Consider the following 72,089-nt stretch of genomic DNA (forward strand, 5'->3'; position numbering starts at 1 on the left):
ATGCCTCGTAAAGGCGTACCGGTCCAAATGGGTGTTTTAAAAAATTTATGAGGTACAATGGCAACACTGTTGATGTTTGAAGGCAACAAAAGGTGTGTTTAGTGATGGTCTATGACATGGAAATACTGGAAATAGGAAAAAAAGAAAATGAAAATTATGGTGACAAAAGTGTTAGAGTAGGTAAGTAACACTTTTGTCACCATAATTTTCATTTTCTTTTTTCCTGTTTCCAGTATTTCCATGTCATAGACCATCACTAAACACACCTTTTGTTGCCTTCAAACATCAACAGTGTTGCCATTGTACCTCATAAATTTTTTAAAACACCCATTTGGACCGGTACGCCTTTACGAGGCATTTCAGGATTGGCTATACGCGAAAACGATCGGTTTTCTTCTCTGAACTATAGATGGCAAAATAGTCCACCTGCCCAAGGTGGAAATTGACGTCCAAATTTCCGTACGAATGTTTGACATGCAATTTTCCATGCTTTGTGGAAAAATAAATTTACACTTTCACTTACATTTGGCAACACTGCATGAACAACACTGCACCCCGTTTGTTGTTTCTATGTTTAAAAATATCTACTTGGACAGGGCTAATATTTGGTGTATGACTTATGTATGTACAGGTTTCGGTTACAAAGTAACGCCACTCTTAATTCCCAGTTGCGCCGTTCGTGGGACACCCTGTATAAGAGGAAATAAATTGTACTGGTGCCTTTTTACTCGACTGCTTGATATCGTTTTAGTCAATGACTGGAATTTATATAACACAGTTCAGACGATCTGTAACGGTACCTTACCTAAAGTTAGGATATTTCTCAAGGACCTGGACATCCTTCAACTTCATCCACCGTACGTGCTGTGATTCCAGGCATAAGGCTAGACGGAATACAACATTTAATCGCTCGTCGCAGCAAGCAAAGAAGATGTGCGAAGCAGGGTTGTAATGTCAAATCACGTATATATTGTAAGAAGTGCATTAAGTGTTTCGTACCGTACCATTAAAAAAAAACTAAAAGTCTGAGAAAAATGGAAGATAATACCTTAAAGGTGAAACAAAATTTATGTAAACACTGCAATGTTTTGCAAAGTTAGATTAAAAAAAATATTTACTTATAAATCATATTTTTAGAAAAATCTGCTCAATGACAATTTCATCTCATATCAGCCCAGCGTCCTCATTTGAGGACGGCACATTATGAGAAAACTGTGAATGCAAATAAATATTGAAATTGAACCATAGTCTCCCGTTTATGTGTCAGACTCTTTACCGATATTCTTACTTTCCACCTTGAGTAAGGTGACACTCTCACTCAGGAGGTTAAGGATTCAAACACTTGGCCGGCCATATTGGCTTAAATTTACCCGTGATGCACGGCACTCATTCCAGACGAATGCTGTGATTGTTCACTTTAACATAGGCCAAGAATGTTTCATCCCACTTCATTTCCCTTTCCTTCTTTCCCTGCCCTGCTTGTAGAGCAGTTTGAGAATTCCCTAATAAGTCACAATTCGTCGTGAGTTTGATCCCTACAATCCGGAAACAAAATTATTCACGATAAATAGGCTAGGTAGTCTTTCGAAACTTAGAGCCAGAATAGGAAAATATAAATAACGAATAGCGAATAGTTTCATAATAACGTCCTCGGCACCTTGCAACAAGCGCATAAATAGTTTTAAGTACCGACAGTTCCAAACTCAACTTAAAACAATAACAACAAAGGACAATTTCAAAATAAATGCCAATTATTGAGAGTACGTTTGCTTTATTGTAGACGTTTTAGAATTTAGATTACAGTTACATTACAATACTCAACATTTTCATTTATATATCAAAATTTTAAATATATTCAAATAAGGCTATACGACAAACAAATAGAAATTTCATGCCAAAATTGCTTCTACAGTTTCAGTTGACCATGTGATGGTGGTCACATTTTCATCATGTGAATACAGCTTGAAATGTACATAAAAATACAGCAATTCCTATAACATAGTTATATTTTGCATTTTGGGTCTATATACGTAGTCCGAACGACAAATGTGATTGAAGAAAATGCATACAGTACTCAAAATATATCAGACATAACATACACTGCCGTGGTAAAAAAAAAATATATCTTCCGTAGTTTCTCCCACATCGCTACATTCCGGTACAAGAAATTTATCACATCATGGTAGAAATATAGAAAATTCCCTGCTGAAGATATCATCAAGACAATATAACTAATCCATCCAAACTTTCAGACTATTGAATTGAGATCAAAACAACACAAATTGTTATACTCAAACCAAAGAATATCACAGTATTTTTCTAGTTTGTCTAGCATTTAAATCTCAAAGACAGATTTAACGTAATTGTAAATTTAATTTATCTATTTGCACACTAGTGAAATTATAATTTAACAAATTATAAAAGCGTTAAAAATCACATATTTCTTTTCCATAAGTAAAATACTAGCATGTGAGTGATAATCTGAAAAATATTAAAATATTGCAAACTAGGTGGACCATTAAAAACACTCATTAAAAAAACTAACTCTATAGATACGTTATAAAATACTAGATAAACTTGTGAGATACACAACTCATTTTTGGGCAAGCTTGCAAGGTTAAATGCCAGCTAATCTAATTTGATGGCTTGTTTCATCATATGAATACAGCTTGCAATACATACATATAAAAATACATCAGAATCCATAATATAGTTATTTGTTGTGAATTGGGTCCACATATGCAGTCTGAATAACAGATATGATTGAAGTAAATGCATGCAGTACACAGTATATATCACATAAACGTACATACACTTCTGTGGTGAAAAGTTGTTTTCCATAATTTCTCCCACATCGCTACATTCAGGTACAAGAATTTATCAAATCGTGTTAGAAATATCGAAAATTCCCTGCTGAAGATATCATCAGGACAATACAACTAATAAATCCAAAATTTCTGACTTTTGAATTGACATCAATACAACACTTAGGGAAGAGAGTATAAAGTAATAGTACTGATTCCATTCCAAAAATCAATTTTTTATGCTGAAACAAAAAATAAATCACAGTATTTTTCTATATGTTTCTAGTTTGAAGAACTAGAAGAACTTCTAAAAGAAGAACAAGAGAGCAAGCCGGACAGATCACGATGACAATGAATTGGCGAGGATATGGCTCAGTGAATGTTGGAACATGGAATGTAAGGGGTCTAAATGGGAACGAATGTGAATTAGTAAGACAGATAAAGGAAACAAAAGTGAAATTCCTTGCAGTTACAGAAACTAAGAAGAAAGGTAATGGAATTGAAGAATTTGATGAAAACTTTCTGCTATTCTACAGTGGAGTACCAAAACAAGAATGAGCAGTAGCAGGAGTGGCATGTATGATATATAAAGATAGAAAGGAAAATATCAAGGGATGGAAATTTATAAATGAGAGAATAATGACAGCAGACATTTTAGAACAGAAGGAATTAACTTTAGTGATAGTGTATGCACCTAACGAGAATGAAACTTCAAACTACAAAGATCAGTTTTATGAAATACTAAGATAACTATTTAAGACATCCATAAGGAAGTTATTTTCCTAGGAGATATGAATGCCAGAGTGGGAAACAAAACCGATCGCTGGGGAAAAGTATTAGGAAAGCATGGAGAAGTGGTAAATAACAATTGAGAAGAGACTATTGGAACTCTACATAATAAATGATCTGATTATCACCAACACTATGTACATACATAAAGACATACACAAATATACTAGAGAAGAACAAAGTAGAAATGAAAAATCTATAATAGATTACATCATTGTGTGGAGAGAAATGAAAAAGTTCATAAGAGATGCAAGAGTTAAAAGAGGGTCAGAAATAAACACTGATCATAAACTTCTCATATTAGATATGACTATAGGGGTTAAAAGTAAGACATCAAGGAAGAATAAAAGGAAGAAAAGGATAAATGGCAACATAAGATAGAAGATAAAGGTACACAAGTTGAAAGAGAAAAATGTTCAAGAAGAATTTAGAATGAAAGTGAGAGAAGAACTAGCGAATGAGCAAGTAGAAGAAAGAGAAAAGGACTTAGAAAAACTCTGGAGTAAATGGAAAGGGGCAATAATATCTGCAGCTGAACAAGTTTGTGAAACATCTAGAGTAGGAAGCAAGTAGAAGATAACAAGAAGAGAAAGAAAGAGAAATGGAAATAAATAACTGTCAGTGGGTACTCTGGAGGCATTTGAAGAATATAGAAAGCAGAGAGATAAAGTGAAGGAAGTGGTTCAAGAGGCAAAGAAAGAAATGTGGGAGCAATTTGGAAGAAATATGGAGCAAAATCGTAAAGAAAATCAAAAACTTTTCTACAAAGTTTTGAAGAACATGAGAGAACAAACAGATTGCCCTTTAAAATTTATATATGATAAAAATAAGTAAATATTAACAAATTCTGAAGAAATAATGAAAATTAATTCCAAAAATTATTAAGTGAAAACGAAAGAAGAAACATGCCAAATGAAGAGGAGAAGAAGGAGGAGAGAAGGCCTGAAGAACCAGATATCCTAGATGTAGAATAAGAAGTAAATACACGGGAAGAGTTAAAGAAAGCTATTGGGAGAATGAAACTAGGAAAGACAGCTGGTCATGATGGCAGTCCACCAGAAATGATCAAGTACGTGGGAAAGGAAGGAGAAGATCTGTTGCTCAGAATAGTAAATGTGGCATGGAAGGAAAATAAGATAGTGAAGGATTGTTAAATATCAATACTAATACCCATATACGTATAAGAAAGGAGATAACAGGGAATGCGAAAATCGCAGAGGTATGTCACTACTCAGTGTGCCTGGCAAAGTATATTCAAGAATTTTGGAAAATAGACTAAGACAAGAAATAGAGGATAAATTAGAGGAGACACAGAGTGGATTCAGACCAGGTAGAGGTGCCCAAGATCACATATTTATAATAGAGGAAGTTATAGAATACAATAGAGAATTATACCTATGCTTTATAGACTTGGAAAAGGCTTTCGTTATGGTGCCATGGCAAGAGCTATAGAAAACATTAAAGAAAAACAATGTAAACAAAGAATTAATAGAAGCAATACAAAGTTTCTAAAAAACAAACAGATGCTATATCAGAACTGGCAGACAGAACAGAACAGATCAGAAGAATTCATAACAACAACAGGAGTAAGACAACGTGATATTTTATCTCCATACTTGTTTATCATTCTGATGGATGATGTTCTGAAAGAAATAAAACCAAAGATGAGAAAATTCAAGGTAGGAAATTGGAAACTGAAAACTGTAACTGTGTCTTTACTTTTATATGCAGATGATATTGTACTGTTTGTAAATAAACTAGCAAACCTACAAAGAAATTTAGAAATAATAAATGGTAATGTGTCAAAGAAATATATGACAATAAACAAAGATAAAACAACTGTGCTACGGATAGGTAGAATAGAGAAACCCTGGATAAAAAGCCTTGAAGGTTTATAGGTAAAACAAGTACAAAGTTTCAAGTATTTAGGTGTTACAATCAATAGTAATGGAAAAATAGATGAAGAATTAAACCCTCGAATTAAGAATACAAACATGTTATATTATGCCATAAACAAAGGATTTTTAGGGGAAAAGGAAATAAGCCAAACAACAAAAATGATTGTGTACAAATCAACTTATGTATGTACCAACATTGATATATGAAAGTGAATCCTGGATAATTAATGAAAAACAAAAACAAAACTTACAAACAGTAGAAATGAAATATTTGAGGAGAACAGTGGGAAAGACCAGAAGGGACAAAATCAGAAATCAAACAATCAGAATAACATTAAACACAAAACCATTATATCAGGATGTTGAGCAAGCACAACTCAGATGGTTTGGACACCTCAGCAGAATACCTGAACATCGAATACCTAAACAGGTATGGGAGGCAAGAATGGGAGGATTGGATGCAAAGAGAGCGAAAGGAAGACCACGTAGGACATGAAATGAGGGAATGAAGGATATCCTGAGCAGGAGGAACATCTCATGGAGTGAAGAAAGGAAGTTGACACAAGATCGTGACAGATGGCAAGCTCTCTGTAAAACCTCGACACCAATCGCTAGAAGAAGATCGGAATAAGTAACGTAAAAAGTTTCTAGTTTGTCTAGTATGTAAAGCTCAAAAATAGATTTTATGTAATTGTAAATTTGATGTATTTATTTCCACACTAGTGAAATTATCATTTAACAAATTATAGAAACGTGAAAAATTGTATAATTTTTTTGGCGTTAGAAAAATACTAGCGTGTGAGTGAAAATTTTAAAGCTAATAATACATTGCAAACTATATAGACTATAAAAATGTCTTTAAAACATTGTAGATACCTTAGTTAATAGATAAACCAGTGAGATACAGAACTCATCTTTCAGGCAAGCTTGTAAAATTCAATGTTATACTGCTTGTAATGTAGGGTTTACATAAAATTACATCAGAAACCATCACATTTTTTGTGTACGTTGGGTCCAGTCAGAATGACAGATATGATTGAAGTAAACACATACACTATTCAGAATATATCACACAATATATACGTGTGTATATATATATACACTGCTGTGATGAAAAAGCTCTCATCTATAGTTTCTCCCACAACGCTAGATTCAGGTACAAGAGATTTGTCACATACTGGAAGAAGTATTGAATGCTTCCTGTTGAAGATATATTCAAGGCAACAACATAACTATTCATACATCCAAACTTTCAGACTTTTGAAATGAGATCAATACAATACTTTGGAAAAGAGCATCAATTATTAGTAATGGTTCCATTCTACATGAAACAAAAAACATAGCAATACTTACATTCTCTAATTTGTCTAGCATTTAGAGCTCAAGAAATATGTAATTGTAAATTTGATTTATCAATTTCCACGCTAGTGAAATTATCATTTAACAAATTATAAAAATGTGAAAATTTGTGCAATTTTTTGACATAAGTAAAATACTACAATTTCAGTGATAATCTGAAAAATATTCAAACATTACAAACTACGTAGACTATAAAAAATACTTACTTTCAAAAATATATTTAAGTAACTCTGTAGATACGTCCTTATTTCTTAGTTAAACTTGTGAGTTACAGAACTCATCTTTGCACAAGCTTGAAAGGTTCATTGCCATCTGATCTCATTTGTCGGTTTTTTTTCATCATGTGAATATTGTTTGCAATACATACATATAAAAATACAGCATAACTCATAATATAGTTATTTTTGTGCGTTGGGTGAACATATGCAGTCTGAATAGCAGATATGATTGAAGTAAATGCATGCAGTCCACAGAATACATCACAAAAACATACATACACCTGTGGTGAAAAAGTTATCTTCCGTAGTTTCTCCCACATCGCAAGATTCAGGTACAAGTGATATGTATTACATCATGTTAGAAATATCGAATACTCCATGCTGAAGATATCATCAGGACAACACAACTAATCTATCCAAACTTTCAGACTATTGAATTGAGATCAATACAACACTTAGAGAAGAAGCCTAAAATACTTGTACTGATTCCATTCAAAAACAAATTTGTATACTCAAACCACAGAAAGCCACAGTTTTTCTCTTATTTTTTTAATTTGTCTAGCATTTAAAACTCAAAAATAGATTTTATGTAAATGTAAATTTGATTTATCTATTTCCACATTAGGGAAATTATCATTTAACAAATACTAGCATGTCAATGATAATTTGAAAAATATAGAAGTATTACATACTACATAGACTATAAAAAATGCTCATTTTCAAAAAATAAATTTAACTAACTCTATAGATAACGTTATAAAAATCTAGATACACTTGTGAGATACACAACTCATCTTTGGGCAAGCTTGCAAAGTTCAATGCCACTTAATTTAATGTGATGGTTTTTCTCATCATGTGAATACTGCTTGCACGCACATAAAAATACAGCAGAAGCCATTACGTACTTATTTTTGTGCGTTTAGTGCATAATGCAGTCTGAATAACAGATATGATTTAAGTAAATGCATGCAGTACTCAGAATATATCACAAGAAACGTATATACACTTCTGAGTTGAAAAAGTTAAATTCTGAAGTTTCTCCCACATCGCTAGATTCAGGTACAAGAGATTTGCCACATCATGAGAGAAAAAATGAATTCTCTCTATACAACAATACAACTAATCATTTGATTCACATCATAGACTCTGCAATATCATTCAAAAAGTCAAACCTTTAGAATCTGCCCAAACTGTCCATTTTGCTGAATTCCTCTGCATAATCCCATACCGCTTCTTTGATTTCATGCTCATTGTTTTGCTGCAAGAAATTTCAAAATGTTAGAATAATGAATGGTATTGAATATTTAACTGAAAGAAAAATACTGGTAGAAATAATAGACTCCATATTAGCCAGAAGTCAATGTGCAAAGAAGAAGGGAAAGCAAAATGTTCACAGGAATTTTGATGGATTTCATTTAGAATTCAATGCTAACTCTGAGGTCATTTTCATTATAGATGTTAAAAATTGATGATAGACATACGTAGTATGAAGCTTCACTAACTGATTATATTTACATAAACGTCTTGTGTAACTTTTGAACTTTTGTTAACTCAATGCCTCTAGTGAGTATTAAATTTCTTGTCAAATAGGCAACAGAAGTAGTAGGTAAAATGATGCCATACAAAATGGCCGATAATCAAAGATACAAGTCACGGTTGTTTCGTGTTTAATTAACTTGTCTATTTTAAAAGTGATTTATAAAGCGGGATTATCGTTAATAGACAAAGAAACAAACTATAATAATGTGTAACAAATAAAGCAAACAATCGAATGAAGTCATGTAGCGACTTTTATCATTTGTATCCTAAACAAACGGCTTTGTTGCCATGTATGCTATGTTGAAATTGTATAGTACTGTGAATTTATTCTGTACCATACAGTAAAAATTAAACGTAACAGTGTCTACTGAAATTGCTTGAAGTTGGGACTTGGCATAGGCAATAACATATGGAGAAGAGCTGCATGCTACTTATAAAAATATTTTCCAAAGGCATCTCAATATAGGAATAGCCACTGCTAGAACATATTAAGACAAAGTTACACTTATCACAGAGAAGTATTGTCCTCACTATGAAGAAGTAAATATGACGTCTCTTTCTCAACATATATTTTGTAGGGCTGAGCCAATACCACCATTTGCCGATACCGAGGACGATACCGATACTTGTATAATTCCAGTTTAAAATAACGAAGGCTAGTTACTAAGTCACATAATTCATCACATCACATTCTATTAATGATATCAAATACTACCAAATTTTTTCTCATATTGCATTATATCACTTAAAATTTCCTGTGACATTTTATGTGAACTTCTTTCTACCCCCAGAGGATGCAAAAGAAGAAGAAGTTTTTGAAATGTTGCAAGCATTGTTAAAGTGTTTCAGATATACCGAAAAAGTCGGTGTCCCTGCTTTTTTTATGATCCCCAATTTCATTATACATGTCTTTAAGGGGAGAGAAAGTTATAGTGTGTAAAATAAAAGTCATGTAGTACTCATAGCGTACAGCTTGCACAAGGTATGCAAAATAAATACAAACGTAAACAACATTCTTATCGTTTGGATTAACCCGGAGAGAGAGGAAAACGACGTAAAAATATACACAAACACTGATATATATTTATTGCTAATTTGGCAACTCTGTATATGCCCTGCTGTCCATTATCCTCTGCCATTTGCATTTGCAGTGTCGTTATCGGGCAGCAGGCACACAGAAGGGTAGAGCACACGAAGAAAATCCACAACCCGCCCTCCCACAGCGACATTCATCCCTTTCCCAGGAACTCCGAAATGAGCCTAGCATTAAAATAATGCTGGTTTTGAAAGCGTCACGTTCTTAACCCGCGAGTTTGAGAGCAAGAATTGGAAAATGAATGGTTTATTTTAGGTATTTCCACATACCGTTTACCACCAGGCAGTTATATGCCTCAAATGTCACGTTTGAGCGCAGCACTTTCGCTTGAGCCCTGCGTTTCATCTTGTCATCCGCTTGCTAGGAGGGTTCATCATTTTCGGAAATGTACATGGAATTCTTGTGCGGGTCCCCAACCTTTCAAAAAGAAGGGTGAACGAACTTTTGAAAAGGACAAATCTTGACAAATGAGTTATTTCTCTTGGTCACTCCAGCCACTCAACATCTTTGGTATCGGGTGGTATCGGCGAAAAAAATCCAACCGATACCGATCGGTATCGGTATCGACTCAGCCCTAATATTTTGGTTTGAGAACTTTCTCATATTTATTTTGTTATCGCTCAAATATTTATAAAATATTAATATTTTCAGAAAATCACACATAATAATGTCCATTATAAATAAATATTATTATATAATTAACTTTTTACGTATCTAACTCACATTGGAGTAGCGGTTGTCTAGTCGGTAGGGCGTCTGGCTGATCTTAGATCACCCGAGGTGGCTGATCTAAGGCCGGAATATTTCCTGCCTTGTCCTCGCATAAAGCAGCTCCGGGGCCCAGCCTCAAATACCTGGGGGGAAACCCTAGGGGGTAAAGGTGGCCGAGATCGAAGAATGTGTAGAGCTCTATCCCCACATCCCTATATGTATGTCTTATGGCATGGTGCAAAGTGAGCTTTACCCTTTACATAAATTACATTGAAAGATAGTTAACTGAAAGGGTCAGTGGAGTGCCCAGGAAAGTTTACCAAAATTTCTTAAGAAAGACAAAATATATAAAGTGGTAAAATATACGCCGGACTACTAAAATAGATTGCAAAACCTACGTTTGCCAAATACTTAGGCAGGGCACTAAATCAGGCAGTTTGACTAATGTACTTATAATTAAGATTCGTCAAAGTTATTCTCTATTTTAAATACCTGAACACCAGGAGCCAGACGAGTCAAACCCAATGTCAAAGTTCTTGGTGTGCTTTGGACAGGTTGGTTGGTGGTGTGGACAATTGCTGCATGGTGTATGTAAATATAGTAGAGAATTGTCCCACTGCGGACCATGGAGCTGTGCCCTTTCTTCGGGTGTGGGTCCAAATATACTGGATAAATGACGCATGTATGATTGATTGTGGTGTATACAATCCAAGCATTTCGGTTGTGGTGCTGTAGTAACTTGCTCATTCTGGTCTTCCTCTTCTCGGAATTCTTCTTCAAAGTCTTCTGTATTCTGGTTTTCTCCCATCAGGTCTTCTTCTATCGGGTCTTCTTCTGTCAGGTCTTCTTCGTTCAGGTCTTCTTCTGTCAGCTCTTCTTCTGTCAGATCTTCTTCTGTCAGCTCTTCTTCTGTCAGCTCTTCTTCTGTCAGATTTTCTTCTGCCAGGTCTTCTTCTATGGGGTCTTCTTCTGTCAGGTCTTCTTCTTTCAGGTCTTCTTCTGCCAGGTCTTCTTCTGCCAGGTCTTCTTCTATCGGGTCTTCTTCTGTCAGCTCTTCTTCTGTCAGCTCTTCTTCTGTCAGCTCTTCTTCTGTCAGGTTTTCTTCTGTCAGCTCTTCTTCTGCCAGGTTTTCTTCTGTCAGATCTTCTTCTGCCAGGTTTTCTTCTGTCAGCTCTTCTTCTGTCAGGTTTTCTTCTGTCAGCTCTTCTTCTGTCAGGTTTTCTTCTGTCAGCTCTTCTTCTGCCAGGTTTTCTTCTGTCAGCTCTTTTTCTTCCAGGTCATCATCCGGTAACTGTAGATTTTCCATTTCTACCTCGAGACATAACCTTTTGACACCACCAGAATATTCTCCCACTTCTTCAACTCGACCGCGTTTTATTGGAGGATTTGGCCACCAGTATCCACCTGTAAATACATGTTACCAAAATTTTAGCACGACAAATAGCATAAGGTAAGAATCTGTCATATCACTAGCAATAGAACAAATATACATACATGGTGTGACAAAAAATGCAGCAATATTTCAGGAACAATTTTCTTATGCATAGAGAAGAAAACAAATATATCAACAGAGATCCGGAAAAAATTAATTTCTGAGTAATTAAACCTGCAAGTAGAGGTTACTTTAAAGTGTAATATCATAGGGGTCTATACTCTGTCCCGGGGATCTCTGTAGCAAGCGAACGAAAATAAGTTTCTGCGCAAGTAGTGACGCGAGACGGCTCCACCAATGAGCACGTGAGAGGAAACGAGATTGCATAGAAGGGGGAAAGTGACTGCAGTTACCAGCCTTTGCAGCACCGTGTACTGCTTCGCTCCGACCACTCGACCCCCATTTCTATGCTGCTATGCTCGGTCTTGCTCCACAGATTCGGGGATAGAGTATAGAGCACGCACGAAGCATTGCCATAGATGCTATGGGATACCATGGAAAAGAGAATGCTGACAAAGAAAAATCAAATTATCACCACCTTCCATCCTTCCGTCTTCCCGTCTATCATCAGCAAAGAGCAATTTTTCAAAATTATGACGTGTGCCCGAAGGAAGACAGGCAGTCTGTGGCTGAATTAAGCTCTTTTCTTTTGGGAGCACGCCCAATCAATGGCGTATTTGTGATTTCATTTCGGGAGGTATGAAATTTAGTATTTGATACCAGTTAGTAAACTAAATTATTGCTCTGCAGTTCTAAGTACCATAGAACAGTAGTTTCTACTTAAGACATTAAATCTTATGAAAACATTTATAATAATTTATAAACACTCGGCATATGAACATTCTAAGAAAATGCGTGCACAAAAAAGAGTTATTGAACTAGTAACACTGAGAAAAACTAATTTCTATTGCCCGTTCAACTCAATGACTGCGTGCGGCGAAAACAAATAAAGCTAAATCTATTTGCCACGGCGGTAGATTATCGTAGTTAACTTATCAACGGACAGAGTAACGGCGTTATTCTGGAAGCTCTTTGTAAATCCTATGCACCAGACAAAAATGCAAACAGTAAACAATGAACTATTTAAAAATAGAACTTCAGCTGCAAAGTAGGATGCAATTGTTCTGTATTAAACGTTAAACAACTATTTTGCCGAATGATATTTCAGTGGTTCTTGTTCCACAGTTAAGAAATATACCTTCAATTCCATTCTCTTTGGGGTGAATAAAAACGTCCCTGGCAGGGATTTTAAAAAAAATCTTCTGCCGTGGATGAAAATGTTTGTGTGGGGGGACCCCTGGTACCCCCCCGGTTCATTCGCACACTGCAGGCAGGCACCCATAAATCCCATCCATTCATCCACTCACACACCCACCCTCCGACCCACCCACCCACAATTCCATCCATCCATTCATACACTCTCCCACCCACCCATGATAACAGGACGTGGTCGGCTGTCTAAAATGTCCGTTAATATCTTCACGATCACTGTATTAAGTATCATAGCAATTATCACGTTCACAGAAATGCGCCATGTAAAAGAATCAGACGTTGCAACGGATACTCTATACAGTTCCGGCAGGCCCCCATGGAGGAGTGGTTAGCACATCGCGCTACGACCCCCGAGATCCCGGAGTTCGAATCCCGGCCTGGTTAACGAAAGTAAAGTGTTCCGTTTCGTGAAGATTTCCATTCCTAGCCCTATCTTAGGTGTGTTTTAAGTTTTGTCTTCCTCACGATAATGTACTCCAAGGCCTGTTCAGAATGCCAGGTTTTTGTTGTACCGAAAATCAAATTGCCTTCGAAATTCAGATTTTCCGGTTTCACTATCCGGATTCCGGATAGTAAAATATCCGAATTTGGTCATCCCTAATTCACATGTCTTGTACGAACGCTGTTATCATCATTGACCTGCTCATGTACAACTGGAATTATTATTATAGGATTGGCGCCTTTCTTCAGTCTCTTATTTGATGTAATTCGTAGTAATTCAGATTTTAAATCACGTTCGTAACATTCCGGTAAAAAATGTGGAATACAAATCTCGAGTTAGGAACCTGAAAGTTGTCTTTCATATGCTCTCCAATTTTTTTTGGAACTTCTCATCGGACGGAAATGTATGATAAAGCAAATCAGAATTTTTCGTTTTCTTGAGATAGTTTGGTCTTGCGCTTAGAGCACACTGATACATTATCATCACTCATACATTGAAATACAAGAGCAAGGAAAGAACACAGAAGCATGTTTCCCTTGCTAAACCAGCGATCTTTCATCCTTATGACGTCACAGTATTACAACAACCTCGGTTTACCAAAAAGGGCGTTGTGAACTGACCTTCCGAAGAAGCCGGCAAACGCAAGTCAAGGGACCTTTCATTCATCTATCCATTCATTTGTCCACCCACAAATCCACCATCTATCCATTCATATAGCCTTCCGTCCGTCCGTCCATCTATCCGTCCGTCCATCTATCCGTCCTTCCATCCACCCAGCCATCCATCCATCCTTTAGTCCACCTGTCCGTTCGTCCGTTCGACCGTCCATCCATCCATTCATCAATGCATTCATCTACCCATCTATTCTTCTTTATTCCTTTCTTCAGCAACAGTGGCGGCGTTTGGCTTCTAAAACTGGGGAGGCAAGTACAGTCTACATTCTGTTGGACCATAAGGTTTAGCATAGTGTGGTGTCAAAAGTGGCAAAAAGTAGGGGCCCCTCCCACACACACACACACACCCCTAATCACCGACACTGTTCAAATTTTCGGATGACGTGCATTGGATGGAAATCTATGTGGAATTACGTAAACCTCCTGAAAACCCAAGAAGATGAATTGTGATAACATACCTTAACTGCACGAGAGGACAGTCTGATATATCTGCACGCTACAGGGAGGTACATAATGGTTCTGTATGTCCAGTCTTGATTAGCCTATCTGTGCATAAAGTTGTCTTAAAACAATCTCAAACTATACACTACATGTAATTCTGTTCCCGTAACTTTCATTTCGTAACGTGGTAACGAAGCTATTTTTCACGGAGGTCAGGCGTCGCACCTAAGATATACCGTACTTATCTAACAAAAAAAAAAGCCCGTGAAATAACTGAATAGTAGTTCATGTAATTAAATAGTGAAAACATAATTATCAATAATTCCTACTTACCACGTTCGAACTTCTTCATGACTTCAATTGCTGTAATACACTAACAATCACAAGAAAGAAACTATGTCCTTATTAGCGCACCAGTTCAACAGCTCGCTGCCTTCTGCCGACTAACCACACTGAGACTGCACAGTACAAGAATTACGGCAAGAGTGTGTAAGTGGTCAGATATGAAACAATGCATCTAGTGCTGATTACACCTGAAAGAATGTCGATCGCATAACTGTTGGTATGTTCGTTTATGTCTCAATAATGGCGAAGGAACTCCGCGAGTCACTCAGGATGTTTTTGAAATTTGATACAACAATTGCCTATTGTCTGTATTATAACAAATGACCTCCCTTATCTATGTTTGTTACGCAGTAGTGTCTCAAGTGAGGAGGGGGAGGCCACCTCAGCCTGGTTGTTCGCTTCCAACAAACAAGGAAGTATCAAATGACCGTTTTCTCCATATGTTGATGTGTCACATGATATCGGGGAACGCAGGGGTGGCTCAAGATAAAATTTTCACCCGGGAGAGGTGCATTTTTCTTACCCACTTCTTCCCACCCTGACAACACTCAACTTTCTATCATGGTCTCTCTACCTTCCACATCCCTCCAATAATAATAATAAAAAAAACATGACCGTATTTTATAATTACGGTTTAGATTATAAAAATATTAGGGTTACATTCAAAAAGTATTGAATATTTCAAATTCTCTAAATAATCTACCAACATTTTTAATTACACAAACATAAATGGCGAAAAATATTCTTTCTAATGTTTTAAGTGTTACTGTTAAAGAACACGTTTCATTGCAGGCATGTATTTATTTACTACTTCCATAATGGCATCAAAAGAACAGTAAATTGCTACATATTTTTCTATATTCTCATTATATTATACAACAGAAACTTTCATTATTTCGTGTTGATAAAAATCCAACCATAGTGGTCTAGTCTGTCTACGTCCATGCGGGCTACAACGCCAGGAGTCCCGGGTTCGAATCCCGGTTCAGACATGGATGTTTATGTTCTTCTGCCCTGAATGAGAATTGACATCAATTGATATGCGTTTGATGTGTGGAGAATGCTGCCGCGTAGGGGACTTACTTAAAAACAAATTAAAAGTCGGTAGGACGTCTGACTATCACGCGGGAGACCAGGGTTCGATTCTCGGGGTGGGTGATCTAAAGTCGGAATTCTTCCAGCCTGTTCCCGCATAAAGTGGCTCCGGGCCTCACCCAGCCTCATATCAATGGGTACCTGGGGGTAACCTTGGGGGGTAAAGGCGGCCGGAGCGTGGTGTTGATCACATCACTTCCAAAATGGCCGAGATCGAGAATATGTGGGGCCCTACCCCCACATCCCATAAAATGTGCCTTCATGGCACAGTGTTACATGCACAGCGAACTTAACCTTTTACCATGATTATGTAATCAGAAATAAGGTTTTCGTCGCTACTCAAGGGGGAAGCCCCGTCCATAAACCGGCCCTGGGAGTACGTACTTATCTCTTCCTACAAAATATTCTTGCTCCATCGCCGCTATGTTAGTGATAGAGAGTTGCTTCTTTTTATTATTATTTTATTTTATTTTATTTTATAGGAATTTGGCATAATTCTCATAATGCTCGCCAAACAATTTCAGGCATTAGTCCAAAGCACATTTCTAGCATCTGTACTGCTGTAAATTTATTCAGGTGTACATAAGTTAGTGGTCGATCCGAGTACTCTGAACTGTGTGGCAGATGATCGTGCAACTCGTACTTAAAGATTCAAAGATGGGGTCGGGCGTTGTCATGCAGGAAAACAATTCTGTAGATCAGCAGATGGCGCCTTTTGTTCTGAATAACCCCAATTTCTTGCAGTGCTAGGAATGGTTCTAGTGCTAGAGTTCTTTGCGTTGACGTAGCGTATTACTTTACAGATTTTGCATTTGGGTACACATTCTATCGTGATCATAAAAGAATGTTCACAATCTCACCCACTATGATCTTTGTCTTCCATGGGAACCGTTCGCTGACTAAACATTGCTTGTTGTACCTACACTACGATCGAATGACTCCTACTTTCCAAATAACCCTCGAACTTTGATTGATTCAAAATAGATATCGGTTATTAAAAGGATAAGGTAATATTGCCCTGGCGCATTGTTCCTTGCCTTGACGCCCAATTATTATTGAGAGGGTTCAACAGTATACTGGATTTTGGGCATGATGGAAGTGCTGTGGTCAGCACCACAAAGGGCTTTTTGTCCTCTTCTTTCCTTCATCTCCAGAATAGCCCGCAGGTATGAACGGGTGATTGAGTCCCGCTTACGAACCCACTTGAACCGCTTATGCAAGGACCAGAACTGTAGTCGAGGGTATACGGCGCTATAGACCGTTTTTAGTTAATCGCGACAATGATGATGAGTGTTATGATGAAATTGATGAAGGGACACTCACAAACGCCGGGTTGGGATTCGAGTCCGTGTCCCTGGCGTCGTACCGTGCTCTCTTAACCACTCCGCCACGTAGGTCGAATAGAACAATTTGCAAAAATCAGTAAAATTCAAATTACAATGTTTAGTGATTTCAAACAAATATTCATGTAAGGTTTTAAGGTAGTAATCAAGAAAGGGTGGCTTCCACGATGGCGCAGGGTAACCTCGTCGCCTTGTAATCAAGGAGTTCTGGGTTTGATACCCGGTGGAGGCATAAAGTGATTCGGACTCCACTTTAAACTCTGGGTCCAGTCCCGATTAGCCTTACTGTGCATAAAGTGGACTTAAAACACTAACTCAATCAATCAACAAAGGCTGAACAAAGGTACCCTACTGCTACCGTCGTCCCGTGTTCGTCCGTCTGTCCGTCCATCCGTACCATGTACCGATATCTCAGAAACTACAAGAGTTACAAAAACAAATTTTGTTGATAATAGCACAAAGAAACAAAAATTGAGGGACGCTCTGCTAATGACATTCCACCGTCCTATTGTTATTTATTTATATTTTATTTTATTTAGTGTTGCTGTCCTGCTCCGTTTGACTAATCGAGACGATGAGGATGAATGTTGATTCGAAGAAATTGATTTTGATTTGAATTTGAATTTAAAATTTTGGGTGCGTCAACACGTAGGCTATTTTGCACCCGTAACTTTACACGGGGTCCAGCCCCTTACCAGAACTAAAATAACATAACTGTACTGTCGTGTCGTAACTAAAATTTTAAAATATTCTGACCGGTTAAAAGCTGAGGCTGTTAAGAGGCACTCAGCACACATAAGTACAAAACACAGGACAACACGCAGAATTATACTGGCCATAGGGTCAGTCGCCAGAGCCTCGTTCGTCTGCAAAATGCAGTCCAGAGTGTACTACGTGGATGTGAGGTTGACAATTGGGTGTACTAAGTGGAAGGCCCTTACAATTGATGAACGGCCTCTCGCAGAAGAGCATCCATCCATGCCTATGCCGGAGCTCGAACCTGACGCCATCGTTAGCACACATTTGTGAACACAATTTAGACCTTTCTACTCAATTAGCATCATCAGTAGCTCAAGCTTATCTTTTATTTTAATTTAAACATCTCCAGAAAGCGGAATTAGGTTCAACATAGCGTCAATCGTTTATGGATTGTTAGTACATTCTACTTAGCTCTTTTATGCCGATCAGGTTTGGCGACACAGGAGAATATGTTGTAGATGTGTTTATTTTCTCGATACATCTGTCCGTCTGTCTGTCAATTGCAGTAAAAAATATTAGAACAATCGACATGATAACGACATATAACAATAAAGATATTTTAGCTTAAAAAATCAGGGTTTCGGAGCGGAGTGCGGAGCGTACTAAAGGAGCGCTCCGGAGCGACTTCGAAGCGTCAGTTCTACTCCGCTCCTCGCTCCGGAGCGGAGCGTGGTACGACAGCACTCCGATCCGGAGCGGAGTGGTTCGACTTCTTGAGAGACACGCTCCGCTCTGGAGCGGAGTGGTTCGACTTTTTGAGTCGCACGCTCCGATCCGGAGCGGAGCGTGATATAACAGCACTCCGCTCCGGAGCGGAGTGGTTCAGCTTTTTCAGACGTACGCTCCGATCCGGAGCGGAGTGGTTCGGCTTTCTGAGACACACGCTCCGATCCGGAGCGGAGCGTGATACAGCAGTACTCCGCTCCGGAGCGGAGTGGTTCAGATTTTTTAGACGCACGCTCCGATCCGGAGCGGAGTGTGAGACAACAGCACTCCGCTCCGGAGCGTGGTGCTTTTGGCAGCACGCTCCGATCCGGTTTAAGAGTTTTTTTTACACGAATGCTGTAATGCAACTATGAATAATGGGAATGTGCACATTAAAGCCGACTTCCGTGACGGAGTGGTTATAGTAGAACCACATGGAAAAGAGCCTACAGTCCTGTTTCCACGTACTCTAGTTGTTTGTCTGTATGATCGCCCTCGCTTGGAGGGGAGGGACAGAGTGGATCATGCTTCCTTATGGCCCTAGTTGAACGGGTGAAGGGGGAGGTGCGCGGGGACTTTTGGCCGAAGCTTGTTTGTGGTCGCTCTACAGCACAGCACCCTATGACGTCAGGGATCCTTGGGGTGGTTCAAATCCCGGCATGGGCTTGTACAGGGTCAACGAAGTTAGTAATAAGTTTGTTTTATACACTTGTATGTTGAATTGTATCTTCTGCAAATATGCTGTATAAAGAAACAAACTACCGGAGTACTAAGTGAGGCGAGTGTACAATCTTTGTGTGTATCGTTCATCAATTTAATCATAACATCGATCATCCCCATCTTCGCGATTAGAAGAGAAGTAAAATGAACTAAATCAATCAATCAATCATGCACATTAAACATTGGTAAAACAATACAAGAATGTTGTTTTGGCTCAATAGAGAGAGAGAGAGAGAGAGAGAGAGAGAGAGCTATAGTACGTAAATTGTTCATTTGATGTCAGTTGAAATATGAATTACGTAAATAGTATTTCTGTATTGAGATGTTCTATTTTGTATTGTGACTCTTAGATATAAGAGTTTGAATGTTATGTGTTGAATGGGTTACGAATAATTTCAAGCAATCAGTTTTTCTGCTTTGCGGATTTGTCCGACCCACTTCCCCCATACAACAGACAGCTTCGTTTTGTGCCGTATTCCGTGTTCCTTGCAGGTGAATCAGTGCAATCGGCTAGCGCATTGGTCTTGTGCCCGTTTCAAGAGGGGAGGAGGGTGAAACTGGTACATAGCTTGTTTGTGCGTGCTTTCGGGGATGAGAACTTCGTTCGCTGCGCTGTACGTTGCGTTCGACTTATCCATACATGGTAGAGACATCGCCTTTGCCAGACAGATCCGGTGTTGCCAGTTGTATTAGAATTATGCTACACCAATTCTGGCTAGATTGTTCTCTTTTAAAAGTTACTTGCGCGTGTTGTTCTTCTCTTCACTGTCATAAAAAGAAGCCTTTAAAGGCTGTGTTCTCTTGTATCATTACATGCATATTATGTGTGCTTGTCAACGGTGATGTATTGGCATTTAATGAAATTTTTAACGCCGCTGATACGTGGACGTCTTCAGTATTTTTTCCAGGAAGGGACAAGCAAGGTATTTTTTCCAAGGAAGGGAGGCAGAATGAGGCAGAATTTCCCCAAAATAGTATTACTCCCTTTAAAAGTTATCATGTTCCTGCAACGCCCTTGCAATAATTAACATATATTACTGTGACTGAAATGAAATTATGTGCGTGAAATATGAGCTTTTTGATTGACTTTCATTTCCGGGTGGCGTGGCCCCCCCTCCCTTCCGGACGTCCATGCGTATGGATAAATCATTCCAACCAGTCTCGGTTAATGGAATTATAAGGTGACTAGATTTCTTAAATCAATATACAAGAACAACAAAGAAAAAACCGTAATTGTTAATTCTATGCATCATAAGCCACGAGAATCATAGAAGATCTATACTGTAATAATGAATTGAAGGAAATCATACCGAGTTTTTATTTATAGTCTACCTGTTCAAGTAGGAATGGAAAGGTGCACAAAAAGAATTACAAAAATGTATGTAAAAGAATACCAAGTATTTCGATCAAGCTATTTCTATAATTGTAATCAACAATGACCAATTGTCATTTCAACTAAGTATAAGTTTCAATTTGTCTTTACAGGACTATTAACTTTGCCTTGCCTTTAATCGTATATTTATCATGATCCGTAATTTTAAACAAATCCTAGATAAGTTGGCAAAAAAATAGGACACCGAAACTATGGAAAAGAAATATACTGTGATAGAGAAACAAACACAAACCAATGACATTAACGCGGGTCAAACCAACACCATTTGTCGTTGAGAGCTGAACTCACAGAAATATTCCCATGGAATTCGTTATTCCTCTGATATTGTATACCCAGTGATGCTTTCTGTTATGTAATAGACACTTATGAAGTGAATACATTATTAGGACTTTGTCAGATTTCAGAAAACACACACACATACGTAAAAGATATGAATAAGAGGTTGTTCATTTGGAAATTAATTTCCAAGTTGTATTTTTATGCTCTTGTGAATAGATGTAAAGGTAAGTGAAGTCTCTTATTGTTAAACAGAATTACAAATTTATATTTGCTTAAGGTTTAATTTATCACAATATACATTGCAATTATACATTCAACATACGTTGAAACAATGCCTTTTTTTATGGACTTCTGGTGTATTTAAGACTCAACAATACGCTATCGAGAATAGACCTACAGTTTAAATCCTACCTAAAGTGGGATTCGAGCCACTATGTCCCTCCACCGGGTATCGATCCCAGTGCCCCTTCATTACAAAGCGGCGTTGTTACCACTATTTTATCGGGGTACAGCGCGCTACCTTTTTTTTCAGTACAAATTTATCAATTCTCTCATTATCATCGTCGCGATTAGCCAAAATTCAAAGCTAAGTAATAAATATCAAATCAAATGACATCAGTGAGGAAGGCACGTATTGCTCGCAGCCCTGCTTTTCAAAATGAAACCATAAAATTCAGGACATGCCCCTATCCAAGTAGGTAATATTACATTTTGTGTTTATCACGGTTATTAAGGTTTATACATCTTGTTTCGACTTATCTGCTGACTACACATTGTTCATTACTGAAAACTTGCTTTCAGTTTGCTGTGTACAACGTACTTAATACAAAAATATATTAATTTTATACGTATACGTTTTCTGGCTTTCTAGACTCAGAAAGTTAAATATAGCAACATTCCATTCGTCGTTTTCCCAATTTTTTTGCAATTTTCTTATAACCACCATGCCTATTTCCAGGTTACTGCTTACAAACTTGAAATGTTAGATATGGCAACCAGACATTTTGTAATTTTTGCAGTAGTATACGTATGTAACCATTAAATACCTATTTCAACTTCCTGCCTTTAAAATTGGGAAAAAGAATCGATATGACAACCCTGTATTTCATACTATTTAAATTCCCCTGTTCGGCTGTATGCAAACAGCATTCCGATTATCGACTTTATACCTTCATAAAATTAAACCAAATGTGGCAACTTACATTTTTGGTTAAGCCGGTTTTCAACTTTCTAGTGTCAGGATTTTCAAAAAGTTAGATATGAAAACTCTGTATTTCAAATTAAAACGTTTCCTAATTGGCCGTGTTTACGGTAACATTAATAAGCATTATTCCGATTTTCAACTTCATACATTCAAAAATCGAAAAGTTAAAATTAGCAACCTGAATTTCCAATTACTTTAAACTTTTCCCTTTCGCTACATTCAAAGTATCATACATAACCAGCGTAAAAGAAAGTTAGATATGGCAATCATGCACCAGCGAGTGTTTTGCATGAACACCTTTCTGCCTTTTATCTTCCTCCATACAAGTTGCATCGCATTTCCTCTGCGCGCTCCTGGCCTTTAGAAGGTCGAATGGATTCTCTGCAGTAGTTCCGCCAGTGTTACTCGAACCAATATTCCGGAATAACTCACTTCTCCCGCGGCGTGGACTGTAACGTCGGCCGATATGCCGAAGTGCTTAGCCCGAACCAGAAGTTGAACCCAAATGAGTTTCAGTCGCGATCCCTGGTGGCAGGAAATGAGAGAGTGGTTCCATTCTCTCAACTTATAAAACCACACCTGCTATTGAAATATATTGTCCCCAGAAGTAGTAGTAGAGTAGTAAAAGTGATAATGAAAATGTAATAATAATAATAATAATATCGCTCTCTTCACGAAAACAGTCCAGTGAAGATCGAAGCTTCCCCTTGCCTCCTCCACACCCCTGGCCCTCCAGGTTTGCCACACTTCTACGCTTCACAGTTGACACATTTCGCGTTGTACGTATGCAGTTGATTGTGCCTTCCCTGGTGTCTTGTGTAAGGATTATTCCTTGCTTATTGGCAAACACTGTAGGTGAGTGACGTAATCTTGTATGGACTGTTTCCGTGGCGTTAGCTTTAGTAATAATCAGTTTTATAACAACAATAACGGGCGATGTTCAAATGCCGTACAAATTCCACAAACAAGATTACTAATGTACTCGGAACCTTTGATCGTTAGTTTTCTGTATACACTCGTATTATCCAACCTCGGAGCGCTCCGGAGTCGCTCCGGAGCGGAGTGGGCAAGTTCTTAGAATATCGCTCCTCGCTCCGGAGCGGAGTGGGCAAGTTCTTAGAATATCGCTCCTCGCTCCGGAGCGGAGCGTCAGAAGGTATCGCTCCGCTCCGGAGCGGAATGAACCGTTCCCTAAAATTTCGCTCCTCGCTCCGGAGCGGATCGAGAAATTTTCCAACTTCCTTTGCTCCGATCCGGAGCGGAGCGTGTCAAGGTAGCGCTCCGCTCCGGAGCGGAGTGAACCATTTTCTAAAATTTCGCTCCTCGCTCCGGAGCGGAGCGAGAAATTTTCCGATTTCCGCTGCTCCGCTCCGGAGCGGAGCGGGCTAAGACATCGCTCCGCTCCGGAGCGGAGCGAACCATTTCTTAGAATCTCGCTCCTCGCTCCGGAGCGTGGGCAACAGCCGGAGCGTTGATCCGCTCCGCTCCGAAACCCTGTAAAAAATGCGAATAAAACATTTGTTATATCGATTTGGTCATGTAGAAGACTATAAATGCTAGAAAGATTAAAGAAATTGCATAATGATTTCGGATTCAAATTATGATATAAATTAACAATTCGTTAAGATCTTGAACCTATAAACCATCGATATGCCAATGCAGCTGTGGAGTATATAATGGTTACGAAATAATTATGGCTCGTTTCTTTTGTTTTTTCTCCCGGCGGGCGCCTCCACTCATGCGCTAGCGTGTCCCGCTCTGACCACTCGTGCCATCTTGGGGCATTTTCGGAACTTACTTTCTGGATGCGCCTCGTACAATCAAGACTAATGCTAAAATATTTTTAAAAGCAGCTAAAGAGATAGGTTTGGAAGTTAGCAAAGAGAAAACTAAATATATGCTTACAGGCTGAAACCAAGTGTTAGGTAATAATCAAAATCTAATTATTGATAACAACTCATTTGAACCAGTTTCCAAATTGAAGTACTTAGGAGTAATATTAACAAATGAAAATGATATTAAAGAGGAAATAAAAGGCACACTTAATTGATGAAATGTATGTTACTTTTCTCTTCATAAACTTTTACCTTCTGATAAACATATAAGAAACTAAAAGTTAAAATATACGAAACAGTAATTTTGCCTGTAGTATTACATGGATGTGAAACTTGGTCTCTTACATTAAAAGAGGAGCATAAATTAAGAGTATTTGAAAATAAAGTCCTTAAGAAAATATTGGGACTTAAAAGGGATGAGGAGACAGGTGAGTGGAGAAGGATAAATAATTTAGAACTGCATAATTTGAATTAATGTCCAGATATAATTAGAATAATTAAATCAAGAAGACTTGGGTGTTATTAAAGTTTATAAATGTATCAGAGTGGAAACTATATTTTAATATTTCCTTGTTTTTCTGTTTATCTTAAATAGCAGTGAACCATGGCCAGAGGTATTAAAGCATTGCTAAAATACCTAGAGCATGAGGTAGGAAACAAAATGTCATAGGTGCCGGAAGTACAGGGAGGCATTTCATGAATGATTGCTCAGTACAACAGCACAAACTGGGATATAAGTTGGTAAGTATTTGTCTAATGATTTCTTTATGGATAAATAATCTGCAAAAATTGAAAATAAGGAAAAGTGCTGAATTCTTTGTACAAATGAAACATTTTTTGACAATGTAGTTTAAAAGTAGAAATTGACAGATCACCAGGTAAAATTCATCTCTGGATATAATAATAATAATAATAATAATAATAATAATAATAATAATAATAATAATAATAATAATAACAATAATAATAAATTTTCTTTATTAAGCGGGCGAGGTTCAGAGAAGGGCTACTCTGGCAGGTTATCTGTGCATGTGTGGGTGTGTTAAGATTTCTGTAACATTAAAGAGTGTATCTTCCTCTTTCAAATGTATAGTGAATAATTTCAATCATTACAAGGTACTTGATTTTCTCATAGTTGTTTATCATAGTCTCTTGAGATCCACAGACCTCGTTTTTCAGTTTTTTTAGCTCTACTTTATACACAAACAGGCTAATTGTAACTGTAGCTGCAGTTTAAAGAGGAAATCAAACTATTGTTATGTGCCCTCATGGTGAGTGGAACATGGGAGGCTCACACACTGCATGCTACACACATCTATCTTTCCCAAGTATTTCATTTGCCTATTTTCTACTGTTGTATACAGTATTTAAAATGCTATTTATATGTATTAACAATATTGGCCAAGGGACATATTGTGACCATACTTTTATGATATACAAATTTTGTAATATTATCTTATATTGACAATCATGTCTACAATATATATTTTTTCACTAATGGCATGTATGTTGTAATTTTTTAGATATACCATGAGTCTATGAAAAGACAAGGAAGTAATTGTGTAGCACAGAATAGTAGAAAGTGTCTGTTTCTATCACCTCAAAGATCCATATTGGAAACTTCACCTCATATTTTTGCTGTGGTGCAAGTTAAATAAAAATATAATAATCATATGCTGACGTTGATTGCTACAGGAGGTCAATTATTGATATATTGTTGATTTCACAATATGGAATAAAAGCACAGGATAAAGCTTATAAAAATAATGTAACTACCAAAGTAAAATGATTGTCCATTGTTTGTTACATATTTCTTGCAAACAATAACCAGCTAAGTATTCTGCATGGTGTAGCGGCGAAGAGACATATATTGGCCATTGCTTCTTTTTCTGATTTAAGTGCCGTAAAGTAACTGTAAACTTGAACGTTAACTTGAAACGTTACTCCTGCTGAAAAAGTAACTGTTATAGTTACAGCTACTTGATTTTAAGTGTTACAGTTATATTTCTTCAAAAAGTAACTGTTACTTGTAACTGAGTTACTTCCAAACACAAACCAAAATCAGGGCTGGGATAAATATGTTCTAACAAGTGGCTTCATGTGTACATACATATAGACTAAAAATTGGGAAAATATGGACAAGCACATGCGTAAAATGACACAAAACGATGCAAATAAGATTTCCTCATAGTCATAGTGATTTCCTCATTTGTGTGATTTCAAATAAAATAAACAATTTATTATATTCCATTGCATTAGTGCTTAAAAACGACAAGCAACAGAGAGCAAACTTAACCTAATCGAATATGTGGGATTGTAAAACCAGCTTGTTGCAAACTCTATTTAACAATAGAATAATATGAATAAGTAGTATTTTTACATGGTTTCATTAACCGATAGTGTTAACACATAACAAGAAAGTGTGGAGCCCTAACTCCACATCCCCTATATGCCTTCATGGCGTGGTGAAAAACACAGGGGAGCACTATAATGTTTCCTTTTTTGAATCCGTGCATCTTTTTCTTTCTCTGTGAATTTGTCACCCATCAAAGCATGGCAATTTAATATGTAAAAATATGTGTTAAAGGAAGATGGAAAAATGTTGACATGTCTTCAATCACTACAAACATCACTATTTGTAAAGATGTTACAAACTTTCAGTGCTAATTCATCAAACTCCTAAATCCTAGCTCTGGTCATAAGTGTTTTCAAGTTCAGTATCTCCCAGAATTTGCAACATTATTATATAGAATTTTGTAATTCTTATTAAACTAACCAATCAACCAGCTAACATATTGTATATGTATATTTTTTCTGTTTAAAATTCCTGGAGACATTCAAAGATTGAAGGGCAACAAAACTCTATGCCCGAGAGTACAAGATAAACTTAAATAAAGTGGTAGTCTATGTGAATTATTTTGAAATGTCTTTAACATTAATACTGTTCCCGTGCGTGCCTACAATCCCATTTTATTTGTAATCTTTTTTTTACAAAATGCTGTAAAATAAATTTTACATATTCTTTTAGTGTTAATATCATTATGTTTGGTCTTGAGACAACAAAATGTGCATAACTTTTCATTGTTCTATGTTTGGCTTCAAAATGCATGAACCAAATATTTATCACAGGTCCAATGCTATTCATTACTTGTTGATATGGGTAAGAAAATGGTGTCTTGATTTTAGGTTCACCATGAACAAATGCTCTATTAGTGCCTCCAGCAATATGCAAGTGCTACTTTCGGAAGTACGAGATGTTACTATGCCTACAATTTCTGCAAGAACAACATATAAATAGTAAATTGTAAAAACAAATTGAACACATGCAACACATATATTGCTTTTGAGTTGGTGTTTTAAGTCCACTTTATGCACAGTAAGGCTAATCGGGACTGGACCTACAGAGTTTAAAGTTGGATCCGAACCACTATGCGCATCCACCCGGTATCGAACCCGGGAGCCCTTGATTACAAGGCGACAACGCTACCACTGCGCCATCGAGGGGGCCTACATATATTGTATATCTATTGTAAAATTATTGTAAACCTCCCCGTCTTCATAATTTTGTATACTTGTGCATTAGAGAAGTATAATGTAGGGTGAAAATCCATATTGAACACTTCATACCATTATAGGAGTATTCATATTTCCCCTCCTTTAATTTTCCTTTCTCTGCATGTTAGAAATACAGTTGTGCCTCACACAATGAACATTCCACATAACAAATGTATGTACACAGGCTAGAACTATTGTACATACTGTATTTAATATAACTTAAAAATTGAAAAATTAGTAGGATTTCCAACATTGGTGGTGGTTTTTATATTCAAGGTCTTCGACTTGGCTCGGGAACAGATTAAAATTACTCCTACAGTAACCTCTGGGAAACAGTGTCCCACTAAAGCATGTTGTCCTGGAATGGATTATGTTCATTATGTTTGTATACAAGAGTGCGAAATGGGATAGGTCTCTGAGGTGAAGACACTTTGTTACATGTTTCGCAAGCATTTTGACTTTGATTTTCAATGCTGCTGCTCCGAACCCTATCCATTCTTGATTATGGTATATAAACTGAACATTACAATAATACATAAAATAAACATGCAACAAGCACAAGTAACCAAGCCAAACCATCCACCTTCCGGTCATTTAATAAATTCCGAACCTCATGATGGCTCTTACCATTGCAAACAACTGTCACCATTGTGCATGTGTGACAAAAGGGTGACCTGCATTTTATCTTTGAATAAGCGGACTGTTGTAAGTAATTACATTTATTTTCCTAATTAAGATTTAATACAATGTACTGTCGCTATCAACAATAGACCTAATTTCCTTCCTCTATTGAAGGATTTAATAATACTTTAAGGCACTGGTTTCCAAAGTGTCTGCTGCGGCAGCGTGAGGAACCATGGCTGGCTTACAGAGGCACTGTGAAATGTTCCATGAAATTGCACTTACTTCCAAATATGTGCTTATTTAGTACTTTTTACATGTAAAAAGTTTCCGAATTTGAAATATGCATTTATTATTTAACTTAATGCAAGCAACATAACCAGACTAACTGAGCATTGCAAGTATTAGATAGGCCTACATTCTGACTTTGGCACAGTGGAAAAATCTTGAAATACTAAGGGTGCAATTAAACGAAAACGTTAGGGAACCTCTGCTTTAAGGTATTATTTGTTGTTTATAATGCCAGTGTGGAGAAATGAAGTACGCCACATAAATTTGGTAGCTATGGTGAAATATGCTTTTATGAAACATAATGGGTTGCAATTGGTCTTTGCAACATGCACAAGACAGTGTCAAAATGAAGTTCCACTTTTTGAGTTAAGTGCATAGCATTAAATGTAGATGTTCTACTACATGGTAAGAGAAAAGAACCGGGGTAGTCCAGTTAGTAGGATGTCTGACTGTAGGATACCTGGCTTTGTTTATAAGAATATGTAATCTCTGGAGGGAATTTTTAATCTGTCCTAAGCCCCACGACAGGTTAAGTTTGCAGCAGGTTTTATGTATTAATCCACTCAAGAACGGCGCTCAGCATCTCCCATTTCAGTCTTGCCTCAACCGTCAGGCTGTTCATATCCCAGACTGTGAGAAAATTGGCAGTATTGCATCTCAACTACATTCTATGTGCACGTTTTGGTCTGTATATACGAAACGTTAATGCAAACTTAACCTGTTGCAGGGCTTAGTACAGTCAAGAACACTGCTGGGTTATTATGATCCCATTGGCTTTCAATGGAATCGTTACAACGCAGAAGTGTCCGTTACTGTACAAGCAGCAGTGGCACTCACCCAGCCTAAAATCAGTGGGGGGGAAGATGGCATCGCACCTGCGTATCACTGTAATTAACAGGAAATTTCTTGACTCCAGAATGTGAAATCATTGAAGGCTGTTGAGGGAGGAGGAAGAACTCAATTTATGCACACACGATATGCATACATACATACATACACATTTATGTGTGTGTGTATACATATATATTACACACATTTAATATTGTATATTTAATTATATAATATATATATATATACACATATATATATATATTTAATATACAATATTAAATATGTCCCTGTGGCCGAGTGGTTAGCACATCGCGCTGCGACGACAAGGGTCCCGGGTTCGAATCCCGGTCGGGCTTGGTTGTTTGTGAATGTCCATTCATCAATTTCATCATTTCATCACTCATCCCCATCTTCGCAAATTAGCCAAGAGGCACAAAACGCGAAGTAAAATAAACTAAATCAATCAATATTAAATATGTGTGTAATATATATATATATACATACATACACCATACACACACACACACACACACACACACACACACACACACACACACACACATATACATTCATTCTATATTTTACATATATGTCAGTTATTTATAAAGTAGCAGCTAATTCCTTTACATTTACCAACTGGATTCTTGTAGCACAAAGTTGTTGGTGGGGGGAAATTCTTCGTTGTCCCCCCGAGGTTTTCATGCTTTTAAATATTTTTAATAATAATAATTCCAACAAAAGATCCTTTACTGCCAACAAATTTGATATGTGCAGAAAAGCTACGTAATGTAAGGGAAATGCAAAACATTAATACGATTCTGTTTTATATCAAGTGAAAACGCTACACCGTGCATGTAGAGAAAAAGAAGAATATGTGAGTTGAGGAAAAAAATGAACCAATCTGGTTACTCCATCATACCGGGTTGGTTAATTGAAATACATGTGCATGAGACGAAACATAGCGCAAAAAACACTCGTCAGTTTTCACGCACACAAAACATGTTTTCACACCGGCAACTTCCCGCTGCTTGGATTTCACAAGTGAGATTCCATGTTTCAACAGCTAAATCTCGGATTGCCGATGCGGGGTGGGTTCCACCAAATCTGGACTTAACCCTCACAAAGCTTCGGCCTAAGGGGTTCGCAGAATAAGCTGCTTGCAAACCCTTTTCTCATCTTCGCTGGAAACTTTTGTGGTCTTTTATTCTTACAAAGGTTTCTATTTTTATTTTCTTATTTGTATTATCCGCTTTGTATTGCTTTCCGTTTGACACAAACCATTTTTTTTTCATCCAAGCTTGTTTCATATGCGAAAATTCCTGATGTAATATGTAGGTCGTAAACACACAAATACATGCACGCAAGGAAAGAAGATATACACTAAAGTAGAACACATAATCCGAATTAAAAACAATTTGCACTATTCTTTTGACAATAATAAGTCTTTAAAGATTAAAAGTTTTCTTTGAAAATTGTAGATATTATTGGATAGCCACTTTGATAATTGCTGATTTCAAATGTCAAACATTTCGCGAATGAAGGTCTTACAATCTGAATAATCCCTAAAGAAATAAAACATAAAAATAGAATATGCCACGATGAGCGTTTTTCATTGAGTTGCTGTTTAAAGTCCACTTTATGCACAGTAAGGCTAATCGGGACTGGACCTACAGTTTAAAGTGGGATCCGAACCACTTGTGCCTCCACCGGGTATCGAATCCGGGACCCCTTGGCAATTACAAGGCAATGACGCTACCACTGCGCCATGGGGAAGGCGTTGCGTTTTTCATTATTCATAAATCTAAAACATATTTATTTTTTGTTTCCTAGAATTGCACGTCTAAGAATTATATTCTGAAAGGTGTAATCTATGGAGGAGGTATGTTTCTGGTTCGACTCTCACCATAAGCGGATCTACATTTTCCCTTAAAGGGGCATAAAACATGTTGATAAGCATATGATAAGATATAACACTGGAAATATAATAAGCAGATTTTCATAGATATTAAAAACAGCCTCATATAATATTCACATCAAGACAATTACAATAATTCGTTTTAGTTCCAATTTGTGATCAGATAAACTAATCGAGACTCGTGCTTCAAGTGGAATCCGAACCACGGAGAACGTTACGATGTAATGCACCACTACCCCCAAGACCCTTGATTTTAAGATGATAGCATTAGTATATTTTTGGGAAATAGAATCTTTTCTACGTCTATTTGTATTGACAGTGGTTACAGAAAGAAAGAGATAAGCTTGAGAATTCATTTTCTCAGGAGAAACTGGTTACATACGGGAAATATTTGACCTAGAAGGTTCGTGCGTTGTATCCTATTAAATTTTGTGACTATGTAGTTCCAATTAATGTATTTGTGTTAAACATTGTGTTCCTTGAAAAATATTGCTCGAAGATTTGTTATAGAATTGAATTGATTGGATTATGTTGTTTTTAAAGTCCACTTTATGCACAGAAAGGCCAATCGGGACTGAACCTACAGTTTAAAGTGGGATCCGAACCACTGTACCATGTGCCTCCACCGGAAGATTTGTTATTGTTCGTTGTAACATAATGTTACCAATATTCTTTTTTATAATTCTTAGTCATCCCTTTTGGGATAGGCGCGTGCCCTCCCTTGTACGATCACTCATTCATCTTCATCGTCGTAGAAAAAGGAAATAGAAACAAATAACTATTTGGCGTGGGGATATATTTTCTCATTGCTGTGCTCAACAGTAAGGAAGAATAAGCTAAATTATTATCTCTGATAATGTAAATTTTTAAAAAAAATAGTATTTTAAATATACAATTTGTAAGACAGTGTTCGCGCACATAACTGCGATACGTTGGTGTCGGTATTTTCGTTCTTCCTACATAACGACAACAGCTGGTCTATCTTTGAACTATGCAGATTCTCTTTATTGTTAGTTACCAGGGTCGCCTTGGTGATGTATGCTTGGAACAGTGTTTGGAAGTAACTAGTTACAAGTACTTTTTTGGAGAAAATGTAACTGTAACAGAGTTACTTTTTTACGATAGAAGTAACGTTTTAACAGTTACTTTTACAGTTACTTTGCGACACTTAAATTGCTATGTAAGTGCCGTAAATTATTGGCGATTTAGCACTTAAATTGAGCCGGAATTCAGTTTCTGCTGCGATATAAAAGCCCATCCTTTGATATATTAATTCTTGCAAACAATAGAGGAAGAGGAAAAAAGATAGTTGTTCTTGTCGATGTGCAGTTGGTAGGCTCCAACCAGGTGCCAGGAATTCAAGGTTTATCGTATGTTACATCTTTCGTTTGGTAAACCTGAACTCCAAAGCGATATGCACACCAGAACAGGAAGATAAGCTTCTAGGAGGAGAATTCCTTCCTACTGCTGACAGTTTGCCATTGTCAGTTTTGTGCTATTCGTTTAAGATGTGTGAGAACTCATTTTATTGAAATGACAAATGTAACAGATCTCTCGCCATTGTTATTGATACAACAGTGAATTACAACACTCAAGTGACAAACGAACGAATCAGGAAGATCCTAGCCATTATTCTCGCTTGTTTATGTAATTGTCTCAGATAGAACTTAAGGGGTAAGTTTAAACTGCCATTCTCACCTTCATTGATAACGTAAAATTATAGGCTACTACATAATAATTTTTATCATTTTCTGGTTCATAAACACTTGAAATTGTACAACAAATTTATTTCTCTTTGACACGCTCTTTATGCGCAACAGACCTCCCTTGTTAGAAATATTCTACGTGAGTGATCTCCCTCTCTCGCTTTCTATAAAGTTATACAGTTTCTAGAACCCCTCTCCAATGGATATTTCTTAAACAACAAGGATAATAAATATAATTTAATTTAAATATAAATGTTTGAGTCGCAGTAGCTCAGTCGACCTCCGTGACAGAGTGGTTAGCACAACACAGAGGTCAGAGGTCCCGAATTCTAAGTAGTTAGGTTCGGACATGGATGTTTGTGTTTGTCCCAGTGAGAATACAGAAAACAGAGAAAATTGACATACGCGAAAATTGAGATAATGTGAATAACGGGGATACTACCGCATAGGGGTATTCCTAAAAAAATTCATTAGGGTTCCTGACTACCATGCGAGAGACCCGGGTTCGATCCTCGATAGGGGATATCTGGGATTTTGTCCACCAGTTGAAGCGGCTCCGGCGCCCACCCAGCGTCACATAAAGTACCTTGAGGAATCTCTGGGGGATAAAGGCGGGGCGTATCTTGTCGCACAATTACCATCACCCCCACCTTAGGCCATGATCAAGAAAGTGTGGGGCCCTAACTCCACACACCCATATACGCCTTCACGGCGTGGAGCAAAACACAGGAGAGCACTTTATTTTGTAATAAATACAAAAATACGAAGACTTATATTATGTACCAGTAACATAAATAAAATAAATACCTACATGTTAGTCTTCACAAAATATTTTTTTTACAATTAATGATCGACTTGTGTAATTTGGTTGCAAGAAAAGTTTCAGCAGAAAGTAACTGTAAAAGTAACTGACAGTTACTTTTGAAGGACGTGCAACTGTAACTCAGTTACTTTTTAAGGTGATTAACTGTAACTGTTACTTTTTTTAAGCAAGTAACTGTAACTGTAACTAGTTACCGTTTTAAAAGTAACTTTCTGAACACTGGCTTGGAATTTGTTTATTTGAAAGCATTGAATGTACAAATGCAAATGCTGATACTGAAGAAAATGAACAATAGCTCTTTTCACGGAATATTTTTTCTTGTGTGGTGTGTTCAGTGTTTCTCAGTACTTAGGCTTCTGAGAAAGTGATACGCAACAACCATTGTATGAAGACTTCCTGTTTAATAAAACTTCCCTATTTGGATTTATTGTCATATTGCTGGAAACACAACAATAGGAAATTTCAATATTGCATAGATTTACTTCCGTCTTAATAAAGTTTCCCAATTCAGGTTTCATTCAATTAACATTAACAGTCATTATACCAAATATCAACTTGTTCGCTTCAGAAAATAGACAGATAAAGATGATGGCCTCTATTTCATTTTGAGTAAACAATTTCTTTTTGTATATATGTGCGTTACAGTTGCAGGATTTCCATTCTTTTCACAAATAGTTAAATTGTCAACTATCACTTTTCTATCTTGTGATTGAGTATACTAATATTCAAATACAAAATTGAGTAATAACTATGTATGTCATATATTTGAAGAAAGAAGGAAATTTTCTTTCCCCGGTAGGGAACGAATTTAGGAATGTACAGTCTGCAAATGAAAATCCAGCTATGCCGACCACAGTGGCAGAGTGGTTAGCACAGCGCGCTACGACACCAAGGGTCTCGGTTCGAATTCTCGTCTGGGCATGGGCGTTCTTTGTGGTTGTCCCTTCATCAATTTCATCATATCATCACTCATCCTCATCGTCGCGATTAGCCAAACGTGTCAGACAGCGACGTTAAATAAGAAAAATCAGATGAAGAAGATCCAGAAAAAAAGAGCGGAATTTCCGGGTGCCCCCTTCAGTTCTAACACTGTACTCTATGTTTTACAAATAAATATGTTTTACAATCATGTATTTCAAATTAACATTGCAAACATTGACAAGTAAGTTTAATAATTATATATCAAAATAGTTGCCCAAATGAACAAGTTAGTTAAAACTTTTACTCGCTCTAGTTAACATGTCTTTAATAGTCACATCGTAAGACAACTGCATCCCTTGTAATCAATGCGTCCTGGGTTCGATACCCGGTCGAGGCACATAGTGATTCGGATTCTACGTTCAACTGTAGATATAGTCCTGATTGATCTATCTATGCATAAGTGGATATAAAACGAAAACTTAAGCAAACAACTGCAAACGTTCTTAATGAAAACAAATACAGGGTGCGACAATAGTCCAGCACCACTCTTTTTAATTTGAAAACGGTTTGACGGACGACGATTAAACTTCGAATATGGGGACTGGGGGCACACCAGATGAGGCTAGTATGCATGTTGAAAGCGTACATCTTGGAATTGCCTCCAGATTTTCAAATGGGAATGGGGGTCATGCGACACATCATTTAAGATGTCATCCCATCAATGAAGCCTGTTGAAATATATGAAGGAGTTGAGAGGAAAAGGAAATTATTTCACAATGATTGATTGATTGATTGATATGTTGTTTTTAAGTCCACTTTATGCACAGTAAGGCTAATCGGGACGGGACCTACAATTTAAAGTGGGATCCGAACCTCCACCGGGTATCGAACCCAGGACCCCTTGATTACAAGGCGACGATGCTACCACTGCGCCATCGGGGAGGCCCTATGAATTCACCAAAAGGAAAAGGGAGGGAAAAACTCAACCTCTGGCCTGGTCTAGCAATGATTCTTGAGAACATTGATACTGGTATGGACCGTAATCTGGTACTGGTGGACAGGAAAGAGGGTGAACCGGATGCAGTTTCTTTTCGGTCATAAAGACCAACATGACAGCTAACATAGAGGCATGGAATAGAAGATAACAAAAATTTGTGGAGGGTCTTTGGCGTTTGTTTGTTTTAAGTCTATTTTATGTACAAATAGGCTAATCGGGACTGGACTTACAGTTTTAAAGTGGTGTCCGGACCACAGTGTGGCTCCACCGGGAATCTAACCCGCAACCCTTTGATTACGAGGTGACGACGCTAACACTACGTCATCGGGGATGCCGTGCAAAATTTACAATTTCAAACATTACCGTCTACCCGACTGAATTCGCTGCGTTAGATGCGAAATATGGGTACGCAATTTGCCAAAACGATGAGTAGGATTAACTCGATCGTTCTAATGGGAATAGATTTCGAAACGAGAAAACTGATGTAAAGTTGTATTTCGTTTTGTCAATAAAAGGAGCTTTGTTCCATGTTAAAAGTGCAATCGAATTATTAAATATAGCTATTAACCCGGTGGGCATTACAAAAAAATTGTAGGTACTTTTACCTACTTCTACAGGGTGGATAGTTGATTAAAATAATTTGCAATGGCACGTGAACTTCTCTCCGCTGACAGAAGTACGATCTCGATGCGTTTCTTATGCGTTTGGGAGCATTCTGGCACTGTTTTCTCACGCCTGGAAAGTTAGACATTTGTTACAATCATATATGCATCATAACCTTTTTCTGTTTAAAGATAGGTTTAAAAAACATTCACCATTGCATTTCTCTTGAAATTCTAGTCTGATTTGATATATCACATTACCCCCTTCCCATTTAAAAAAATAGTTGAATTCAAAATGGCGGCCACCAATATGGCGCACGTCCGCTTGGAACACACAAATATGGTTCCTCCTTGGTCTAACCTGTTTCTATCATGACCAATTGTACCCAGCCTAACTCCTTTACATTTCATAGTGGGTGTTAAGAGAGTTTTGGATCACCCTGTACTTTGCTTGTTCACACTAGAGAACCACATGCCAAAGCTGAGCTATTTTGACCAGAAGAACCTTTATTTCCTTTCCTGTGTTGCAACACCCTACCATTAATGACGCTGTGCTAGCAGAGGGCCACTACATATACTGTCATAACGCAACAAAATACTTGATTTCAGCTTCATGTCCTCATAGGAAAATATATAAAAACTGCCAAAGTGCATTTCAAATGATTTTTTAGTTAAATGATCAATGCAAAATGTTATTTATCAATATTGCATTCAGTTGGTTTTAATATAGCTACTATTAGCATTACAGTGGAACTCAGAGGCTAAATTATGAAATTCTATTTAATATAAATAATATTAACAAGTCTCCATCTATTGTTCAAACATATTGGAAGGTTGATGGTTAGGGAACTTGGAATTTGTACATAAAAAAAGCGTGCATTGTTCAAGAGATTTCGTTAAAGCTTGTTTCCGTGAAACGAGCAAAAGAATTCATCTCCTAGTGTAATTAAGAGAACTCCTAATGGAAGAAATATCAAGGATCAAAGCAGAGCCTTTATGTAGGACAGCTTCGTCATGCTTCACTTAAAGATGCTGCTCAATCTAAGAATCCTTTGAATGCCAACAGCCTCCCGTTTTGTGCAGCCAAGGATTGTTCAACGCTTGACTCCACTAAGGCTGCACAGAAGCAGTGAAGTTACTTTGTCGGAGACTTGATTACAATCTACTGAAGCACAAAATTGGATTTAATTACGATCAAATTGAGTGGCTATTGTAGTAAGAAAATAGGTGTCGGCAAGAAGTAAAGTGAAAATTGTAAGCTCCTCTTTTTCTTCATCAACCAGGTGCGCTAGCTCTTTAATTATAAAACATAGGCTTCTCAAATTACAAGGAAAAATGATCGTAAACAAATGTAAGGTCTCATTTTTCCAAATTACCTTATGGGTGTGTCACAGAATGAAATTTAACGTTCATTTAAACAATATTTTTTAAAGAAAATCCTGGTATCACAAGTCAAGAAATTCTTATCCACAACTTGTATTCTTTCATTTGATGTATACATACATGAGATATGACATTTTCTTATCTTACCAAAGCAATAACATAATATATTATGCATGTAAAAATATTTTTTAAAAACATGTTTGCAGTTAGATTATTGGTCTCTAGCACACAAAAAATGTATAAAAAATACATCATCAATATTTCTTCAATGGAATATGAGGCATTTCCAATGAAATCTTTTAATTTTGCTGTTACACATTGCAGATTTCTCCAAATATTTATAATCATATGGTAACAAATTGGATAATGGGGTGCATGTGTACCCGTAAAGATGGATACTTTTAGTAATTAGTGAACCTCACTTTTTGGAGTACAAAAATTTATATTTTGTCTGATATTGTTATTCTGAGTGTATAAATTCTTTTTAAAGATTGATTTGTTTCGTGTATTATAGTATTCGCACATATAAAATTGAATCCATCAGTTTACGGATTTTTGTTAAAAAGAAGTAAACAAGTTTAAAGTGGGATTCGAACCACTATGTGCTTCCACAGGGTATCGAACCCGGAAACCCTTAATTACAAGGCGACGTTGTTACAACTGTGCCATCGGGGAGACCCCCTAAAAAAATGAATTCCGTACTTTAAAATTTCAAAGCTTACAAAATACATTTTTAGCATAGATGCACATATGAATCTGTTTCTTAAATGTCTTTACTCATAGCAGACAGAGTTTAGCATCTTGCATAAATGGTTTATATGACGTTTTGAGTCAGGACAATCATCTACAAATTTTCCTTAAAATTTTGTATTTTTATTCTGCCCTATTGTGAAATTGGTTTGCTTCATGGTTGAGGTTTTCGCTCTAGATGTACCAAATATTATTATTTTAGTTATTTATTATTTATTATTAACAGGATGTTTCTTTGCAACAATACAACAAACATGTTCTCTTGTTCTGTTGTATCATCAAAAAAATTAGTAAGCAAAAAGTTTAGCATTTTTAACGTTTAGTGTAAAGTAATTTATTAAGAATACAAACACAGGTACTGATCCCTTGGAGCTTCCCATAACTATCTCTATCAACTCTGAATATAGAAAGCCTTTTGTATCTCAGTTTCGGATAAGTTAATTATGGCTACAATCTATTTTTATTTATTACATACAATCCAATCACTTTATTTGATATTCGGAGACTTGGTAACACCATTAAGCATTGTTTCTATGACAGAAAAACCATTACATGTGCTGACCAAGGCAGTATAAAAAATCTCTTTTAGTTTGGTTTCAAGTCTGAGGAAGACCCTGATAAAGGGTTGAAACATAACATTGTGAAGGTTTTATTCATCTTATGTAATAAGTAGCCATCAAATGTAAATCAATGTGTAACGCAAAAATCCAGTACCAGTCTCTGTGAGCAAAACAACAAAAATACATATATAGCATCCTTGCCTGCAAAGCTAAGTAAATTTCTTCTACGATGAAAAGTTTGAAATAAACACCACATGCATGATATAAAATTTTAGAGCTTAATTTTATGAAACAGATCTCATCTACGTGACCTTCATACAAATATTATTTCGCAGTAATCGATATCAATTTGTTAATCTCTAAAAATCCCTGACGATTGGTGACATGCTGTTAATTTTTCATTACTTGAGAGATCGTGTGTTTCATTTCTTTTATTTTTACAAATATTTCTTCATTATACTAACAGTTCCCGGAGGAAAGACTGTTCTTTGTAATATATAATCATCTAAAAATTATTCCGTTCTTGGAAACAAGTACAAGAGGCAGATTGTGTAAGCTGTCAATCTAATTAGCGTCCTCTTTGAACTGTTAAAACCGGAAGAACTTTATTCTATTATTATAGCGAACTGAAAGAAGAATCGTTAATAGTATAAAAGAGATGTCTTAAAGCTATGGGAAGTAGATGGAACAAAAATCAAAGGAAGAAAGGGAAATAGCTGTGTGATAGAGCGTTAAAATAATAAAACATCTAAGAACTTTTACATAAATGAATTTAGATATTACTAGTTGAAAATATGAGTTTTAATAATTGTAATCTACTTCACTTGTGACGTTGGCATTTTTATTGTGATGAAATTCAAAAAGTATATAAATTACAACCATAAAATACATAGTTTGATTGAAAATGAGAATCAGAGTTCCTTGGAAAAAATCAAATAATAATAATAATAATGAATATCATTGATATAAAAAATACAACTATTCCACAGCTTTAATGTTACGTTATTGAATGATAATGATCGTCTTTCAGTTCTGAAGGCTTTAATTGGATTTATTGTCGAATAGTGTAACGATAACACTGACGCAAAGAAATATTTTAATAACACTCCCATAATAGGCGAGCTGTGAACTTTACATTATCAACTAATATTGTCAGTGCCTTGTAAATTCAAAGTAATAGAGAGTGTGTATGATATTTAATATGGACTGTGATAAATATACTATCATTAATGATAAACGGTAGTATGGTATGCTTCATAGGTGAAAATAGATGTTGTATGTTAAAGGGTACTGCGAATCTTCGGCTCAAAGTGAAAACTACAAAAAAGATATCATTTCCGGAAGGAAAACTGTGAAATGCGGTTGAAATTATGTATCCGTCGCCAACTGTGGCACTACCTCCTACAGATACGATAAACGGGTTCAGCTGATAATTGAGCCTTGTGAAATACGACCCTCGTCGAGAAACTAACCTCAATTATCGCATGTTATGAATGCATAATGGATGCGATAACATGGAGATAAAGCTTAGCCTTTGGAGCTGGATTTCGCTGGTGAATTTGCATCGCCTCCACACTCAAGAGAGAGAGCAAGAGCAGCCTTGACACGATACACGAACCCTTAATCAAGTGAGTAATTTCTCATTTCGTTACAATAATGCTAATAATTGGATTTCTTCATATTATGCCGCACTCGAATACATCCAGCTTTAAGTTTGAAAACTAGTATTGTGTTATAATAGGAATAAATTAGCTCGATAATAACTAGAATCGATCTTGCACTATTGGGCATAATTTATATCTGGTACAGTACCGTGTATTAAAGTGACAGCATTTTTTATAGCTAATCGTAATTTCGATGGTCGCTGTAATGAATTATACATTATTTTGTTCGATATTTGAGAATAACAGGTTGATACTACACCTGAAATGTCGAGATATTACTGAGCTTATATACATATGTTTCTAATTAAAATATTAATCATAGTATTAACACAAAAATGAAGAAATGGTCATGTAATGTACAGTTGTGAGCGAAGAAATTCACCTGCTCTTGAAAATTTTAAAGCACATACCAGCACAATAGGGGCGATGCAAGACGATGTAGCAAACTGCCAATCTCAAAATGTTTCAACAAGTGAAATGTAATTGGGATAGAATACATAATAAATCGCGTAGTCCTGGAAAAAATAATCTCTTACCATGGACACCCGGAAGGGGAGGGGAGCGGGGGCCGCTTCCATGTAAAATGAAAGTAAACAAAAATTACATTTTTCACACATATAATTTCATTTCAGTCACAGTTATATGTGTTAATTATTGAAGGGGAATTGCAGGAACATGATAACTTCATACTGAAGCAATAATGTTTTTAGGGTACAACACTATTACAGGGCAATATGTGTCTTGTTTGCCCCCATGAAAAAATACATTGCGCCCCTCTTTGCAGAAAATCCTGCGGATGTCCATGTTTCTTACAATACATTATAGTAAAACCAAGTCGCCTTGTTGGCCGAACGCGTTTAGTGATCGTTTCACGAACTCAATATCGAAGGTTCCGTGTTCGAGCCTTAGCTAGGGCTCGATTGTTCTTCCTTTGCTCATGTTCCCTCATTAAATCGAAGGGGTGAACACATCTAGGACCTGTCCCAATTTTCGGAGAAAAATTAGGTTCGTACTGAAGTTGATTTCATTTAGTTTATTGTGTGATCACTACAAGGTTGTCGGATATGCCCAACGACTTCTATTCTGTTATAATCTGAGTCAGATGATGGGAGAGTTCATTTCCTAGTACTACAACACGTGTGTATCCCTCTTCGTAGTGAAAAGCCTGCTAAGGGGAGCTCTGATTGTTCATGGATCTGGCCGAGAATAAATTAAGGGTTCTGTTTCTTAGTCGAGCTGTAAACAGACATCGCTGACATGTATTCTACAGTCACGGACATTTTATTCAAGGGCCCAGGGTTCGATTCCCGGTGGAGGCACATTTGCATAATTGGTCGGAACCAACTTTGAAAACTGTAGGTCCAGTCCCATTATTGTCCCCATAATGTGGACTAAAAAAAATAACTCAACTCAAAAATAGTAAGTCACCTTCCATGCAAAGACCAGCAGGGCAGGAAACGTAGGTATACTCTGTCCCGGGAATCTCTGGAGCAAGCGAACGAAACAAGACTCTTCGCAAGTAGTGACGCGAAACGGCTCCACCAATGAACACGTTAGAGGGAATGGCATTGCATGGAGGGGTAAGCGACTGTAGCTACCAGCCTTCGCAGCAGCGTGTACTGCTTCGCTCTGTCCACTCGATATCCCCCTTCTTTGCGTCTATGCGCGGCCTTGCTCCAGAGACAGCCGGGACAATGTATAGGTTATTTGACTGGTTCCCAGGGGGAGTGTTATGCTTCAGAACATCGCTTGTTCTCGGGCCAAGCCGAACAACCAGCAAGATTTGATTTGATTTCTGTTATTTAGCGTCAGTTTTCAGCCAGGTTTTGGCTAATCGCGACCATGAGGATGAGTGATAATCAGGGACGTCGTTAGAGGAGGGGCTCTGACCCCACCATTTGCAACTGTGCCCCCCCAAACAAAATTTTGATTGATTAAAAATTCATTAATACTACATAACATTTCCAGGGAAATTTGAAGCAGAACTGGAGCACTGCACGGGAAACAAATCTTCAGAAGCAAATGCAAGACACCAAAATTTCCACTCCATTGTTGATTACTGGTTTGTAACCAGTCAAGTAATCTGCCTGCCTTGAGGTTACCCTTGCCTCAAGTTCCTAGAAACCAGAGATTCGAACTTTTCGTTACAAATTACCCTTCCCTTACAGATGGAATCAAAGTCTCTGCCAGGCGGTCAATAGTAGGGGATGGAGAGATACATGGAGTTATCCAATAACTGATAATGTTCTGAGATTTAAAATTTCTCCCTGCTTCAACTTCAGAGCTTTGTGTTCTTGCAAGTATCTCGTGTCGAGTTGCCGTGGGTGTGATCAATATGTAGTTCCAAAGTGTTGTAGCACGTTTCCATTTTTAATGGACAAATTCCAATTTTTGGTGATAATCCTTACATAATAATAAATTTTCTTGGGCCTGTCTAAAATAAATCATACATGCTAGTGCCTCTAGTTTCATATGAACAAATTTCAAAACTTCAGATTTGCCCCCCCCCCCCAACTGAATAACCTAACTACGTCACTGGTTATAATACGAAATTGATGAAGGAACACTCACAAAGAACACCCATGTCCAAACAGGGATTCAAACCCGGGACCCCTGGCGTCCTAACCACTCCTCCAAAGAGAAGTACAATTTATTATATTAAATGGATTATATTAATTATATTACAATTAGAAACATCTTCACGAAAATTTTTACCTTAATAACTCTCACATTTCCTATAATTATACAACACAATTTTTTCCCCCTCAAAATTGTGTTCTATTAATATATTTACTTAGTTTTCCTCTGTAATCAATAAGCATTAAATCTGCATATTAAGGAAAGCAATTACTTTAAGTTGGAGACAAGTGCTTCCAACATTAAATAGAATTAAAACTAATGCTTTAATATTTTATATTATTTTAGAAATTGGTCCCAATTACGAAGTAACTTACAAATACACTTAAATCAAATATCAAACAACTATTATAACTTATATATAGGTTCCTCTGAAGAGAATAGAGCACCGCCAAATTCTTTGAGTTTAAAGTTCATAACTAACAGAACCCAAGCCTAATTAACAATGATAATAATAGGGTATCTAATCATAGTTTAAATTAACACCCTCATAGAATTAATAATATAATAGAACACTTATATAAATATAAAATTTCGCCTCACTAATAAAATATAAACAACTAAAACTTAATATTACTACAATTAAATCAATAACCTTTCACCTTGTCCCCTCGTCTCACCGCTGCAGCTGCCACGACTTCAGCCGGACAACATTTATTAAATATAAAAGCCCTGCAATGAGTGTTGCTGTTAAATTATTGATGATGCTAATGTTTGAATTTACAACAACCATGAAGAGCTGCACGTTGTATGTCCGAAAATAATTCGCATAAAACATGTTGAACGAAAAGCTAAAATAATTATTACCTTAATTACAAAGTCTACGTTCCGATTAATTCGGGACAATGCTTTCTATCTATTCTATACACGGACGTTTTTGTATCAACCGCCGTAGGTTTTTTTTTATCGAACCTAAAAAGGTTCAATAAAAGAAAAGATTGTAGAACATAGCATAGACTGCTAAAAATAATAATGTTCTTACCTTAGGAATTGCTTAGGCACGCTATTATTTGAAGGGCTCGGATGTAAAACATGGTAAGTGACATTTTGATCATTTCTGAGTTCATTAAGAAAATAGGTTATTAGAAGCTACATTGTAGATAAATTGGTTTCGTGTTGTTTTGATTGATTGATTGATTTAGTTTATTTTACTTCGCTTTTTGTGCCACTTTTGGCTAATTTACGAAGATGGGGATGAATGTTGATATGATTACTTTGAAGAATGAACACTCACAAACATCCATACCCAGGAAGGAATTCGAAACCCGGGACCCTTGGCGTCGTAGCACGATGTGCTAACCACTCCGCCACAGTGGACGACATTTTCGTGTTGTGTTTACCAATTGCAAATTGCATGACATGGCAATTTCACTCGAAAATTGAAGAATGGCACATTTTACTTTGTAATTCAAAAATTTCCAAAATATCACTTACCATGTTTTACACCCGAGCCCTTCATGTACAGGCAGTGACTGAAGATATATAAGAGGTAATACAATGATCTGGAACCGCAGTGATCAGTTGGTCTCTGTGGGGGAGTAATAAAACTACTGCAGAAGATGCCATCCGAATTCTATCAGTGTTTCTGGGATTTGATAGGGAACGAATTAACGCAATGGGCTAATGAAGTGCTGTCATCCATGACAATTGGGCAGTCTAGTAGCACGGTAAAAAAAAGTAAAGTGCTCCCCTGTGCTTAGCACCACGCCATGAAGGCGTATAGGGGGTGTGGGGGTGTGATCCGGTCGTGAGTGGGGGTGATGTGATAAGCATCACGCCCCTGACCTCCTTTATCCCTCAGGGTTTCCCCCAGGTACCCATGTTATTCGACGCTGGTTGGGCGCCGGGGCCGCTTCCAACGTTAGAAAAGTTCCCGGATTTGAACTGGCCGGGGATCGAAAACGGACCTTTAGCATGGTAGTCAGACGCGTTACCGACTGAGCCACCGCGGCGAATTAGCACGGGAGTCGTAGTATTAGTTAAAAAAAATCCATCGTCAATCATAGATTTTAGGCCTATCTCAATTTTGAGTAGTGATATAAAACTCATAAATCAGCGCCTAACTAAATATATGGACATCTAATTGGAAATATACACTTCGTCTGCAATACGTCTCGCAACATACATCAATTGCTGCAAATGATACGAGATATCATAATTACCAAAAAAGAACAGGCAAACAACAGAATCCCTTTTAGCCCTAGACTTTTCACAAGCATATGACAGGGTGAGTCACAAATATATGTACGCAGCTTTATAAGCTTATGGATTCGGAGACACTTTTATCACTTGGATCAGTTATACTGATCATACATAATCATACACTTCTAAAACTGGTTTTAAAATGCGCCAAAGTGTGCTGCAAGGCAGTCCCTTGCAGTCCCTTGCAAGTCCCCAAGGCAAGGCACCTTATGTCCTTACCGTTACCGGCCATACCCGGAAAACCTATCCTAAGCATTTCCCATATCCCGAGACCACCATAAATGGGGTTAACATTAACAACCTTCCTCAAGAGGAGAAGCCAACGAGCACGCCAAGGATCGAGACCGGGTCGCGAGAGCGCGACAGTGCCGGACTAGGAGAATCGTCTACAGGGCCGCCCAGAAGCCGTGAGGCCCAAGACGAGGCCTGTCCAGAGGCAAGACGCCTCAGGCCAGCCAGCGGGACCAACACCCAGCCTACCGTTCCAGCGTACAGGTAATCCGGAGATAATTATCTGCCCCTTTATGGGCAGTGTAGACTGAGTACTGTTATTTTCTTTCATACTTTATTATTCTCTTGATTTCGCGTGATTTTGTTATTTTGGTCAGTCGGTCATTAGAAATAAACAACTGCTACATAGATTACAAATGAATTTCTGCATGTTGTTTTTGGATCGGCTACAGTAGCGGTTTCAGATAAAATTTTCATCCGGGCGAGGTGTTGCCCTCTCTTTTCCACCCTGGTGCTTGTACTTTCCACCTTGCTCCAATGTAAATCATGGTCATGATATATATTCACGGTTTTGATGACGAGAAATAATAGAATTATTTTAAAAATGCTTTGAGTGTTACTGTTAAAGAACATGTTTATTGTATGTGTTATTTAATACATATATAATGACATCAAAGTAACAGTAATCACTTAGCTTAAATTCCTACATGATTTTGCAATATGCTTATTTAGTTATTCAGCAGTAACTTCAATTTATTCTTGATAACAATACATCCAACTCTTTTTTAAAACAAATAGCCACACACCCGGTGGAGGCACATAGTGGTTGGGATCACACTTTTAACTGTAGGTCGTGTCTGCTTTTCTATGCGTGGATCTAAAAAATAAACTCAAGCAAATAAATAGCCAAGGCTGAAGTGCACACCCATAGAGCCAGATCATCAGCCGCCACTGCTTCTGACTCGTCGCCCATTGGTCAACGGGTCCTACCCTCAAGAACAGAGGGTGAAATCCGGTACGACTAAGGTTTTAACGCCCCCAATTGTGTCTCCAGGGACCAGCCCTGGGACAGAACCTTGGCTCGTAACGTTACTATAGCCCCTTTCTGTTTAGTATACAGCACCATTTACAGGACATTTCGGTGGCTACAGCAACCATAAAAGTTGGAAGTTTTATGGACGATGTAACAATTTTCCTAAAGGATGAAAGCGATCTTTACAGAGTTCAGTGTCAAATAAATGAATTTGATAACTCATCAGGTGCTAAACTCAACAGCCGAAAATCATTCCTGATGCTCCTTGTTTATGAAAATACCCTTAAAAAACATAGCCACAAAACTAAAAGTTTTGGGGATTTATTTTCACACCAATATAGAAGACACGATCGACCCAAATAGTAAGCTCCCCTCAGAAAGGGCAATCCACGTCTTCAGAGCGAACAAGTTGCGCTCTTTGAGTTTAAAATCACGAGTACGGTTCATTAATGTTTTCGCCCTATCTAAACTTTGGTATGTTGCGAAAATCTTGCCATTCAAAACAAAGCATATAGCCAAGGTCATAAAAACTGTTGGCACGTTTCTGTGGCAAGATAAGATCTTCCACGTAGCAATGAGCAAGCTTTCCTTATCAGAGAAGACATATGGATTAACGCGTGACCACACAGGCAAGAGCATTGTTTCACAGAACGGCCTTCACACAACATTCTCGCCGCACGAGACGGCGACCCAAGAACTAATCCTTACATTATTACGTAACGTTCCATTAGAAGCTCCCATCAATATACAACGTATACCAAGGAGGTTTCTATTTCATAAGGATCTCGTACTACGTGTATACCACGGCCGTGAAAAAGGAAAGAGGCAATTACCTCCTCCCCCCCCCCCCCATCATGGACATCCTTAGATACTTTCCATGGAGGGGCAAGCAATATATCTTTTCGGGGGGTAAACGATACATATTACCCTGATAATAATGTTACCAACTCAAAAAACACCACTTGAATATGAATTTTATCGCATTCCTGCCTCCGCATTATAATAATTAATGTAAATTACTGTGACTGAAATCAAATTATACGTATTAAAGATAAACTATAGACAGATATAGATATAAGATATAGATAAACTATATGAATGGAGCTGCTTAAATGATCTCACATTTAATATAAATAAATGCTACTTTATGCAATTAACGAAGAATTGCAAAACAATAACATTATTGTAATTGGTGATTTTAATATGCCGAAAATTGTAGACTCCAACTATAACCTGCAGGCAGGTGGAACTTGTTACAGAAGTTTAGACAATTTCTTGAATCTATATAACTTACATTCTATTAACAATATAAAAAATTCACAACAGTCGAACACTTGATTTAATACTAACAAATATATGCATAACAATATCATTGTAAATAGGGATGAGATGCCTCTTGTCAAGGAAGATCCACAACTGTGTTGAAACCAAATCCAGTCGAAATATTAGACTTTAAGAGGGAAAACGTTTTACGATTATACGAAATGCTACGAGACATAAACTGGGCTCCCATTACTAGCATGGGTGAAGTGAAAGAGACTGTAAGCTATTTTTATGAAAATGTGAACTTTGTATTTTGTAACACTATACCCAAAGAAAAAAGTCCACAGAAAATACAAATACCCTCAATGGTTTACAGGAGAAATTATTAAAACTATAAAACTTAAGGAATATCATAGAAAACGCATGAAATACGCTGATGATAGTAAAACAAAATATAGAGAAACTCGCAAAGAGGCAAAGTCAATTATAAATAAGGCATATCGTATGTATATAAAAGAAACTGAGTAAAGCATTAACGATAATGTAAAATATTTTTGGAACTATATAGAGTGGCTCTCAAAAGTTTTAGGACAACGACATTTTAAACTAGGCAACCCAAATTACGTAAGGCTCTGGTGGGTTGCTTGTAGAGTTAGGCTCAATTTCAGGGTTGCCATATGCACAATAGATACTTATGAAATACGCGAAAGGAATAAAACCAAGTATTATTGCATAAAACTCTAAAAAAATGTAATTATTACATTTATCGCAAATAAGAAATACTTTCTGAAAGAAAGAAAATCGATTTTCTAGTATTTCATCGCTGATGAGTCTACACAAAGGAAAAGAGGCGAGAGGAAACGAAAAGGGACAACAAATGAGAGGAGAAAAGAGAGCGAAAGGGGAAGAGGATAAGTAAAGGAGGGAAGGAAATATAGGAAAGATGTGGATAGGAGAAGTAATGAGGATAAAGGAAAAGATGCGAGGAGAGATGAGGAAAATGGGGCAAAGAGGAGAAGAGAGAAGAGGAGAAGAGAAGGTTTGAGAGGAGAGGAGGAGACGAGCAGAGGGGAGTTGAGAGTAGAGTAAAAGAGAGAACTTGAGAAGAACGAGAAGAAGAGGAGAAAAGTGCAGTGGAGTCGGAAATCTAAGACATGAGAGGAGATAAGAGGAATGGAGAAGAATGGGATGGAGACAAGAAGCGAGAACAGGAGGGAAGGCGATATGACATATAATCAGAGGAGAAGAAGGGGAGAGGAGAAGGAGAAGGAGAGAAGAGAAGAGAAAGGAGACGAGAGGAGAGATGAAGTATTTGTAGAAAATATCGTCTCAACGTTCAAAATTGTTGCATTGATCAAATTATCAATATGAAACGTTCAATAATATTTTAAAATGAATTGGAGAATATATTAGATCTGTGCGAAATGCCTTTTGGCTGAGTTCAGAGCGAGATAAAATCCTCTACGTAAGATCTTTGATTTTGCCTGAGATTATAACGCTAAAAGCATGGATGTAATTTTCATATTTATAAGAATTATCCCATTTTTCTCCACTTCTCAGTTCGTTGAAATGGAGGTTTTGTTATTTAACATTTCTCCTCTCCCCATCCGCTAATTCCAAACTGAATAATTCCGTTTCACACGAGGTGGACAATGAACGCAACGGAATACTTCTAAAACTTACGAAAATTTTCTGCCTCCGGAGGCTTTTGAACCTATGACCATCAGGTTGATAATCTACAACGGTAACCACTTTTTTATATATAAAGGAAATATCCTCTACACGAAGGTATCCCCCACCATTCACACTTTCTCTCATTTTACACTTTTCAATTTTTACAGTTTCTCAGTTTTCTTATCATCTGGACAAACACAAATACCCATTTCTTACCCGGGACTCGAACTTTCGTTTTTGAGAGTAGTTAGGAGGAGCTGACGAGTGTGAAATGTAGATGCAACTCTCCTCCTACATGTAATGTGCAAAGAATATTTGTTTGTAACAAAGAAAAAGAAGGTAGTACGTGTCGGCTTAAACATTATTAATGGAGAATTGCACATGATGAAAACTTTGCAATCGATATTTGCGGAGGTATCCTTGCATTCAACTGGAGTGGGTTAAGGGGAAAAATTAGTATGTCCTGAATTACCACAAATATAAGTAGTTATTTCATTAATATTTGTCAATGTCTTTGAAGCAGTACTCAATTATCGTTAGAGTATCATAATTCACGATCTTATACGTAAAAATATCCCTTTGAACATGTGTCAATTAATTTATTTGTTTAATTTTTGTTAGTAAATTCCTGATGCAGAACAATGTAACCACTGTGCACTGCTATTACAAATAATGTTACAATGCTCTTGTTTAATAAAAGGATTTTTTAAAAAAAAATAACACTTCGTAAGGAGACTCGAACCTGGGACCACTAGGTGCCCAGTCGAGAACTCTAAGCACTACACCACGCCTTTACCTTTCGTTCAAACAACAATTTTGATATATCCAGTCACTCAAATCTATCCAGTCGCTCAAACATTGCAAATGTAGTTGGATATTCATGTAGTTAAACTTCTACTTTAATTTTGAATTGCTTTTCTTGTATTAGCATCACTCATCCCCATCTTCGCAAATTAGCCAAGAGGCACAAAACGCGAAGTAAAATAAACTAAATCAAATCAAATCAAATCAAATCGTCAGCTCCTCCTAGCTACTCTCAAAAACGAAAGTTTGTAGGGTAGTGGTTACCGTTGTAGATTATCAACCTGATGGTCATAGGTTCAAAACCCTCCGGAGGCAGAAAATTTTCGTAAGTTTTAGAAGTATTCCGTTGCGTTCATTGTCCACCTCGTGTGAAACGGAATTATTCAGTTTGAATTAACGGATGGGGGGAGGAGAAATGTTAAATAACAAAACATCCATTTCAACGAACTGAGAAGTGGAGAAAAATGGGATAATTCTTATAAATATGAAAATTACATCCATGCTTTTAGCGATATAATCTCAGGCAAAATCAAAGATCTTACGTAGAGAATTTTATCTCGCTCTGAACTCAGCCAAAAGGCATTTCGCACAGATCTAATATATTCTCCAATTCATTTTAAAATATTATTGAACGTTTCATTTTGATAATTTGATCAATGCAACAATTTTGAACGTTGAGACGATATTTTCTACAAATACTTCATCTCTCCTCTCGTCTCCTTTCTCTTCTCTCCTTCTCCTTCTCCTCTCCCCTTCTTCTTCTCTGATTATATGTCATATCGCCTTCCCTCCTGTTCTTGCTTCTTGTCTCCATCCCATTCTTCTCCATTCCTCTTATCTCCTCTCATGTCTTAGATTTCCGACTCCACTGCACTCTTCTCCTCTTCTTCTCGTTCTTCTCAAGTTCTCTCTTTTACTCTACTCTCAACTCCCCTCTGCTCGTCTCCTCCTCTCCTCTCAAACCTTCTCTTCTCCTCTTCTCTCTTCTCCTCTTTGCCCCATTTTCCTCATCTCTCCTCGCATCTTTTCCTTTATCCTCATTACTTCTCCTATCCACATCTTTCCTATCTTTCCTTCCCTCCTTTACTTTTCCTCTTCCCCTTTCGCTCTCTTTTCTCCTCTCATTTGTTGTCCCTTTTCTTTTCCTCTCTCCTCTTTTCCTTTGTGTAGACTCATCAGCGATGAAATACTAGAAAATCGATTTTCTTTCTTTCAGAAAGTATTTCTTATTTGCGACAAATGTAATAATTATATATATTTTTAGAGTTTTATGCAATAATACTTGGTTTTATTCCTTTCGCGTATTTCATAAATATCTATTGTGCATATGGCAACCCTGAAATTGAGCCTAACTCTACAAGCAACCCACCAGAGCCTTACGTAATTTGGGTTGCCTAGTTTAAAATGTCGTTGTCCTAAAACTTTTGAGAGACGCTGTACATAATTGGAAAGGTAGAAACGTGTATTCAAATCAAACTATGAAACATGACAGCAGAATTTTACAAACAAATCAAAGTATAGCTGACAGCTTATCTTCATACTTTAAATCTGTTTAACCTGAATATCCTAGTACATACGAAATTACTGATGAAGTTGAATTACAGGTATCTACAACTCACTAATAATGAGATCACTGAATAGGAATATTGGCACGCAGTAAAGAAATTAAAACCGAAAATATCCCGTAGACCAGATGGAATTCCTCCATATGTAATTAAAGCTTGCGCCGAAGTGCTTCAGAAACCTTTATGTTTTATTTATAATTTAATAATGAAGACACAATGTTTCCCCAAGATATGGAAATTAACTAAAGGCTGTCCAATCTTAAAATCTGGTAAAAGCACAATAATTGAAAATTATAGACCAATTGCTGTAATATGTACACCAGCTAAGTTGTTGGAGCAAATGTTATATAAAAGAATATCCAAACATGGGTTCTTTCCAGGTAGATCTACTACAACTAATTCAACAAATTTTGTGCAACGTGTATATAGGGAATGCATTCTATGGTAGATCTGCTGTGCACACAATCTATATTGACTGTGCAAAAATTTTGATAAAATTAATCATAATATTCTTCTGCATAAAGTATCAGGCTTTGGTTTGACAAACCAAATCTGTTGAATTTACTGAAATCATATCTTCAAGGGAGGAGACATAAATGATCTCACATTTAATATAAATAAATGCTACTTTATTCACTTAACGAAAAATATAAATAATTTGAGATGTACATATTCAATTTGTGACAAATATAAAATATATTAATAGAGGTAAATCTAATCAAATATCTTGGCAATTTTCATTAATTCTGCTTTGACTCTCAAACAACACATATTATATGATAAATAATGCCTACCGTTAATTAGGTTTTGTTAAAGAAATTGTAGATTTGTTAAGAATATACATTGCATTATAACTCTATATAACAGCATAGTAAGACGTAAACTCGAATACGAATCCATTATTTGGTCTCCAATGTATAGATCATAGGAAACAGCATATAAAGGATACGGAGAAGGTATCCAAGGTATTTGTTTTACAAAAAATATGATATGTCCCCACGACAAAATAACGTGAATTATAATAATCTGCTTGACATATTGGGTTTAAGAGTGTTAGTAATACCATAAAAATATTAGAACAGGTGTACTTGTTACAGTACAATTATTGGTATCTTAGACAACAGCTCTTTTGTCGGTCAAATACAATTCAATGTAAGAAAAAATAATCTGCGCAATAGAAATATTATGACTTCTAAAATTTCAAAAACTCAGAAATATAAAAACTCACCAATAAATAGAATGTGTCATAGTTGCAATATCCTTGTTGCAAATAAGCAATATGTAGATTTTTCACATCCACTAGACAGATATAATAGAACATTAAATTTAGTACTATAGAAAACGAAACTCTGGTACAACTTAGATTGTTAAATATAAATGTTACCATTTACAGTGTGCAATACTTATGAATTACTTATAAACTTCTTGCCTAAATGTATGTAAATAAGTGTATAGCTATATGTTCTCATGTATTACGTGTGTTATATGTGTTGTACGTACGTATGTGAATGGATATGTGTTTTTATATCCCCATGTAATTTATATCGGAGATGTTGTAGACTTACTGGGGGATGATGTAAATACAATTAAGAATAATGCTAAAATATTTTTCAAAGCAGCTGCAGAGATAGGTTTGGAAGTTAGCAAAGAGAAAACTAAATATATGCTTACAGGCCGAAATCAAGTGTTAGGTAATAATCAAAATCTAATTATTTATAACAACTCGTTTGAACCAGTTTTCAAATTCAAGTACTTAGGGGTAATACTAACAAATGAAAATTATATTAGAGTGTAAATGAAAAGCAGGCTTCATTCAGGAAATGCATCATACTTTTCTCTTCATAAACTTTTGTCTTCTCGTTTAATATCTAAGAAACTAAACGTTGAATATATACAAAACAGTAATTTTGCCTGTAATATTATATGGATGCGAAACTTGGTTCCTTACATTGAAAGAGGGACATAAATTGAGAGTATTTGAAAATAAAATCCGTAGGAAAATATTTGGGCCTAAAAGGGATGAGGAGACAGGTGAGTGGAGAAGGTTACATAATTTAGAACTACATAATTTGTATTCATGTCCAGATATTATTAGAATGATTAAATCAAGAAGACTTAGGGGGTAGGCCATTTGGCACGAAAGGGAGAAGAAAGAAGAGTTTAGAGGATTCTTGTTGGGAAACCTGATGGTAAGAGACCAGTAGGAAGACCAAGACGAAGATGGAGGGATTATGTTGAGATGGACCTAAAGGAAATTGATAGGGATGGGAAAGAGTATAGATCTTGCTTAGGATAGGGACAGATGGAATTCCTGTGTTGCTGCAGACATGAACCTTCGGGTTCAAGAAGGCTAGAGAGTTAGTTAGTTATTAACTAAACACAGTCTACGCCTTTTGTAATTGGAAGTTCAATCCTCTGTAGAATGGCAAAGCATAAATAAATATAATTAAATATTTACTTTTAGGTTGACATTCGTTTTCTAAGGGGGAGATGTGACCATACTTGCTCCCTTCCAGACGACCACGCACCTACATTATTATACTTTCATCTAGAAATTTAGTGTAGAGGAATCTTTTCGTCGTCACTAAAATATATTATGCTCTAAAAGAAAATTAAGTATTTTCAACCCGATGGAAGTTCAAAGCAACTACGGCAGGACGGGGTGCATTATTTCCTATGTAATTGAACTATCCCGCTTCGTTCTCTGGCAAATTTCTTGTTATTAGTCAGTTATGCTGCCTATATGTTATTGCATTTAATATATACATATACCAGATATATATTGGTGGATTCGAACACACACTATAAACGATCCTGTTTCATACACATCAATACAATAAAACAGTGAGATGAAATGAGGTTTTCTTTCTCGACTGAACTTTCATCAAGTCTTTTGCCACCCCTCCCCCCCCCCCCCCCCTAATCAGAGGGTCTGCGCACGCCTATGATGTATGCTACCAGTTACTAAGGAATGAAAATATCGCACCATCTGTAAGAACGTTACACAATGAATTAAATAGTCAGACGAATACAGTTTCACGAAGAGTCCGGGACTCTCCCAATCACAATTGACTACAGCTAAACACCTCTCGAGTGCTGGACAATCAATTTGGTATAAAGTAGTCCAATGTGTAATAGTGACAGCGGACAGGTGCTACCAATACGGAATCAGTGACTCGCCATTTCTTCTGTAAAGTGCCCGACTTTTTAGCCCATAGGTTAACGAAGTGTCGAAACTCCCCTACGACATGGACCAAACTGAGAACTATGTTAAGTCGTATATGCCGCATATCAGTAACTAAGTTCACTGAAACAGATATAGTGTTCCCAGAATTAAATTTTTTCCCTCCCACAAAACAAGGTGCAATGCAATGGATGATTGCTCACTATTTATTATATATATTTTCTAATGAACAGAACAGTGTCCCAAGAGATTTCAGCTTATTCCTGAAAGAACACCATGAAAAAATTCATGCACTAACCAGGAACAAATTTTACGCGAAATTCCTAATTGTACTCTATACCTAAAGGTAGTTTATACGTAAATGTAGTGTACATTTAATGATAGACTCATACTCCTGTATACTGTAGTTCATACATACATGTAATTAATAATTACTAATTATACTCAAATGTAATCCTCATAAAAAAAGAGTGGTGAGCGCAGCGCGCTACGACGCCAGGGGTCCCGGGTTCGAATCCCGGTTAGAACATGGATGTTTGTGATTGTTCCAATGAGAAAAACAGAAAACTTAGTAAAAAATGATATGTGTGAAAAACTGAAAAAAGTGAACAACGGGGGATACTACTGCTTAGGGGTATTCCATTAATAAAAACGTCGATAAGGTGTCTGACTGCCATGCTAGAGACCCGGGTTCGATTCTCTGGCTGGATGATCTAAGGTTGGATTTCTTTTCCGGCTTAGCTCTCGCATAAAACTGTTCTGGGTCTCAACTAAATGGGTACCTCGGGAAACCCTGGAGGGTGGTGCTGATCACATCACTTCCAAAATGGCCTAGATCGATAGATTGTATGGAGCCTTACCAATACATCCCCCTATATATGCCTCATGGCATGGTGCAAAGTGCACGGGGGAATACAGTGATCATAAGTATATTCGGTGCCAAGTCCATTCTTCCACACACATTTTCTAAAAATATGCATCCATGAAAATGTCAAATATATGACTGCTAAGAAAGAGGCTCCCAAAATGTCACATACCTCTTACAAAAGTTTTTTTGTACTGCACTGTGTTAAAATTTCAGTAAGCTTCATCTAGTCTTTATGTTATATGATGTGCTTTCATTCAGATGTGATTATTGGTGGAGAGCTAAACCTCAAAAGAGCATGCTTGATTTATTTATACATTGCGGTGAGTCAGCTCATCATAGTGTCAACAATTGGACGTTATAGCCTTTCATTTTGGCACGTGTTGAAGCCAATTATGTTGCTTGTGAATGGGAGAAACGAGAAATCCGAGCAAGAAATGTAATTACGTACTTGAAGTCGGCGCTGCATGTGCTGTCGGCAATAATGCTTGTCCTACAGCCGTGGAACTTGCGCTGACAGAGCAGCTGTTCCAATTGGATAATGCGGAATTACATCTGCATGGTTATTTTTTTCTTTATAAGGGAACCTAACTGGCAAGAGATCCTATCAGGTTTGAGGTCAGCTTATTTCGTAATAGATTAAGTATGTGTGCTTCGGTCACCAGAAGGGAAAAATCTGGTGGGCCGTAATGGTCAAATGGTCTGGTGGGTCATTACTGAACTTCAAATATATTTAGTGCCTCCCCGATGGCGTAGTGGTAAATTCGTCGCCTTGTAACCAAAGGGTCTCGGATTCGATACCCGGCGGAGGCACATAGTGGTTCGGATCCCACTTTAAACTGTAGGTCCAGTCCCAATTAGCCTATATGTGCATAAAAGTGGACTTAAAATAAAACTCAAACAAAAATCTCAAATATGCTTGTCAGCTTGGGCGTGGGTGTCCCTTGTGAATCTCCCTTCATCAATTTCATCGTATCATCGCTCATCCTCATCTTCGCGATCAGCGAAAAGTGACAGAAAAGCGAAGAAAAATAAATTCAATCAATCAAATATGCTGTTTTTTATTTATTTTACGTTGCTTTTCTGCGTCTTTAGTAGAGTAGAAGATGATGATTAGATGAACTTGATGGAGAGATACTAACAAAGGTTCACTATTACCCGGGCCGGAACTCTAACCAGACATTTTCGGTAGCGATTTCGGGGATCGACCACTCAACCCGCACGACCGCCAAGACGGCTCATTCTGCTGTTAATTGTATGTACTCAGTCCAAGCAGACACGACACTGCTCTAAAGTTGAGCGTATGCTGAGACGTGACAACAAGTCTCACATCGCTCTTTCAGGATGTATTTCCCAGCCGGTCCCACGTCTGTCACTTTCTGTGCTGGATTGTAGCCGAGACACAATTCCCAGAACGGTACTAAAGCTACGACATGCCTCGGGAGGAATAACTCATTGAAGTTTCTGGGAGATGAATCCCTTTTGTACGACCCGTCAGCGTCATGTCATCTCTAGCAAATGCTGAAAGTGAGTGGTCAACACCGAAGTGAATTTAGTTCTTTGTCTTGCGTTGGCCACATAGGTTCTACAGTGGATCTCTAACTGTTATATGATTCCTGTAACTGCTTTAACTTCATGTCCTTTGAGAAATTATGCATATATGATCCTAATTAGTGCTGTAATCATTACTATTTGTATGCGCCATTAAGGATAATAACTGCAGAAATGAAACTGTAAATACAAGCTCTATATCAGCCATATGGTTATTGTAAATAAAAGGTATTTTCTGTAGAAAGTTATATCTTTCTGTTTCTTAAAAAGGAATATCTTAGATTCTAATTGAAATTCATTTTCAGACTTGGTGCTGGTCTCCTATCTGTGTGATGAAAACTTCACTACAAATGCTCTTATATTATATTTTTCTTATCAATTAAAAATAGCATGTCATCAAACTGCAATTCTCATTCGATTAAACCTTCAGTTGTATTCTAACTTGACTTTTGTTGTTGTTACGCACTTCTGATGTATGCACTCTGCACCATCTTCTTTCTTCAACGTCATTTAACTTTTAATTCATTACAAATGAAGTAACCTGAAAAATATAGAACCTGAGAATTGTATTTTTCAATCTGAAGCAATTTATATTGTTGTAACGTGAAACTAAAGTAAGTATGATGCTTGCGGAACAATGTTTCATTGTATAAGAATTAATAGTAGCTACATACCACGTATTGAAACTGAAATTAGACGTATAGAATTCCTCACCAGCCTGGTAGCAAATTACCAAAGGGACATATGGTTTGGAATTACTTAACCTAACCTATACCCGAATTTATTATTATTATTATTATTATTATTATTATTATCATCATCATCATTACTATCATTATTATTATTATTATTATTTGCTCAAAACTCAATTAAAAATAGCATGTGATCCACATACCTTTAAATTATTATTCATGTGTTTGATGAAAGAGAACTTAAAGATTGTCATCAACTAAAAGAAGGGCATTACCACTTTTTTCGTGTTTTATCAAAATCACTGAGATCTAATTAGCTTGGCAAATTAATAATAATTTGCTATTAATCAGCCACGCTTACATCAAATCAAAATTAGAAATCAGATGCAGATGTATGGCTGGATGTCTACGTGAAATTAGGGTCAATTGGGAACAGATCAACTCGAAAGTTATTTCTGATGTTAATTTACATAATCACCAAGTCTATATATGGAACCTGTTTTTGATTTCACAGTTGAATACCGTACTAACTTCGTTATGCAGATTCAAAGCTTGTTAATTGAAGTTAGGCAATGTATGCAGTGACGATGGCACAGATTTTATGGATGCTAAACAAGAATTAGTGAAATGAAATACGAGTTCTGCTCGAAAGTTGCTTACAAATTTATATTTTTTAGCTATCGGGGGGGCGGGGGCGGAGGGTGGAGGATTCGGTCCATTCATGATTCCGTACCTTTCTACAATGTCCAAATGCCACAAGGTGGCCGTGGTGGCTCAGTCGGTAACGAGTCTGACTACCATTCTAAAGGACCCGGGTTCGATCTCCGACTGGTTCAAATCCGGGAACTTTTCTAACGTTGGAAGCGGTCCCGTCGCCCACCCGGCGTCGAATAACATGGGTACCTGGGGGAAACCCTGGGGGGTAAAGGCGGTCAGGAGCGTGATGCTGATCACATCACCCCCACTCACGACCGGATCAAGAAAGTGTGGGGCGTTACAACCTATACGCCTTCATGGCGTGGTGCTAAGCACAGCGGAACACTTTACCTTTTTTTTTACCAAATGCTACATACCCATTTCGTTTCTTTTTCGATGCGTTTGATTAATTGATTTGGTTTATTTTACTTTGCTTTTCTGTCACTTTTGGCTAATCGCGAAGATGAGGATGAGGTATGATCTGATGAAATTTCTGAAGGGAACACCCATGCCTAGGCCGGGATTCGAACCCTGGACTTCTGACGTCGTAGCTAACCAGTCCGCCACGGAGGCCGGATTTTTCGCTAGGGTTTGACTGAATGCTTTATGCTAGCATATAAATTGCAAACATATATTACTGAATGAACAATTAATTTCGCTACACAGATAAGTTTTCGGAACATTCCCTTATAGTTGTAAAATTTCTGGCCCCAGTTTGTAACGCTAAAATTAGTCCGCATGTCCCTTTTGCTTGTTCTCCGGCATAGTTGTTTGTATGAAACCAATTCAATGAAATTGGATTAATTAACTTAAAAATTCACTAAATTTTAGTGTTTATGTTTTAGAGTTCCATTATTAGGTCCTGCGTAATTTAATGTTTTAGGACGAATCTTGACAATTATGAAATGCAAAACTTTCATTCTCATATTTGTTGTGCCAAGGGTCACGGGTCCGAATACTGGCCTGGGCATGGATATTTGTGAGTGTCCATTCATCAATTTCATCACATCATCACTCATTCCCATCTTCGCAAATTAGCCAAAAGTGGCACAAAAAGCGAAGTAAAATAAAACAAATCAAATCATATTTGTTGTTTAATTGATTAATGTATTATTGCAGGTAACCAACAATAACGACGAAGCATTTCCTAACAATGAACGGAGTACAAGCTGTCACTTAAGTAATCTCTAGAATTGAAATTTTGCGCTAATGTAATATTTTAAAATAATAGAATATGTTTGCAAATATAAGTTGAAACTTTTACAAAACTTTGGTGCTACACATGTGAATACAGTATGTTAAGGCTATCACAAAAGCATCCATGATAAGAAAGAATATTAAGAAAATTATCCCATAGATACTGTGTCTTGTGGACATCACAGAGTTAGATACTGGTCCCTGCTTGTTATCAATTGTCAACGATATCCAGTCAGGCATCATCCCAATGAAGCAATCATCTTCGAATTAAAAGAAAATTAGGACCTCCTCGATGGGGTAGTGTTAACGACGTCGCCTTGTAATACAGAAGTTGTTGTGACGAAATTGCACATCTCTTGCAGCACCACCAAGCGGAAAGAGGACGAAACTGTCAGTCGTGTGGGCACGTTGGACCGTTGACTGTGCGTGACAGGTGTTGTCAGTGCGTATCGGGAAGAATGCCGCCGAAAATCAGTGCATTAGGGGTGTGCGGGACAGAATTTCCTTGGTCGGGATGGGAATTTTTTTTAATCCCGACATTCGGGACGGGAAAAATTCGCCACTTCCCGACAATGTCGGGAAATTTTGGGGACGGGAAATGTTCGAAATTTCCCGAAGCTCTAGATCTCAAAATCTACACGTCATTTTCAACTTAAGTGATTGTTCTTGCATTTTTGGAATAAAAACAAACAATTTCCGATAAGTTCCAGGCACTTGCAATGCAGAAAACGTCCAGAACAACTTTTTAAAATGATCATTCGGTATTTCCCGAAATGGGGATCGGGACGGGAATTTTTTCTCCCGATCCCGGTCCCGACTTTTCGGGATCCCGCACACCCCTACAGTGCATATTGGGAGGGTTACATATCTGCACTTTTAGACGTAAACTACAATGATAATGCCATTATAAAACTGTGCAAGGAGCTTGAATTCACTGTGTCAAAAAATGGTATATCACGGGTGTTGAAAGGGGCAGGTAAGGTGAGGCGTGGGATGATTCCTGTGGGGCAGAAACAGGCCAACCCCCGGCCTGCCACTAGCCGCACACCAGTTACAATTCGGGACGTCAGGGCGCTGGTCATCAGGGATAATCCAGCCATACAGAGAAGTATCGCTAACCGGCTACAAACATCACCGAAGACAGTGCACGCCATCATTCACCGCGATTTGGGTTTGTAAAAGCGACGCAACGGGCGTGTTCATAAGCTCAAAACAAGGTGTCAAGTCACACATATCGCTCAACCCGCCTCTTCCTCCAAATAATGGCAGATGAATCGTGAATTCGTGCCATTCCTTTCACAGACATTCCAGTGAAGTCACCTGATGGCTCACCGATGGCCTTTTGCGCCTTCGGCCTACTGAAATGAGCCTTGTCTCACAGGAGACCCCGCACCATTGAAGGGCTATGGAAAGCCTGTCAGGAGGAGTCGTTGAGGCTGGACATGACTACACTTCGTGCCGGTCTCCTACAGTGGAAACTTTGCTGTCGGGCAATTGCCAAGATGCAGGGCCCACCAAATAGAACACTCTCGATGGTAGCGACATGGTTTCTCTTAAGGTAGGTGCAGTTTGAAATCGTCACCATAGATCGGAATCAACCATCTGTAAAAGGGTCGCGGCTTCTTTATCCGGTGGAAGAACGTAGTGGTTCGGATAACATTTTAAACTGTAGGTCCAGTCCCAATTGGCCTAAACAAACGTAAAGGAAAATTAATCATGTCCGTAGCATCGATTATGAAAAGAAAGTAAAATTATTCCTTGTGTTGCATTATGTCATGCAGCCATGTTTTCTATCTTGAGCATAATAGTGATGGTGTGAACAGCACAACGCTCCAGCTGCTTTCAGGCGCAGGACGAGCCCGGGGGCCTTTTCTCCAATGACATCTACGTAAAAACTTCGGAGATAGCCCACTCAAGGAATTGATTGATTGATGGATTGATTTGCTTTATATTACTTAGATAATTTTTGGATAATTTGCGAAGATGGGGATGAGTGATGATATGATGAAATTGATGAATGGACACTAACAAACATCCATACCCAGTCCAGCATTCGAACCGTGCTAACCACTCCGCCATGGGGGCCAGCAGACTCAAGGAATCAAATGCAGGTTTCTCACGTGGAAGTCAGACAGCCTATCGGCTGAACCGTTCTTCGCTCTCTAGATTTGGGAAATTTAATACGACATTCGAGTTGTTTTTGAAAGCTAGTGGAGAAAATCGACGCATTCTCCTGTTTGTCCATGCTCTCATATTATTTCGCTTTTTGCTTTGCTTTGATTTGCTTTATTTTACTTCGCTTTTTGTGACACTTTTGGCTAATTTGCGATATGAAGAAATTGAAGAATGAACACTCACAAACATCCATGCCCAGGCAAGGATTCGAACCCGGGCTTTGTAGCGCGATGCGATAACCACTCCACCACGGGGGCCGGCTCATATTATTTTGAAACACATATTCTATGTCGCTTTCAGGACGTTGCATTATTTGCCTAATTTTGAAAGAAACTTCAATTAACTGTTTACATGAGAGCCTGTCTAATAGTGTAAAACATCGTCCCTGGAAAAATTATCCTGCAACAAGTAATATGTTGCCTGTTAAAATACAATAGATTTAGTTCACTGTGAACTTAACTTGGATTGTTAAATTTTCCCCTCAGAGAGGACAAGCGGAATGTAATTAATTATTGCATTATTGCATACATATTTATTTATTTCGCCTAATTTTCCGTGGCAAAGTTAATGCTGTGGGGACCTTCTCTACCACTTAACTATGGTTACATCTACATTGTTCATTGATAGAAGCATATACAAAGAAAAAACTAATAAGAAATGGGAAAATAAAATTAAACACAAAAAACAAGAAAGTCCACACAAAAAATCTAAACCTAGACAAAGACATACATGAACACACACACACATACACACATATACGTGAGTCTCATTTCGGAAATATTCGGTAATATTAATATTAAATGTTAGAATGTTGACCGAAATCAGTGTCCTTTCCTGCAATTGATATGCATTTTAGAATAAAGTTGATGGGGTGCTTGCTAGGAAATATCTGATTTGGCTCTTAAAAATTTCTATTGTGGATACATTTCGAAATTCGAGAGGCGGTTTGTTCCACAGACTTGCAGTGAACACCGTGAAGGACACCATTCATTCTGCAATGGGTACATATGGATTTCGACTCCATGAAATGTTATTATAAGTTGCTTCCCCCACTTTGGGAAGAGGGGACATTCACATCTGTGTATTTTTCTTTGGACAGTCTACAATGAGTGAGTGGCCTATGGCATTTACCCCCTGAAATTTTAATATAAGGTGCTTCCTCACCAGGGGATGTGAAACACTACTCTTCTTGCTGTACTCCATCTTTTACCTCAACTTTTTCTCGTAAAGCCTTTCCTGTAAATGTTGAAAAGGTTTGAATCTTCATTTCCTCAAGCTTCATTTGTTTTAACACAAGATTGTCAGTGTGTTTAGGATCTCATTATCCTGTAATCCCTTTGTTTTACAGAAAGTTGTCTTGGGTTGGGAGCCTTGCTTATGTCCTTCGCTCTCAAATGCACTTTTCCTACTACGAGTTCTTAAATACGATTTTTCTTAAACTTTCGCTTCCTCCTGCACACTAAATCAGCTTCTTTGCTTTGTCTTCTGTAATTTTGCGGGATTTCCTATTAAACATTCTCTTTCGTGTCTTGTTTCTTTAATTTATATATGTTCAAATGCCATTATTGAACCATCCAGTTTCGCACGGTCCTCTCCTCAAAGTGAGAATTTATCGTTAGCTGAAAGTGTCTAGCAATTGTTTCATCTCTATTTAATTTCTCATCATCCGACTATGTGTATTACCTGCTGTATGTATTTTTACTGCCCAAATCATAGCCTGAATCACTATCCTCTTCTCTTAAGACTGAACGAAGAGTTAAATATATAAGTTTGCAGAATATCAGAGGTATATCATATCATCTATCTATTAGCACATAGTTAATTTGGTACCGAGTTACACGGACTCCATCAGTGGAGACCGTGTAACGTTCCTCACTTGTTTCCTTTGATGACAATACTTCTAATTTCCATTAGGTTACTTAATTAGATCTATCAGTCTCAGACATTATCATCAAAAGCGTGTCAGCAGTCCTCTTCACTTTAAATCTTGACATTAATTCTCTGGAAATTGTATTTCATTATGTCATATTTTTGGTATTCAACGACATAGCTGTTCCATCTGGAATCACCCTTATATCCTTCTTCAGCTTTTATATTGCAGTTCCACGTGTGGTGCGCTAACCTGAAGAACTAAGGTGCTCGATTTTCAACACAAGAAGGAGAGTCGGCCCCTCCTTCCCCTCCACGTCTAATGGTCAAATAAATACTATCCTCGCACTTGTAAAAATATTTTTTCAGTACAATAGACACGAAAATATAATGCAAAACCAACATTCTTTATGATTGAAAGAAACAGCACATAGTGTAAATTTCTGTTTTCCCTTTAAATTTGCGCCATGGTAAAACATCAATTTTGATCACTCAATTTTTATACCAAAGTATTATCACGTAATACATGTTTCGAAATTGTAAAAAAAAATCCACTTACCCTAGTGAGTACGTTATGTGTGTATATGCTCCATTAATATTTCATGCTGTTGAATTAACATAGGTAATCCCCAGGGAAAGCAATTCCATTAGATATGTTGTCTAGCTAATAGTTCAGTAAACTTGTTCACTGATAATTCCACCGACATGTGGTACTTGCTTTTCTAATGGACAAATATAGAATCCCATGATGAAATTTGAGTGTTTATGTAATTAGAAAATGTTTTAATCTCCTTATAGAAAGTGCGGTTTTAGCATGAGTTTATTTCTACCGGGTATTAACAGGATGCGCTCTCAGCGTAGCACTGGAAATCGTTAGATGTAAATGCAATACATAGAATTCGAGACCAGAAAAACTTAAAGGAATTGGCTGCCATGCTTAGCAATTGCATTGAAGCTTGGTTTCGAAGACTTGCAGAAAAATTACATTCTGGACATTAAATCTGGGAAATGCTATATCGTCTTCGTTAGGAGGAGCGCAATGAAGATATAAACTTTCTGTATGGTCATGAACATAGGTAAATGAATGTATTATGGGAATGAACTTACGGACAATGGATAACACAGTGTAGTTTTTTGGGCTTTTTTTATTTTTTTTATTTTTTTGCGTGAGATTCAATCAAAAGGGAAGTAGCTTGAACAAAAGACTTTGCAGTTGGGATTAACAAGGTGTATCTTGTTTCTTGCAAGTCGACAGTAAACTTACACATGCGCATACAATTCTATCAAATTTCCTAGAGCATGATGAATTCTGAAGAAATTTGCCGAATACAAAGATTCACTTATTTTCATCATGAATTGGTTAAATATCAAAGGCCGAAATATGAAGGGCTTAGAAGAAAATATAGCGTTTCCTACTTTCGAACACGGCAGTATAATATTAATAGTCGCATTGGCTGCAAATCGGGAATCCTTTGCAGTAAAACAGGTAAGGCTGTATAATACTGCTGTGGATCAGCCATTATGATGACTAACACAACTAACCAATGAGGGAAAAGTCGTGGGTTGTATTCTTATTTCAAGTTTTATTTTAATATGCAAATGTTTACCCAAAATGCAATTAGTTTGGAAATTGTTTTCTAAGTCGTGTCTTATCAAAACGATTTCTGTCTGAAATTCGTCTGCCTACCGAGTATCTGGTTCTTTCTTTTAAATAACACTCATTTACTGTAATTTGATTCATTTACGAACTTATCCCTTAAATTATATCGCCCGTGTTTTGTAATTTCCAGTTGAATTCTTTCGTCATGTCCTTTCTCTTTAATTCTCCGTCTTCGGCTACTTTAGTAGTTCTCAACTCTCTTTCAGCAGCTATATCTTTATTTCATTTATTTCTCCTCAATTATTCCAGCCTGGACTATCTGGATATCGATAAACAGTGCTTGCGTGTCAGATTCAACTCGTTAATTTCTTCTTCTGCACCTACTTATAATCTAGCTCCTCTCAGCAACATCTCTACATCTGTGTCTCTAGTTTCTCGAAGCTTTCTTCCTTCAGTCACTTCACTTCTTGTTTTATCGTTTTCCTCCCTTCTTCCCTCTTCCACCTTTTGTAAAAGTTATTCTTTCAACTGAAGTCACTCAACTTTGTCTTTCTTCCTGTTGTCTTCTATAACCATGTTTATCTCAAAATTATTTTTCCTAAATTCCTTTTTCTAACCCTCTATGCGTTTTAAGGATATGGTATCATTTATTTATTTATTTATTAAACACTACAGGCAAATGCCCAGGTACAGTGCTTTGAGGTTAAATTCTGAGTTAAGTTCACATACATGTTGACAAAACAAAAGTAATTCAGAATTGGAAATAGAAAACAAAAACAATGAGAGAAGAAACTATAAGAAGGAACAAAATAATCTTTACATAACAACAATAAATAATAATAGGGTGGTATATCATAAAGTATACAACATATTTGGTTACAATGTTATTATGCAGGGTTCACATAATATGTTTGCTTTTAAGTCTAAATAGATCAATGTCAGGGGTATTATTAGATACTATATTGTACAACGCGCACATCCTCCTCATGGGATCCGTTTCGGCCATCCTGGTTCTACCGAATGAAATTTGGAAGAGGTCATTTCTGGGTCTTAATTTTGAGTATGGGACATAAAAGTTTATTTTTGCGAGAAGTGCGGAGGAGTCTGTTTTTCCATTCCATCTTCTACCAGTCTTTTCATATCTTATTATCTTCTATTCTCCCATCTCCTCTTTGCGTGATAAGATTTATTTACTCTCTTTACAAAACTTTCTGAAATTATCTTCGTCTTCTATTCTTCCATCTGCTAAGTACTTCATTTGCTGAAATGAAACGTCTTTGTATTTTCTTCTTCTTCTAACATTTTAATGTCCTTTGATAGGTTTGTCTTGCCTTCTCTATTTTCTCTTTATCGTATTTTCTTCCGTCATGTGTAGGTTTTTCCAATCTTCTGTAGATTTACGTTTACACCGGGAGCACTTCAATTCTTCAGGTTTGAGCACGCCACATGGAATTCAAATTTAGTCTTGACATCTTAGCAATTTGTCGTGTGCTTAGTTTCTCATTTCGCTGTCACTTTTTCCCTTAAACCTTTATGTTTCGTATGAGCATAAATCATTTCTCCCAACTTAAATCAGGCAGGACAGTGCAAAATCTAGAATACCTGGCTTGACTCAAGAAACTTCGGAAACAAATCGTATTCGACCCTAATGAAATAAACACAATACTGATAGCGCCTAACTTGTGTCATTGCTAAAACTAATTATACATCACTCCTGAAGCAATCCATGCTAAGTATAAAAAGCGTGGCTTAACCGTGAGGATACCAAACTAAATCATGAATTACCCTAATGACTCAAGCTCAATAGAGATCCCTCATAAACTTGAAATGCCACTAAAACTAATTAGAGAGTTCGATCATGTTCCGTCGTCGGCCCTCCACGCCGGACGTTACTTATATTAGTATTGTTTCCTTTCCTTCATTAAACGATATTTACCCATGCTCCCTAAGCAGGGAGCAATGGAGCTACGCTGAACCTACTCCTATTAGGAAGTTAAACGGAAAGCCCTATTTAACCTTCAGACGAAATTTATTCCCAATATGCTATTATACAAATTATGTTACAATGATTCTAATTTTTCTCCCTTTCTTTTGAAGTTCACGTCTGTGCTGCAGACTGTCTTCTGGTGTGGATTCCGATCCCCTTTTTCTTTTATATGCCGCTCCGTTGCTATGTTTGCGTGGATTCGTTGCTATGGAGATCCTAATCTTGCTTATTCGCACGGCATCGTCTCTCTTTGAACCCGTCAAGACTGGTTGCTAAACTTACCAGCTGAGAGCATATATTCTGTTATTTTAGTAGATTTGCATCGTATTCAGACGGCTACATACAGGTTCGTCAATAAACAAATCTCAATTCTAGACGATACTAGAATCTCAAATATTACGTCATATTAATTCACTTATGACTTTAGTTTAAAACAAAGCAGTGCGGAAAATTAAGACTTTTTATATAAAACTGATTCTGTGTGAACTGAATAAATCTCAATTTGTAGGTTAACTAATCAAATCGTGTCTTTTAAAATATTATAGTCGTTTACAAGAACGAACTTTTCGTCAAATATTACAGTACATTTTTAACTCTGTGTAGAAACTAGGATAGAATATGCTTACATGATTATTACTCATACAAACCGGTTTGGTCAACATAACAGTATCACCGTCAAACATGAAATTAGCATCCGAAACAGGAATTCCACAATGATTCTATCACTATAATATCTGTATATACCTTGGGAGAAGATACAAAAATACATACTATAATTACAAAAATGCCGTATAAAATATAAAGTGTGCTAATATACTCCAAAACAATCCAGTTCAAATCTTTGGACGTAAGAAAATAACGATTTTATTTACTCTCAAAGTAGATTGGGCTCCATAAAAATATATCCGATGAACGGGAAGTCGTTCTCTACGATGAAATATAAGGCATAGTATGAGAATAATGTGAAATCATTGATTTCAAATATATTTCACATGTTCTTCTCAGGCTATTTAAAAATCTTTATAGTTACTGAAACAATTAACAAGAAACTTACTGTCACTGTATGAATTCCGATCAGTGCATCTAAGAGTTCTCTTGTAGTTCCTTCGCATACGATCCTTTGACTGGGAATGTCCATCACTACCCGCTCACCTGCGGCTACAACACCTGCAAAAGCGATTACATTTTAAAAATTTCATCTGATATTCAACTAGAAAATGGGACTCTCTCTCTCTCTCTCTCTCTCTCTCTCTCTCTCTCTCTCTCTCTCTCTCTCTCTCTCTCTCTCTCTCTCTCAAGTGCTTGTTTTCTAGACCCTTTTGCATATCTACCACACAACTTCTAGGAAAGAAAGAACATATTTCCCTATGTGATATTTTACTCGTATTCCGAAATAACAATTTGTATGTAATAAATTTTCAAGTCGTACATACTTGAGCTTCGCTTAATGTAATATTAATTACAAATTGATAGAATGCATGTAATGAACAATTACTTTTGAATTTTAGTATCACCTTGCTGAATTTAATGTGATGCTTCAAAAAATGTCAGCAAGGATTCTGAAACAGTTTTCTAAGTAGGCGAGATGAGCTGCCCAAACGCCTCTTGTTTACTATATTATACTAGCTGATTGCCCGGCGTTGCCCGGGAATTTATTTATTTATCCCAATCTTCTATTAGACAGGAATATAATGAATTCTAACTATAGTGTAAAGTGAACTTGGAGTTGAACGGCATTGGAAGTGTCACTATTCATCTATGAGGCCACGAAAACTATGGATTCCACACTAATATCGGTCGTTTTACATGTCACCCCCTTCCCACACCCAACCCTAGGGGTGCCAGGGGTGTCTTGGAGTTAAATGGCATTGGGAATGTCACTATTCATCTTAGCGACCCCGAAAACTATGGATTCCACACTAATATAGGTCGTTTTACATGTCACCCCTTCCCACTCCTGCCCCTAGGGGTGCCAGATGTGCCTTGGAGTTGAACGGCATTGGGAGTGTCACTATTCATCTTAGCGACCCCGACAACTATGGATTACACACTAATATCGGTCGTTTTCGATTACTTTTACATGTCACCCCTTCCCACCCCACCCCTAGGGGTGCCAGCGTGTCTTACCCCCACAGTATATCTTTCCATATTGTAAGTCATATGTGTACCAAGTTTGGTCATCGTGAATGTCACCAATTAGCTTAGAGACTCCGAAAACTATGGATTCGATACTAATCTAGGTCATTTTTGACATTTTATTTTTCACCCCCTCTCACCCTCTATCCTGATAGGTGATGAACTAGGAGTTGAAAGGCATTGGCAGTGTCACTATTCATCTTAGCGACCCCGGAAACTATGGATTCCACACTAATATAGGTCGTTTTCGATAATTTTACATGTCATCCCTTCTCACCCCCACCCCTATAGTACCTGGGGTGTCTTACCCCCACAGTATTTCTTTCGAGATTGCAAGTGATACCTGTACCAAGTTTGGTTGAAATCGCTAAAGGCGTTCGAGGGTTATGCCGGAACAAACACACACATACATCCATTTTTATATACGTATATAGATAGAAGATAGATAAAATCTGTTTACAGAGAAGTAGAACTAATTCTGTTCAACATTTAAGAGGCACGTTGGTAAGACACGCTGCTGCAGAAGTTCTCTTCCCTCACCGAAAAGAGAACCAGCCGACAGTCGAAAGACAAGACAACGTCAATTGAAAAACGAAAGAGAATTCCTGAAATGTACGGAATTTGAAACTGAACGTAATTCTAGCACCGCGCAGAAGACGAGTAGAGGACATTTCGCCTTTTCTCCAACAGAAGGCTGATACGTGAAAATATTTCGTTTGGAAATATCTTACAAAATCCTTTTCTAATCTCCAACAGACCTGCAGTTTCCATGAACCGACTTTAAACTAAACAAATATTTTCGTTGAGATGCGTGAGTGTTGTGTCATTACAATTTCAAACCACAATCATAGTTGTCGAACTTCGTGGCAGACTTGTAGTAATAATTTTGCGCTGTGCTCTACAAAATTATAATATATCGGTCTTGGTTTGAAGTTTGTCACCGGGTATCGAATGGGTTACCCCTAGATTACAAGGTGACGACGTTAAATTCGCTTTTGGAAACCCCAGAGTGGCGACAGTGCAACAGAACTTAACACATATTATTATTATTATTATTATTATTATTATTATTATTATTATTATTATTATTATTATTATTATTTACTTTTCAGGCGTTCGGGTACAGAGAGAAACTGGTCCAAGAGGCCAACAACCTTGTGAACATACTCTAAAAAACGGTATTTTTGTCTAAATTATCATAATGCCTTATGTTTTTTTTGTTTTGTTTTGTTTTTTCTACGTCGCTTTTCTACCTCTCGAATTAATCGCCGCGATGAGAATGACTGATGAACTGATCAAATAAACGATGGGAAACCCCAATGCCTTACCCAGAGTTCCAAACTTGGACCTATGGCTTCGTATCACCAGGTCTTTATGCTGTTAGTGTGTGACAAAGGGACCGAAGGTCAACAGTGCTGCAACCTCAATGCCCACTTTGTTAAAAATTGCAGAAGGTTATTTGCAAGAATCTGCGCCGACCTCCGTGGCGAAGTGGTTAGCACAGCACGCTACGACGCTAAGGGTCCCGGGTTCGAATCCATTTCTGTGCATGGATGTACTTTGTGAGTGTCCCTTCATCGATTTCATCATATCGTCACTCATCCTCATCTTCGCGATTAGCCAAAAGGGGCAGAAAAGCGAAGTAAAAATAAACCAAATCAATCAATCAATATAATTCTATACTCACGGCCATGAAATTAGACGGGTGGCAGAAATTCGCGCTGTGCCACGTCGGGGCACAACCCCGCGTGTTCGG

Source organism: Lepisma saccharinum, chromosome 2, assembly GCF_977018435.1.
Source record: "Lepisma saccharinum chromosome 2, izLepSacc3.1, whole genome shotgun sequence".
Classification (NCBI taxonomy): domain Eukaryota; kingdom Metazoa; phylum Arthropoda; class Insecta; order Zygentoma; family Lepismatidae; genus Lepisma; species Lepisma saccharinum.